This window comes from Macrobrachium rosenbergii, chromosome 56 (genome assembly GCF_040412425.1).
Source record: "Macrobrachium rosenbergii isolate ZJJX-2024 chromosome 56, ASM4041242v1, whole genome shotgun sequence".
In the NCBI taxonomy this organism is placed as follows: domain Eukaryota; kingdom Metazoa; phylum Arthropoda; class Malacostraca; order Decapoda; family Palaemonidae; genus Macrobrachium; species Macrobrachium rosenbergii.
This window is the reverse complement of record NC_089796.1, coordinates 20312192-20384280: the sequence shown is the minus strand read 5'-3', so window position 1 is coordinate 20384280 and position 72089 is coordinate 20312192. Positions and strand designations below refer to the sequence as shown.

The 72089-nt window shown below is 39.7% G+C and overlaps 2 protein-coding genes across 3 annotated transcripts in view; one reads left to right on the top strand and one right to left on the bottom strand.

Moving 5' to 3' along the window:
• LOC136836711 (uncharacterized) overlaps positions 1 to 6719 on the bottom strand; it is an 8291-nt gene extending 1572 nt beyond the window's left edge. Inside the window, exons 1-4 of the mRNA XM_067101213.1 lie at positions 4518 to 6719; positions 1203 to 1333; positions 502 to 631; positions 27 to 187 (exon numbers count right to left, since the gene is read on the bottom strand). Coding sequence (XP_066957314.1) covers positions 27 to 187; positions 502 to 631; positions 1203 to 1250 — 339 coding nt within the window. The 5' untranslated portion in view covers positions 1251 to 1333; positions 4518 to 6719. The remainder of the gene's footprint in view (positions 1 to 26; positions 188 to 501; positions 632 to 1202; positions 1334 to 4517) is intronic.
• A 15145-nt stretch (positions 6720 to 21864) lies between these two features.
• LOC136836710 (probable methylmalonate-semialdehyde/malonate-semialdehyde dehydrogenase [acylating], mitochondrial) lies at positions 21865 to 53643 on the top strand. Of its 2 annotated transcripts, XM_067101211.1 has the most exons (12): positions 21865 to 21976; positions 23580 to 23695; positions 25847 to 25981; positions 28403 to 28560; positions 33566 to 33644; positions 33861 to 34015; positions 39843 to 40055; positions 40314 to 40465; positions 42594 to 42870; positions 44503 to 44682; positions 45907 to 46005; positions 53143 to 53643. In XM_067101211.1, exons 4-12 carry the CDS (start codon positions 28480 to 28482, stop codon positions 53242 to 53244), a joined length of 1338 nt encoding a protein of 445 aa, XP_066957312.1. In that variant the 5' UTR covers positions 21865 to 21976; positions 23580 to 23695; positions 25847 to 25981; positions 28403 to 28479; the 3' UTR covers positions 53245 to 53643. The 2 variants fall into 2 exon arrangements, with proteins under 2 accessions (XP_066957312.1, XP_066957313.1); XM_067101212.1 differs by lacking the exon at positions 21865 to 21976 and having other exon boundaries at positions 23633 to 23695; positions 28403 to 28558.
• Positions 53644 to 72089: the final 18446 nt, after the last annotated feature.

Below are 72089 nucleotides of genomic sequence, written 5' to 3'. Positions count from 1 at the left end.
TTTACAAATACACTTAAACACTTTACATTTGAGTCCTCATCAACAGCCAGAACGCTTGACTCATTGTAGTTGTAGTTGCACTCCATCTCCACATTCTGCACAGCTACGTCATCACCGAGGGTGCCTTGGTAGTCCAGAACTCGCGCTCTCATCCCTGTCATGAGACCCTCCTGGCAGGATCGTAGCCCTGTGGTGACCATAGTGTGGTGATATTTGGGGTTTTATTGAGAGTAACTTAATGTTAAATAATAATAATAATAATAATAATCCAAGGCTTGTCAGTAACAATGAGTTTGTATCAGGCATTTACACATTTAGAGAGTCTTCTGTTCTTCTTAACTATACAGGCTATCATAAATTCTATACGTTCTTGTAATGGACCTAGCTCATTCTTGTCACCAGCCTGGGCATTCCTTAAAAAATGTATTTAACAATATTAGGAAATATAGCAGTTAAGAGAGAAGAGTGGAACTTTATCTCATTCCTGACAGTGTTTCTTACCCATCCAGTCTCCTCTTTCCCCGACGGTCGAAGTGATCTCACCCGTGTGGTGTCCCCCAGGAACCATACAGGACAACTTGATGGCGTTTATAGCTGTCTCGTCCGTGTGAAGGATGCTGTAGTCCTGGAACTGCGAGACGGAAAGAAAACGAGTTTGGGAAAGAAAACGAGGTGGAGAAAGAAAACGAGGTGGGGAAAGAAAATGGGAGTCGGGAGCCATGAAGCATTTTCGCTGCACGGTAACTTTGGTTGAGGTTTTCGGGTGAACTTTCAGTTTTGTGTTTTTTTATTTATTTATTCATTGAGTTACTTAGTTATTCAGTGCTTTGCCAGTCTTTCAGAATGGATGCCTTATTTTCTCTGGTTTAATTTTCAAATGTTTTTAATTGTACCCTTTTTTTAATGTTTTCTTACCCAAATTTTATATTTATTCATTATAGTTTGTAACATTTCATTTTCAATTTATTTTATTTATTTATCTATCTATCTATCTATCTATATATCTATTTATCTATCTATCTATCTATCTATCTATCTATTTATATATATATATATATATATATATATATATATATATATATATATATATGTATGTGTGTGTGTGTGTGTGTGTGTGTGTGTGTGTTATATTATATATTTGTTTATAATTTTATTATTTCTCATTTATTATTAATGCTTCGAAGACTGGCAACATTCCTCACCAAAGCTTCGACGTCCTTTTGCAAGCTGCCCTTTCTTGCAGAGAGCATCTTTCACACAGGGCCGTAATCCCAGTCTTTGTCTAACGTGAGATTACCCGTCACTTGAACGTCAAGAAGTGGGCTATTATGCTCTGAAACGAATAGGAGACAATTCATCCTTTTTTACACCAACATGGAATGCTTATGAGCAGTGTCAAACCCACCTATATACGCTGCACCTCTCACCTCCTATCTTCTGTCTGTAGTACATATCTTCTGTCTTACATATTTTCTATCTTGCAAGCACTCTACTGCTTTGTAAATGGTGAAGAGCTTCTTTGTTCTTTCCTCTTGTGTGCCATCTATTCAGAACTTCTTTTGTCCTCCTCTATTCCTTCCTCCTAACATTTCACCAACCTGTCATTCTTCATTATTTTCACATATCCAGACCATCTCAAAACACTGAACCAGCCTTCCAGCTACGCTAACACTTTTACCCGTTCTCCATATCTCCACATTTCTCACTCTCAGCTCTTCTTATCTCACCTAAGCAAACAGTTATTTTCTACAGCATCCAGTTTTTTATTTCATTCATATTTAGTGTTTCCACTTTTCACTTTCATAAACTAGAGCCTACTGAACAGTAGAGGGTTAGTGCCATCAGTTACACCTGCTGAGGTGCACTGTGAGTCTTCCTTTGCAGTTCTTCAAGAAACTCTAGCTGGCCCCCTAGCTGCAGCCCCTTTCATTCCTTTCACTGTACCTCCATTCATATTATTTTTCTTCCAGCTTACTGTCCACCCTCTCATAACAATTGTTTCATAGTGCTAGCGTGAGGTTTTCCTCCTGTTACACCTTTAAAACTTTTTTACTCTCAATTTCCGCTTCAGCGCTGAATGACCTCATAGGTCCCAGCGCTCGGACTTAGGCCTAAATTTTATATTCCTTCCATTCAACAGTTAATTCATACCTACTGACGTTTGCTTTTATAGAGACTCCAAGATTCTTTCAGTTTTTGCACACATCCTGCTGTTTTGTTGGTATCGCCGTTTCTGTGTCTTACCTCTTTCTTCTTTCTTCCCATCATCATTCATTGCATTTGCTCCCAGATGCCTATACAGACCAGCTGCTTCCGTTCTCCCTTCTTCATTGCTCCATATTCATGTTGCCATTTACCCTCATAACCTTACTCTTGGTCACATTTACTGAATATTTTATCCTTTTATCACCTTAAAATTCTTTGACTAGTTTCTTTTGACTCTTCTCATTTGCAGACACCATTCTTTCCACACTATTCACAACTCCTGCAACTTTGCTGCACTACATCAGCTGTCCTTTCTCGGACTTCTTTTATCACTTCATCCATGAAGATATAACACAACCATGACACAACCCCTTTTTACACTATGCATCACTCTCCCGCCTACAAATTCTAACATATGTCACTCTATCATGAAAACATTTTCTCGCTCTCGTTAACTTTTTTTTTCATTAACACTCGTCATCAACACTCCCACATTGCTTCGATCGTTTCTATCTTAAAGTTTTTCTTGGTCCATATATATATGCCTCATGCAACTTGTTCTTTTTACTTTGAGACTTCTTGCAAAGATATTTTATGATAAACACTTAATCCTCATACCGTCTTACTTGTCTAAACCCTTACTGTTCTTTTCCTGTTAGTCTTTTTGTCATGTGTCCTATTTTCTTAGTCAACTCATGCCATACACCTTCCTTGGGGCACTGACTAACTGCCTGCCATTGTAATTCTTATTATTTGTATCACCTTTACTCTTATACAAAGGAACAAGCTTTCTCACCCATTCCTTTGGAACATTTCCCGCATCCAGACTTACTTTAAATCTCTGGTCAACCACACAGTCACGCTTTCCCCACAATACTGGTGTGTTTTTATTCTTCAGCTTTTAATTGGTTATCCTACATCCTAAAAAGTCACTTTCACGAGCATTCTCAAACTTTCCCCAACTTCTTCCATTCTTGATCACGCTTTTCTGCAACTCTTGTGTCTTTCACAAAAAACAAATCTTCAAAATACTCATTCCACTGCGGGACTGCATTCTCTTGAGGCAACTTCTTATGACACCTTAATCTGACATCCGTTTGTTCATTAACCCTTTTCTCTGCATTTTCTTTCTTTTAGAACAAGGTATCCTTGAAATCGTTTAACTTCTTCCCCTTTTTTGATTTCATGGTCTCTTTTTCCACTCTCATCTCCTTTAATTAACCACCCAATCTATTCTATGTATTGTTATACATAATCACTCATGTATCTTGCAATTGCTCATCAAATCAAATAATTTTAGGGTTTTTTCTCTTAATTTCTCATTTCCTTATCCAGGCACTCTTTATTAGTAGAACTGATGTGAAGATGAAATATGGGGTGGGATTTGAAGATGTAGGTGCAGAAGATATGCTGAGAATTAATGTTTTTTGTGTTGTGAAAATAAAGCTTTTCTTAGAATGTGTGGACGAGATTGTTAACGGTGATGGTGGAAAACAAGAAGAGATTGATTTACATAGGTATTTGAGAGTACGTGTGACAGGCGAAGGCAGGATGAGAGAAAGGATGAGTCACAAAATAAGTGATGTAAGAAAGCTTGCAGGGTGTGCGTGAAGGACTGGGAAGAGAATCGTGTGTCTTTGGAAGCCCAAGTAGGAATGCATGAAGGGCATTGTTGACCCTGCTCTCTTTGATGGGAATGAAGTGTGGATGGGAATGAAGTGTGAAAAAATACAGAAAAAAATAAAAAGCTTGAGGCTTTTGAAATTAACTGCTTGTTGATTGTAAGTGAAGAGACTGAGTGGAGTGTTTTGAGATGGTCTGGTCCTGTGGAAAGAACGGTTGGTGAAAATTAAGGGTAATTTGTAAGTGTTGGAAGGTAGGAAGAGAGAAGGATCTAGAAAGCGCTGGATAGATAGAGTGAATGATTACTGGAACGGAAGGGCCTTAATATTCAGAAAATGAAAGTGCCTGCAACATATAGGTGAATGGTACAGTGTCTGTGTATAAGATCAACCTCGCTTCAGCAGTTTAAGTGAACATATGGCAATTGCTATTATCATGTTTTGTCAACCACTCCTGTTAGGAGAACGGCTTAATTCGAAAAAGTATATGTATATACAGTATATGTATATGTATATATATATATATATATATATATATATGTATATATATATATATATATATATATATATATATATATATATATATATATATATGTATATATATATATTTATATATATATATATATATATATATATATATATATATATATATGTTATTAAATATATATATTAAACTCTAAAACCACCTACCTTCTACTGATGTCCAGAAATGAAAAAGGCAGAAAGCTCAAAATAAGAACTGCTGCTTTCGTCATGGCGTCTGGCTTCTTAATGAGAACTGCAATTGACTGCACACCTGCTCGGAGAAGTGAGGGAACTCATCTATCTTATCTTAGTTATTGCGAAATACTTTTTAGGTTCATTTTCTATAGCTTGCAATTAAGTATGCGATTCGTTTTTGAAATACCACATTTGGGGTCTTGCTGTTGGGTTATCTGAAGGTGAATTTCTAAATACGTATTGCGGTTGTTATAATGTTAAGTTCGATGTTTACGTAGAACACAAACATATATTATTATAATCGGTCTAGTTACCGTGTTGAAATTCCTTTGTGATAAGTCACGGTCAAATTGAAGTTGCACCACAGTACAGAATGACAAAAAATATGATTCAGAAGCTCGGAAATTCAACCACCTGTTGTTTTTCCCAAATATTGATAGCTATTTTTGATGATAGTCAAATCGTTCGTTTACTCTGTATAACTTACGGCAATCTCGTATGTTGCATTAATGGTATTTTTAAAAAAAATTAATATTACATGTAGTATTATGGCGGAAAACTGTGTGACCTTAATGAATGCGTTAAGATTCTTTCATGAAGGGTCTCCGTAGGGTGCTGGTGGCATGTAGTATTTTTTGTGCGGCGTACTGTAGACGGTAGTGTTGGTTCTTTGGACTGATGTTTTCCTTCTTTTTCACCTTCCTTCGTTCCATTTTATTGTTCGTTTTAATATCCACCGTTCACTTAAGAAAAAAAAATAGTTTGAGGCAGGCCCGAGAATATTATATAATTGTAACTCAGTTGCCTGGTTAAACCACCTCAAGAATATAAGCTCTGTAATTGAGCATTTTTGTTGAAATCGTTCGTTGACCTGTAGTATGTAAAGAAAAGGAAAGGTGATAATAGCAGTTTAGAGATTTCGAGATTAATCCTATGAACAGGAAAGGACTAGGAACGTAGAAATACTAGGAGGGAGAAAGACGATCTCAGGTTAGTAGGTGGATCAGTGCGTTCCAAGATTCGATGGTCACGCGGAGAGAACTGAGAACGAGGATGGTATACAAAAGGGATTTCATATTAAATACGTAGTTAAACAAGCAGACCAGATACAGATAGTAATATCTGTTAACAATATCTACCTGCTTGCTAGGATTCTAAAGGCATTCTCCACTGTACGTCTTGCCCTGCTTAGTCGATAATTGTAGATGCGTTCAGGTATTGTCAGACTTTGTGCAGGGTATGGTTTCGTCATATACTTCTTAAGAGCGAAGGGGTCATCTCTGACGAAGAAATAGTCGGCTGGGGCTTTATCTTCAGTTTCGTTTGGCAATCTTTCAGGGGGCAGGCAGGTTGGCTTCATGTCGATCAAGCATTTTGCAAAACTGTGCCTTGGCAAAGATACCGCCGTCAGACTCTGACCCTATGGCACCTACATCCATGTACAGGGACTTGTACTTGGCATCAACAATTCCTAGTAGAATTATAAGAACTTCTTATAATTAAAATGAGTTCCTCCAAAAGATGGGTTCTGGATGCGGATGTGTTTCCCGTCTATTGCTCCAGGGGTGTGTGGGAAATCCCATTGTTGCTCAAACCCATGGGCTGCCTCCTTCCATTGCTCTGGGGTGCTGGATACTTGCATGGCCTCATCTCCGTAGGCAGCCACAATGGCCCGACAAGTCTCGGGCACAATACCGCTGATCGTGTTGGGCGCTACTCGGAATTGGTAGCACAGGCTCTTGTAGGATTCTCCAGTTGCAAGGAAACGTAAGGTAACTGCAAAACGCAGGCCTGGCTCAATGGGTCTTCTCCAGAATGTGAGGGCTTCTTTATGTAGGGCGTGATCTGTTCCACATACCTCATTGAAAAGCTCCTCTGTAATCCTGGTAAAATTCCGGGTACAATTCTGGAGTTTCAGCTGCCCCTTCTCATCAAGTTCTCATAATAACCTTTCTTCTCTTCTTTGTAAGGCCAGACTCCAGCACCTTCTTGGTTTTCTTTTCTTCTTGCGTTTTCGTTCCTGCAGGCACTTAACAACTCCTAACTGCAACAAGGCATCGTGGCAATCCAAAATACATTCTACTAATTCCGGATCATGTAGGTTCTCGGGTATGAGGCTCAACAAATCCGTGTCGTCCATCTTCTTGCTCTGTCTGCAGCTGCAACAAGAATGGCGAGTGCCGAGTTCACAGGCACTTAAGTATGGTGGCATCCATGTGCATGACACATGGCGCTGCCATTGCGTCTGTCAGCATGGGACGTAACTAAGTCGGGCAAAAATCATCATGCCTTCACGAACGTCGCCGACCTGTCAAAACCGTTTAATGTGAGCGTGGCCTGAATCATCAGCGACTGTCGCGTACGACTACGCGCATTCATAATCTCATCTCACCGCGTGCACTGCTGTCATAAATGTTCATTATGTATGATGTCGTGGTGTCGTAATCAGCTGAATTTTTTTTTTTTTTTTTTTTTGAGGTCCGAGGCCTGCGACAGATGCTGATTGGTCGCCAAACACGTCGTATTGAGCAAATTACGACGAGTCTTGAACCGCCAATGTGCAACGTGGGCATTATTGTCAGCGGTCTGGCGGTTATGTTGAAACCATTTGTGTCAGGTGTCGGAATCATTTTTGTTCATAATTTCTGTCTACATATTTATGCTTCTACAATTTTTGTAAGATGTTTTACGAAGTTTGATCTTTAAAATTGTTTCATTTCTACAGCCCCTAAAATTAAGATTAACCACCTTTATTTTTCCGTGGCATGTCTCTCTCTCTCTCTCTCTTTCTTTGTTGTAACCTTGTATGTCTGCTGGAACTGTGTGCCTGAATGCCCTCGTGGTGCTGACAAACTGTCTGCTGTATTATTCTTACTTGTACAATAAAGATGCATCTTCCCCCAACAAGCATTTATATCACACCTCATCTAAGTAAATGTGGCAAACAAAGCCCCATCATGGTGTCAGCATCGAATTCATTCATTGGGAACGAAACAGGAGAGGCTGTGATGCCGCCGGGAGCACTTAAGCAGAATTTTTAGGAAGAAAACAGGGTCTCCACAGCAAGCGCAGAACCGGTGGAAAACGTGACAAGGGAACAAAGAAGGCAACCTTGGCCTATGAGTGAGTACCCAGGATTAGACTAGGATGGATCAACAAATTTTGTCAAAAAGAAATTCGTTCCCAGTTTCAAATATAGTTACTTTTCTCCTCTTCGGAGTGGAATTTGGCAATTTAAATTAGTGGACTTTGTCAGTAGGCTAGGCTAGGCCCAGACTTGCAGTGTATGAGTAGCCTACCCACACTTAGCCTATCACGTGGAGAGTAAAAATTTGTAGCTGTAGGCTAATATATACTAGGAATAGGCTACTGTACCAGTGTTACCAGATCTCATTTGCCATTTGATGCTAAACTCTACATGAAATTATGCTAAATCTATCAAAATTATGTTAGTGGCATGACAAAATAGTGCTAATTTTAGCTAACTTTGTAAGAGACCCATCACACCGATGGCGGTCTCTTTCGAGCACACGTGTGCGTGCTTGCGTGCGTCATAGCTTCAGAGGGACCCAGACAAAGAGGGAACAAGAACATCCCATTTTCTCTCAAGGAACGTAACTTCTGCCATACAATATTTCTGTCTGTTTCTCCCTAACCATTGTTGTCTCGATTTATGTACATTCACCACTACTTGCATTGCCATGCAAGCATTCTAACCATGTACTCATAATGTTCCACCGAATCTTCTGTATCAAACTGTATGTATGTTTCTGTTTGTGAAAACGCCAAACGTCTTGCCATTTCACATATAGTATGCTACTACATTGTATTCATTAATCTGTCTCGAATCTCGTGCAATTGGCCATATGTGGAATTTCCTGGCCTTTCCATTGATATACGTTTTATCACTGTACATTTATTATGTCTCTCACAATCGCCATCTGTTTGTCTGCCGACAAACACAGATGTCCGAATCATTACCTCTGTTTTCCCCTGTCTGTGTGTAGATGCTACTTTGCGGCTCGCACCAGCCAATAACAACTTCGAAGATTCTGTACATTCATTCAGTAAGGAACCACCAATAAACCAGTCAACACCCAGTCAGTATGTCACTCAAACCTGTCCTTACACTGGTGACCCTGGAGTGACATGAAGCCGATGGCAGACGGATGACCCAAGATGACAACCCACACGCCAACAGACCCTTCACCACCTCCCCGCTTTCCGCCGTTCTCGAGCTCTCAGTAGATGTCTGACCCTCCAAAATGACCCACCACACCACCAGAGCCCTGGACACTTCCTCCAGGAAGCCTGAAGCCGCCCCTGAACTCGTACTGGATGGGGCTGACCACGAAGGGACCAGCCAACGTCATCCTTCAGCCCTCGAGCTGGCTACCAAGGATCAGCCACCGTCATCCTTCAGCCCGCCATCCCCCTCCCGAGCTGGCACCGGGCGATCATCCGGCGTCATCCTTCAACCCGCCACCGTCCCTCCGAGTTCCTGCTGGCTGGCACTGCCCTTCAGCCTCCTACCGCCCTAGCCCAAGCCCTTCGAGCCTATTCCAATTGTCAGCAAGACGATTTCGCATCGACGCCTTGCTTGGGGAGTATTGTAAGAGACCCATCACCGATGGCGTCACTTTCGAGCACACGCGATGCGTCATCGTCATATCTTTGGAGGACCTAGACAAAGAGCGAACAAGAACATCCCATTTTCTCTCAAGGAACGCAACTTCTACCATACAATATTTCCGTCTGTTCTCCCTAACCATTGTTGTCTCCGATTTATGTAAATCACCACTACTTGCACATGCAAGCATCTTCTAACCTTTGTACTGCATAATTTCCACCGAATCTTCTGTATCAAACTGTATGTGTGTTTCTGTTTTGTGAAGACGCCAAACATCTCGCCATTTCATATATTGCTGCTGCATTGTATTCATTAATTTGTCTTGAATCTCATGCAATTGGCCATATGTGGAATTTTCCGGCCTTTCATTGATATATGTTTTATCACTGTTCGTTTATTATGTCTCACACATCGCTTATCTGTTTGTTCTTGCGACAAAACACAGATGTCTGAATCATTACCCTTGTTTTCCCTGTTGTGTGTAGATGCTGCTTTGTGGCTCAGACCAGCCAATAACAACTCAAGATTCTGTACATTCATTCAGTAAGGAACCACCAATAAACCAGTCAACACCCAGCCAGTATGTCACTCAAACCCGTCCTTGCAACTTAATATTATTTTATTTTCACAGTAAATACAAATACTGTATATAACATAAAAATACAATTGGCCATTAATAAACATTTGACATTTCTATTAGAGACGTGTCTGCTGGAAGTATTGGATTTGGATATCAAACAAAAAGTTATCTCTTTTACGAAAAATAGGAAATTAAATCAACAGGAAATCACACACACAATAAACAAATAAAAAAACTCACTCTTCTTCTAACCGATGATTTAAAGGGTACAGGTACATAATACCAACTAAAAGTTTTCCTTGTTAAATATGAACTAAATGTATTGAGTTGATAACCCTATGCATTGTAAATATCTTTGTTTACGGACCTCAGCATGTCCTTGGAAGAATTAAATTTGGTGCAATCACCTTCTTTATTGATTCCTTCACTGCACGTTATAGTTCATTTGGTATTGTTAATGAGACATTTGAGTGTTTCGTTTTTCATTTCTTGTCAAGTTTATCATGGAGAAAATACGCTCAAAATCTGCATTTGATATGGGAATGGTGAGCAAGGCTCGAACGAACTTTGAAAGAATAGGATATTTCTTACTTTGATAAACTTGAGCTGAGAAGGACTGTGTTGATATTTTCAGAAAGAAAATTGCCAATATCGCCACATAATTAGTGCACACCATTATTGTTGTTAATACTCCAAGATTATATTTGGAAATTTTGAAGAAATTTTAAAAAATAGATGATATCTCAGTCCCTACCAAATTTGTAGGATCAAGAATGGAACACGCATCCATCAGAATTTGATCATTTAAGGGGTGACGTTTCTTTAATTGGACTGCTAGTTCTACAAAGATATTCAGAAGGCACTCCAACATTTGTGCTGTTTTCTGATCCTCCCTCGCATTAGTAATACCTTCCAACAATTTGGCATATATTTGAGAAGAATGATCAAACCTATGTTCAGGTTTTCTTATGCGACATTAGACTGTGAGAGGTGCGAAATAATGAGCAGGAAGACAAGTACTGCTGATTTATTGATGTTGTTGTTGTTGTTTTAGATTTAGCTGGCCTTGTGCCAGCACGGGCTCTTGCTCCTAGAGCAGCCCGTAACTCTATGTTGATGATGAGTCTGTGAGATGGGTAGGTTAATGAAGACTTTATTATGATACATGAAAGTGATTTTGGTGGATTTATTGATGAAGCGAGCCACTTATAAAGCAGCGTGCGGACGTCTGCATACATCGCAGAGACCGTGGGTACAAAGAGTTACAGGTGACCTGAGGTCAAACTATTTCTATACAAAAACAGGGCAAGTTCATACAGAAAACATAGTGATTAATAATGCTTGACTTGTTACAAAAATACTTCGTTACATGTACATAAGCATGATCATTCGGAAAGACAATAAAATATATAATTTACAAATACGGTGGTCAACACGTGATTCCACCGACCCCAGGTCGATGTGAAGGCACCACAGAAAACGGGATGTTCATTATAGCGAACGCGTTGAGCGGGGACTTTACAATACTCCCCCCTAAGACGGAGGTAATGTCTGATCAAAGCAGGTATCTGTAGGGGCGACGAAGGGGCCTCGCTTCCTGGATGTCAACTGGAGAGGGTGGTCGTCTTCCTCGGCGCCCTCTGGAGTGATTTGTTGGGGTGCCTTTCTGTCTGGTTTCTGGGCTTTTTGGGGACGCCCATGCCTCTTTCCTTCGCATGGAGCTGTCCGCAGGGGTGCCACCCCCTGCAGAGGGCTTTGGGGACCGCCTCCGATGTCCTCCTCCAGGAATGCGGGTTTCAGACGATCTATGGATATCCAGTCTTCCCACCCGTGGACGCCTACTCGGAATGCCTTCTTGTCTCTTTCCAGTACAAGGAAAGGTCCTCTGTAGGGTCTGATTATGGGTGGGCGCACGACGTCATCCCTGATGAAGATGTGGGTGGCGGAGGATAGTTCAGGAGGCATGAAGGGGGACGTCCTGTCAGTGAATGTCCTTTAGCAGGGGGCGAACTTTCCAATCCTTTCACGGAGCCTCTGCGTCCTATGTCATCCTGTCCCTTCAAAGTTCCCTGGGACTACCAGGTCTCCCCCGCAGACTTTTTCCGCGTAGGAGGGGTCGCCTTGGTTCTGGGCGGCTCTTAACCCAAGGAGGACCCAGGGCAGCTGGTATTTCCAATCCTTGAGAGAGCAACGGGCCATGAGGGGATGCCTTTAGAGACCTGTGGAACCTTCCACCATTCCATTAGCTGTGGGGTTGTAGGCGGTGGTGCTGTGGGTGAGTGGTCCCAACAGGTGTGCCAGGGCAGTCCACAGTTCAGACAGGGAAAGGGTCCTCTGTCTGTTATGTGGTCTGGGGGACACCGAACTGGCTGATCCAGCTGGAGAGGAGGCTTTGCGCATGCACTGGAGGTGGCTTCTTCCATGGGCGAGCCAGGGCCACCCAGAGCTGTTGATAACTGTAAGAAGGTATCTGGCTCCTCCTGATGGGGGAAGAGGACCACTACATCGACGTGGATGTGCCCAAAGCATCTCTTTGGCTGGGGAAACTCGCCCACACCGGATTCGGTGTGCCGTCCTACTTTGCTGGCTTGACACTGCATACACTGCCTCACCCAGGCCATCGCATCCTTCCGTATGCCATGCCAGACGAACTTCTCCATCAGCAGTCTGGCTGTTGTCCTTCCGGAGGGATGGGATAGGACGTGGATGACGTCGAAGACCCGCCGACGTCTGGAGTATGGGTACCAGGGGTCAAAGGCCGGTGCTAACGTTGCTCAGAAATGTCGACCCTCCTAAGCCGAAGGGCACGTCTTTCCACCTCAGCAATGTGAAGGCTGTACGGTAGGTGGGGGTCTCAGGATCAGCAGCCTCCTCGTAGTCGACCCTGAGTTGTACTGAGTCGATCTTGATCCTCGAGAGGGCGTCAGCTACTGGGTTCTTCCTGCCGGGGAGGTATTTGATGGTGCAGGCGTCCGTCATCAGCTGGAGGGGAGTGTTGGGGTTCTGGTGGGCCAGAGATGTTGCTTTGGCGAGGGCGTCCTTCGTCAGGAGGAAGGCCTTCTGCTGGTTGGGGCCCCAGACTAATGACTTTGGACTTCCCTTGAGGAATTCTTGCATGGCTCTGATGGAGGTTGGGGTGGGGAACTTCTCGATGGCTTCGGCCTTCGACTACATTGGGCGGACGCCTTCAGGGGATATCTCATGGCCCAGGAATTCCACCTTTTCAACGCCGAAGGTACACTTGTCGAACCTGACGACAAGGCCATTTTCCTGCAGGCGCTGCAGGACCTTCTGGATGTGCTGCAGGTGTTCCTCCCGAGATCTGAAAAAGATTAGATATCGTCGACGTGAGCAGACGCAGAAGTCCAGGTCCCAGGGATGCCGTCCATCAACCTCTGAAGGTCGTGCCTGCATTCTCAGGTCGAAGGTGAGAAGGCAGATGTAGGATCCGAAGGGCAGGACGATGGTGGTTTTGGGATGTCCTCCGCGCCACGGCGTACCTGAAAATATGATTTTAAGAGATCCAATTTTGAGAATATTTTTGCCCCGCGGAAAGAGGCCGTCAGGTGGCAGTCGGTCCGGCGGGTGTCTGGGTCCTCTCCTGAAGGCGGGAACACTGAACGACGGCTCCAGTGTCGACCATCATCCCGCCGGAGAGATGGTGTCGCGACGAGAACCCTACCGTGCAGGCCCTGGGTTTTTCTGCTGCTGTTGCTGCTGCCATGGATGCCTGTGCGGTTGGCCGCCTCCATTTTTTGGAGGAAGAAAAGGCAGGGGCTTCCCATCTCCGGGCAGCTTCCCAAACCTCCGGTAATAGCAGTTCCCGGCCCCTCTGCTGCTGGTGGGACGTCTTTCTACTTGATGACGCGATGGGCCTGGGTGGGTGGGGTCCTCCGTCAGGAGGCGTTGGTGGAGTGGGCACGGGTCGCCCGCTTGGCTGCCTTCATGGAATCCGTCAGGCTGCAAAGCTACCCTGATGAGGTCTCGGACCGGGTAGGGGTGGCATGCATCCGTGATCTGTCCACGGACCTTCCCAGAGCTGCCACAGAAGATCTCCTCGACAGGCTGATTTCTCGCGCCGTTGTTGTCAGTCTGGGAGGAGGAGGTCCTGAGGGCATGCCAGCCTAACATGTTCTCCTGCCCGGTTGAGGGCGAAACGAGGGCGCGGGCAGCCTCTCGAGCAGACCAACAGGGAGCAGGCTTCGATCGAGAGTGGATTTTAGTTCTGAAGGTAGTGGAGACTGATGTCGCCAATAACTACGGGCGACACTTTCCTGTATATTCCTCCCGGGCGGCTGATGGCGAGCAAATTTAAATATCTTGTCCGTTAGGCCTGCTACCCTGAACTGCCCTCGACTGTGAACCAGGACGCCGCATTTTCTGGTAAATGGCGCTCATGTTAAGGGGCCGTCTTGGCCGGGTCTGTCAGGGGGCTGTGTGGCAGGCAGGTATCAGCGTGGAGGGTGCGCGTAGTGGGGGTTGTGAGCGGGAGGTGTCTGCCTCTGAGTTTTGCGTAATTTGTACATGGTTAGAATGTCCACGCCCATGCTCGCTTGGCGGCTCTTACTAGAGTGTGAGGAGTACTCACACAAAAACATACGGAAGCGCGTCGCAGGGTCCATAATGATGCTGGCGACTTGTCGACAAGGGTCGTAAACGCTCGAACGCTTTGTTAGAGCTATAGTGTTAGTCCGTTAGGGGCATAGGTGATGTCTCATCGGGCCAAGACTTAGTCGCCGTTTGGGTCCGTGTGGCTTCGGGAACCACTCCAGTGGTCACCACTGTGAGAGAGGTGGAAATAATGAGCAGGAAGACAAGTACTGCTTATTTATTGATGAAGCAGCCACTTATAAAGCAGCATGACGTCTATGCATCGCAGAGACCGTGGTACAAAGATTTACAGGTGACCTGAGGTCAAACTATTTTCACCTAAAAACAGACAAGTTCATACAGAAAACATAATGATTAATAATGCCTGACGTGTTACAAAAATACTTTGTTACTAAAATGTATAATTTACAAATATGGTGGTCAACACGTGATTTCGTCCACCCAGGGTCAATGTGAAGGCACTGCAGAAAACGGGATGTTCATTATAGAAAACGTGTTGAGCGGGGACTTTACAAGACTGATAAACCTAATTTGTTAAATACATGTTTTTTTTATCAGAATAAGTCAATTGTTTTTTCAAATGACTCATAAATTTTATATTTATGCCAAAGTTCACAAAATTATGCTAAATGGGTTGTTATGCCGAATATTATGCTAGGCAATGAAATTAAACTCGAATTATGCTAAAAGCATCAAATGGTGCTCGATCTGGTAACACTGTACTGTACTGTGCATTGTTCAGGATGACTACAATGGTACAAAATGCCGTCCCACCCCAACACTAAAGTGGGAAGTTGTAGACCAGATGGAAGCTTTTGAAGAGTGGCATGATTTTATGGAGAGTTATTTCATCGTCAGTGGTATTAGTGACAGCAAGAAATATCACCATATACTTTTGTCTGCTGGTCATAAGGGACATGAATTATGGAAAATGTGGATGTTGGTGAAGGTGAAAGAAAGGAAAATTTAAATCACCCATGATCGTAACAGCGAGTAAATGGGTCATAAGGCTTGAGATGTCTGCATTGATGTAAAAAGGTGAGCCTGTAGACAATTTTGTGTCAACTAAAAGCGAAGGCCAATTTATGCAAGTTTGCAGACTACTCTACATGTGACATATAGATTACTTTCCAGCTGATTAAAGGCGTAAAATGGCCAGAAGAAAGAAAAACCTTACCAAGAAAGGAAGCGATTTGAGGCTAGATGAGGCTATAAAGTCTGTGCAGAGTTTTCAAGCTACTTTGCAAAATATGAATAGTTTTGCAAGTGGTCGTACAGCTTTGGTTGGTGCAGTTACAGCAGCTAACCACCAACCATGTCAATACTGTGGTACACATCGCCCTCCAAAGCAGTGTCCTGCATTTGGAACAAAATGTAATTTGTGTCAGCGTGAAAACCATTTTGCAAAAGTATGCAGATCCAAAAAGAAAGTGCCAGTGCGTTATAGGTCGAAATCTCGTGATAAGGTTATGCCTAAGGCAGTTGAGAGAAAGCAAAATGAAAGGAAAGTTATTGAAAAACGAGTAAATAATATTGAAGCTACCAGTGATGAAGTTCTTGATTGTGGGGAAATTTGTGATATCTAGGCCTGATAATGAGTATATTGTTGAAGATGCCATTATGGTAAAATTAAGTGCCAAGCCAAAAAGTGTCAAGCAAAAAGTTAGGCTAAAAGTGAAAGCAGATACGGGTGCTAAAGGTAATATTTTACCTTTAAGGTGCCTAAAACAGATACAGTGTATCGTCGTAGGAAAACCTGTCTGAGATTAGCGAAGAGTAATAGTACGCTGAAAGCTGTAAATGGTACAAATGTTGAACACCTAGGTTATATTGAGATTCCCCTGCAATTTGATGGCTCTAATTGGATTGAGGCCAGATTTTATGTATGTGATATTGATGGCCCCTAATTGTATCATGTAGCATAACAGAAAAGTTAGGAATTGTTAGAGTTGCCAAAAATAGACATATTTCGATAGTGTCAGTTGGTGAGTTTCTTGCAGGTGAGAGGCAGTCCATTATGGCAAAGTTAAATGCCAGACCTAGTGATGTTTCCCAGTGTGTGTGAGGCTTACAGTGAAAGCCGACACTGGTGCAAATGGTAGTATATTAACCCTTAGGTGTTTTAAACAGATGTATGTTGGTGAGGAAAATCCAAGTAGCAAGCTACAAGGCAGTTCTGTTATGCTTACAGCCACAAATGGAACCTGTATTGAGCATTATGGTCATATTGATATTCCTGTAAATTTGATGTCTCTGAGTGGGTTACTGCTAGATTTTATGTGTGTGATACTGAAGGACCTCTTATTTTGTCCTGTAATTTGACAGAAAAATTAGGAATTATTAAAGTGTCTAAGAGTAAACAAACTTCTGTAGTGAATAATTGTACTTTTGGAGCCAGTAATAGGGTGGTTAAAGAAGAGTTGTGTAATAAAGGCACGGATGAGATGCTTACTGATTTAGATGCTTAAGGGATAAAAAGGATCTGAAAGAAATATACTCAAAGTGTTTTGAGGGTATAGGTAATTTTCCACAAAAATACACCATCTAATTAAAGCATGATGCCATACCTGTTGTAAGTCCTCCTTGTAATTACCCTATCCAGCTTAGGGAAGAAATTTGCAAAAGGCTCGAGGAAATGGAAAAACTGGGTGTAATAACTAAATCCTCAGACACTGTTACATATGACTGGATTAATTTCATAGCATTCTCTAGAAGGCTTCAGGTGAGTCAAGGGTATGTTTAGATCCTAGGAATTTGGATAAGGCTATCAAACGCACTTACCATAATATACCTGCTTTGGAGGAAATAAGTCATGAACTTGCTGGTGCAACAGTGTTTTCTAAATTAGATGCAAAACGTGGATATTGGAGTATTTCTCTTGATAATGCCAGCAATCGATTATGTGCTTTTAATAGCCCTGCTGGAAAATTCAGGTTTTGTAGGTTACCCTTTTGGGGTGTGCGTCACAAGATGTATTCCAAAAGTATATGGATGATATCCTGCAACGAGCAGGTAAAGGAATTATTGGAATGGCAGATGATGTCACATACGGTAAGACAGTAGCTGACCACGACCAGGCAGTACATAGCAGCCAAAGAATATGGCTTGGTGTTTAGGTATGAGAAGGGATTCTATTGAATTTTATGAACTTGTATGGTCAAAAGAAGGTATGAAACCTGGTCCTAAGAAATATGGTGATATTTGTAACCGTCCAGCACCAAAGAATAGGTCAGAACTACAAAGTGTTTTAGACCTTATTCAGTATTTAGGCCTTTATATTCCTCATTTATCTGATAAGACTTATGTTTTGAGACAATTGCTTAGGCAGGATGTAGACTGGGAATGGGGAACTGAGCATCTGAAAGCATTTGAAATGATAAAAGGCGATGAAAGAGACGTAACTTTGGTTTATTTTGATCCAAATATGCCTGTAGAAATTGAAGTTGATGCCTCTGTAATAGGCTTGGGAGCCGCACTTGTTCAATGTGGTAAGCGTATTGCCTTTGCATCCAAAGCATTGACCCCTACCGAGTCTTGCTATGCAAATATAGAGCGAAAGCTCCTAGCTGTTGTATTTGGTTTGGAGAAGTTCCATACTTATATGTTTGGTAAGTCATTGGTTGTGCATAGTGATCATAAGCCACTGGAGAGTATTATTTTGAAGCAGCTGAGTACTGCTCCCCCACGGTTGCAGAGAATGTTACTCCGTATTCAGCCCTATGATATAAGTATAAGATGTTGGCCTGGGAAAGATATGATTTATGTTGATTGTTCATCATGTGTGCAACCATCGCCAGGCCGTGATGTAAAACTAGAACAAGCAATTCATATGGTTCAAATATCTGCTGGGCAGATAAACTGCGTTGTGCTAGCCAACAGGATACTGTATTGTCAGTACTAAGAGAGAAAATTGTTAATGGGTGGCCAGCTCAGTCAAAACTAGTACCAAAGGTTATTTGACCGTATTGGTCAGTGAAAGACTACCGGTCTGTAAAAGATCGTTTGGTATTCAGTGGTCATACAGTAGGTTAGTAATCCCTGATGTATACATGCGGGTCACGAGGAAGTAGCAAAGTCACAGCTTAGGGCAAAAGATTGTATCATTTGGCCAAAGATGATGGCTGATATAGACACTTCTGTAAGAGATTGTCATAACTACTTGCAAAATGCCAAAATACTAGGAAAGAACCTGTGATTTCACATGATGTCCCATCCCAGCCTTGGGAAATACTTTCTACTGATTTATTTGAATTAGATAGTCATAGTTATATTTTGCTTGTAAATCATTATAGTAAACTGCCATTTGTATGAGGTTTAAGGACAACCACTCGTAGTGAAGTTATAGAGTTTTTCAAAGATATCTTTTCAGTACATGGACTGCCAAAACGATTTTATAGTGACAATGGTACTCGATATACTTCAGTGGATTTCAGAAATTTGTCTATGAACTGGGATTTTCAACACATTACCAATTGCCTCCGCTACCCCGAGAGTAATGGTTTTGCTGAACGAATGGTAGGGGTGATAAAATCTGTCTTTAAAAAGGCAAAACAGTCAGGTAATGATCATCAGCTACCTCTGCTATGTTGACGGAGTACTCCAGTAGACAGCAGAACCCCAAGTCCTGCTGAGCTTTTGTGCAGTAGGAAGATTCGTTGTCATTTGCCGAGTAAATCTGGTTGGAATCTGTCTGAAATGGAAGATCACGAATCCTTATAGAATAAAAATGAAGTTGCAAGGTATTTTAATCAACATGCGGGTTCTGAACGACACAGTTGCTACCTGGTATGAGGATGTTAGTACAACTACCAAATGAGCAGTCTTGGTTCCCAGGTACTATTAGGTAAACTTGTAATGAACCAAGGTCATATGATGTTGAAATGTGTGATGGTAATGTATTAAGAAAGAACAGAAGGTTTTTGAAGGAACTGAGTCCTAGTGCCTGTAAAAAAATTGAGTTTAGAGGAAATAATGTTGACCCTACTTATGTACTGCACCCTCCTATGAAAACAGGGATAATGAAGGCATTGTAAGCCAAAATGAAACTGTAGTGTCTTTCAGAAATAAAGATGATCTCGCCTATTTTCGTAGTGACATACCTGTTGAAAATGCATTCATAAGTCACAAGTGTTGGGAGGTCTACCAGAAATGTTAAAAATCCCTCCAGACTAATAGAGCGATGTTTGTAAGGACTGGGTTATGAGCGACATACTGGCTGGGTGTTAACTGGTTTATTGGTTGTTCCTTACTGAGATATGTACAGAATCTTGGAAGATGTTATTGACGCGTGCGAGCAGTAATGTAGCGTCTACACACAGACCAGGTAAAACGGACATAAAGGTTCAGACATCTGTGTTTGTCGGCAGACAAACAGATGCTATCAAAGACATGATTAACATATGGTGATGAAACATACATCAGTGGAAGGGTCAGGGAAATTCTACATATGGCCAATTGCATGAGATTCAAGACAGATTAATGGATACAATGCAATAGCATAATAAATGTGAAATGGAGAGACCTTTGGCGTCTTCACAAACAGAAACATACACACAGTTTGATACAGAAGATTCGTTGGAACATTATGAGTACATGATTAGAATGCTTGCATGGCAATGCAAGTAGTGGTGATTGTACATACATTAAGACAACAATGCTTAAGGAGAAACAGACGGAAATATTGTATGGTTGAAATCGCGTTCCTGTAGAGAAAGAAGAGATGCTCCTGTTTTGTCCTGTCGACTCCGATGATGACGATCGACGAACACACGAACACACACGTGTTTGGAAGAGACAGCGTCGGGGCTCTTACAAATTACTCCCCCAAGACGTGTGTAACGTCTGATTGTTTTTGAAGAGACGGCGCCGGGCGACGGGCTTTGCAATGTTCCCCACAAGCGAAGGCATCGATGCGGAAATTGTCTTAGCGACAATTGTAGTTGGCTCGAAGGGCTTGGGCTAGGGGCGGGTAGGAGGCTGAAGGCGGCACCGACCAGCAGGAGCTCGGGAGGACGGGAGCTGGTTGAAGGGTGACGTCGGATGATCCTTCGGTGGCCGGCTCGAGGCTGAAGGATGACGGCGGCTGATCCTGGTAGCCAGCTCGAGAGGGCGGCAGCAGCTGAAGGATGACGTGGCTGGTCCTTCGTTGGTCAGTCGTCCAGTACGAGTGCGGGGGCGGCTTCAGGTTTCCTGGAGGAGGTATCCAGGGCTCCGGTGGTGGAGTGGTCATCTCGGAGGTCGGACTAATACTGAGAACTCAGGAACGGCGGGAAACAGCGAGGCGGCGAAGGGTCAATCGGCGCGTGGGTCGTCATCTTGGGTCGGCCGGGTCCTTCGAGTCACTCCGGGTCACCAGTGTAAGGTGTCAAATGAGCGACATGCAGGTAAAGGTTAACTGCTGCTGGCTGGATCCCCCAAGACGTTATTGACTTGCAGGTTGACCTTTTAGGACCAATTCCGTCAGAACTGGAGACAGATTAATGGATACAATGCAATAGCATAATAAATGTGAAATGGAAGACCTTTGGCGTCTTCACAAATCGTAACGAAACATACACACAGTTTGATACAGAAATATTCGTTGGAACATTATGAGTACATGATTAGAATGCTTGCATGGCAATGCAACCAGACACTGATTAACATACATTAAGACAACAATGCTTAGGAAAACAGACGGAAATTCATTGTATGGTTGAAATCGCGTTCCTGTAGTTAGAAAAAAGTGATTCTCCTGTTTTGTCCTGTCGACTCGATGAATGACGATCGACGAACACACGAACACACACGTGTTTGGAAGAAAAGCAGCGTCGTTTCTTACATGTTAAAGACCAATTTTCACTGATTAGATATTTTACTGTTTATTATTGAAGAGCATAATTTCCATATGGCCTTGTAATTGTCTTTTTCATGCAATAAATATTCTGGACGGATTATTTTCCTGTGCATGCATTGTTATGGTGTTGGTTCTGAAAAAAATTTGTAATTGATTCTTTTGTAGAAAGAGGAATGTTGTAACCTTGTATGTTTGCTGGAACTGTGTGCTTGAATGCCGTCGTGACGCTGACAAACTGTCTGCTGTATTGTTACTTGTAGTCAAGTCGTCGTTCAATAAAGTTGCTTCTTCCCCTCCACAAGCATTTATATCACACCTCATCTATGTAAATGTGGCATACAAAGCCCCATCACTATTCAAGGCATAGCCATAATTATATAATATGAGATTCATTTCTCAGTATTAAATCAAGTTTCACTTGTGGCAAATAAAGGTTTAATCATTTAACCTTTGTTTAGATTTTCATCAAAATAACTCCAAATTTCCCTTTTTTTTAATTAATTTTTTAGTAGTTTACTGTCAGTGCTACTGTTATTGCTGTTATTAATATTGTGACGTTCGTCCTTATAATTTACTATGAAGTTGTCGTTAATGATCGAGAAAATTCAGAATGCCCCGGAAATCTCCCCAGGACATATGTATTGTGTGAACAGTAGTCACTGGACAAACTAGTTTCGTTCCAGAGTGTCATCTGTAAAGAGAACCAGTTTAACATATTGTGCGAGTATTTTACTGTAGGATAGGTCCTAACTCGTCTGCACTCAAGCAGCTTCGTAGGTTCTTGTTCCTCAGCATTCAGCAATCACTCCACAAACACAGTTGCGTGGGAGTCGTGTTGTAGTGCAATTGACATTCTTTACTCATGCAGTCTCTGGGCTTTCTGGCCTTTGTGTCACCCATTGTAACGCCAAGAAATGTCCACAAGCTAGGCTAAAGAATCACACTTTTGCGCATTTTTTTAGCTTTCTGCCAGAAAATGGATTAAGAATAGAAGATTCTTACACAACATTGATATGATGAATTATAACGAGAAAAGCATTAAGAAAAAAATTTGTCGTGTATGACTACGTAAATGTCTGTTACAAGTCTACGTTTGGCTCTTTATCTACGGAAAGTTTTAAATCTGCCGGTTTCTAAATTTACCACATTCTTTCTGACGCACATAGAGCTAATTTTTAGTTTATGCAAGAGGGGTTATACAACCGAGGTGTTGGATCAGTCCATATATCTTTTTTAAGTCCGTCTTGGAACATAATATTATCTGTGGTGCTCTACAGAAATGATAATTGGCACGCAACACCTTGCAAACAAGAATGCTCGAATACTATCGTCAGAGGATGATTATTTTGAGAAGTTCTCGGCTCGCCATAATATTTGTTATGATTTGTAGCACGGTCGCCTTCTTTGTCTTTATTTCATATCTTGTTAAAACAAAATAGTTTTAAAGATTTTTTCATTAAATGTCTATTATATGCCTCGTCTTCTTCTATTCTGTACTTGGCGTGCATCAGTTGAACCCCGTTTAAACAAAAGTATCTAGGGTATTTTCTTGAATATTTACCCCAAAGATCTGTTAGTGCTTAAAAAGTCCCAAACACACTAATGAACCATTTTTATTGAATTTTCTGTTATTTTACCGAGTTATCCTGTGCCAAGTTCAGGGCAACAATGACTATACTTTTACCTTACTGTGAAGCCGGTCTTTAATAAGCTCGGTGTTCGCAAAATATATATACGGTATGAGTTGCAGAACTCATCATGACGTTGCATACCAATGTAAGACATGCAATGATAAGGGAAGTATCATATAATTGCCAATTGAGTGCAGTGCAGTGCCAGTTTCGTGATGGCTGCCTGCAACAGTACATTCATTGTTGTGGGTGAAAAATATACCTCAGTTGTTGATGTAACACCATGATGTCCCTCGAATTTTTCAATGCATTGTGAAATTGGTAGGACTGTATAACTATTGAATGTTGCCTGCTTGCAAATGATTACCTGGTGAGCCTTCTGTTGTAACAGTCATGCTCAGAATACTCTCCAGCGCGTAATATAAAGTTAAATAAATGCAGTTTGGTTTTCTTTATCATTTACGTAATGTCAACCATTGAAGTAGCGCGGTTACGAAAACCACACAGGATTGGCTGGCGTAAACGCGAGCCCCCCGCCTTAGCCAATGGGCATCGACTTGAACTTGTTATGAAGCGAGTAAAAATTGCCAACAGGTTATAATAATTACAAATTTATTTTGTATTGATGCTAATTTGACTCAGTATCTGAATTTTCATAATTTTATGATGGTTTTATATAAAATAAGAATGTAATGATTTACTTAAATAAAATTTCACTATTATAAATAACTATGCGACCTTGGAGATATGGCACCGCATTTCTAGCAGAGCAATTAGCAATACCGAATGGTTTTGGAGCCCTTTCAAGTTCTGTTGACCCGATCGAAAATGTCTGCTGTGCGATTTCTCCGCTCTGTTCAGGTAATTATTGGTGTCATGCAGTTTCAGTTTCCTAATTTATTTACTTAGGTGTCAAATTTATCATGGATGAGAAAAATGCTTCATTTTAATGTTACGGTGTTGTTAAAGATATCCCAAAAATGTGTTTGTGTCATAAAGCGTTTTTTGTTTTGATACGTAACAGTAAGGCTTAACAGCCCGTGTTTCCTTCGTAACGTAGAGTAAGAATGTCTACTGAGAACATATAAAGTTTCTGTGGATAAAGAGTTTAGGCTAAATAACACAAGCCATGTTTTCGCAGCTGACCAGCTGTGTTGCTTGAGCTGTAGCCTAGACCCTTGGGGTTAAGACCATGGCCCCGGGTTAGGTAATTGGAACACCTTTGTTGCAGCCCATCGGAAACTATTTTATTGCCCTTGTATATAAAGCAGTATTTTGTAAATATGAATAACACTGGACATAGACTTGGTAACGCAACGGTCAGTAGTGGGAAGAGGACTGTTAGACTAGGCACCCTTGGCTAACTGTAAATAACAGGTTAGGTTAGGATCAGATTTTTTAATTACCTGTCGAGCAGATGGGTAGTGGTAATCATGTTATATTGGCAGTTGTCTTTTTAAATATATTGTATGATGGCCAACAGTGGTTCTGTCATTTCAACGTATTTTGGTCTTATTTACATGTAAACACTATCAACAATTCAGATTAGGAGTTAGGACTCGCAGAAGTACCACAACTGTAAATGAGAAGGTGAATTATGTGAAAGAACAGAAAAGCTTGGAATGCTTTGATGCTCTACTTGACAATTTAGAATAGCAGATAAGTAATTTTAATAAACTGATTAAATTGAGCTGGGCTGTTAAGTATCCACAGAGAAAAAAAGGATTAGGCAACAGTAAAAGGTATCAGCCTGAATTATAAGTAAAACATGCCGTATATAGTAAACTTGAAGGCCCTCCTTACACTTGCAAAATGAACTGTTCAAGAAGTGAAATGTCTGACAATCTTATGGGGGAATTGAGTAGGCTAGTAGGCAAGTTCTTCATTACAGTACCACCTAAACAGACACTTTGGGAGGTCAGGGTCTTTAGTAACAAAGACCCTATTTTATAGCCTGCACTTAAATTATTTTCAGTAGACATCTTATAGCTAGCAGGAGTTCCACTAAGTTCCTAATGTAAACTAACCTGTAGTTTCCCATTAACATTCAATTTTAAGAGATTTATTTAAAAATGTTTAACCTCTAAAATGGTAGATAAGCAAAAAGTAATTATAATGTAGCTTACCATTTCAAGTATTTTTTTATGAAGCTTGAACAGAATTCTTGTCAAATTGTTATCTGGTTTGCCACATTTTCAAGTACCACTCGTGTTCAGATAATCAACCATACTTCATAGAATAGTGAAGACTGTAATTTAATTAAACAAATAATTTTTCAATATATTATGCTTTCCATTGTTACATGCTCCTGCTTGTTGAAAAGCTAGAATAGAATATTAAATACTACTTACAGTCTTTAAAGCTCTAAAATATGATGAACCAACATCTGAGAAACTGCTTAAGCTTCTTTTGAAGTGTTTAGAAATGAGTTTTATAATCAGACATGCAAGTGAAGCATGTTAGGCTATTTGAACCTAGAACAAATTATAAGTCAGGCAGAAGGCATTTGTACACTGGAAAGACTATACAACAAAATACTGCCTGAAGTGAATTATCATACAATTTATTACAAATTTAAAATTAGGAACTTCTGACTCCAATTCTGCAGGAGCTATGGTAGTGACCAATCACTGAAAGACAATTACAAAATATAAGGCACATTATTTTGAAAACGTTTGAAGGCTTGCCCGCCAGAGAGGGTATTATCCTGTGGAGGCTGTTACATGAAACAAAGTAAAACAGTATCTTGAGTTACATAATAGGTGAGCATGGGAATGGTGTTTCTTATTTCTGGGTACATAGCCCCAACCGATGCTGTGACCCAGATACATTTTATTTATTATAAGATTGTAGTTTTAAAGGGAGTCTCAACAACAGTAGTGTATATCTAATGAAATGTAGTACATGTGGTGAGTTTTCTTATCAGATTTGCTACTTGACCTGTTTGGTTGTTTTATCTCTCTATGGTGCCTTAATTTTGTAAAGTGCTGTCTTAAGATATTTCTATCTCAGGGCATTCCAAAGCTTACCTTCAACCAAGCTACAGTGCTGACGAGCAACAAGGGGCTTCATTTATCAATGGAGAAAGTTTTCATCTGTTATCAAAGGCAAAAATTTTACGATGTCCACAACCCAGCCACAAATGAGGTATGATAAGTATCTTTACAGCTGATCTAGATTGGTTTGTCAAAATAAATTATCTTTTTGGAGAATTATGTGTAAAAGTGAAACTATGTAATTAATGTGCATGCCCTCCAGTTCTATTAGTGGGATATTTGTTTTACATCCCTTTCATACTTGTGAACATTTTATTTGTAAGTGTGAATGTTAATTTAGATTGTCCTATATAAAAACACTTGCAGTTCATGCAAGGAACATAAAGCAGAGTGGGAAACTCTGGGAGGAATTCGACTTCGTAATATATTTTCAAGGTATTTGAAAATTTAAAATAACATTAATATCAAAATCCTTGCAAATCTGGAACCTTCATAGGAGATCACTATCATCAAAAATAAGTTACATTTTGATTGTTAAAAACCATTTGGTAGTTACTGAACAAAAAAATTTTTCTTGCTTTGAGTTACCAAAACATTCAAAAAATATTTCAATACTATTTTAATTTTTTATATGAAATTAAAAATATATTTTTTCAAACTCGTTATGAAAGAAATTCAGGGCTACATATAACTTCAAGCTCTTAAAAACATGGAAGAAAAAATTAGCCTTCTTTTACTCGATTGCTATGATGAGAGTAATAATGGATGTATGATTCACATTTGTATTTCACTAGAAACTGAGTTTTCTTAATTTTACATTATAGTGAACATTTGCATCTAAAAATATCTTCAATCTGGGGAAGGGACTGGAGACAAGAATCAAACAACACAGATATAGTTACTGAGTTGTGGACTAATGTTGATATCGTGATATTCACACATTAATAATTTTAATCATATGATTCATTGGGAGGGATCAAAAGTTGTTTTTATATTGTAACAATATAACTCGTTGAAAGTTTTATTGAATCTGCTTTTATTAAATATCATGATGCACTTACTGAATACTGGGCCAGGGTATGCTGTCAAACTTAGCGCATTTTTTGACGGAACAGTTCAAATGTTTTTTTTAACGCACTGTTTACTGTTCTATACACTGTTGTACTAGTTTTTAACCTGATCTTGGATATTTTTATTTTCATTTTTTGTCAACGTCAAAAAAAAAAAAATATTCTTCGTGTTTTTAGAATTGTACCTTTCACTATAACTTGAAATAATTGCACTGATAATTTCATTAATCCTTCTGTTTTTTCTGTGGCTTTTGGTCCATATAGCTGCCACCTATTTAGTGACATTTATTATTTCACACACACACATATATATTTTATATTATGCATATATATATATATATATTATATATATATACCTTGGTTTATATAGGTATCCTATATATATATATATATTATATACTATATATTATATATAATATAAATATTGATTCATACAGAACATATCTCAGATCGTATCTTCAACATTTAATTAGTACTTGCAGATAAAAGATTTCATTACGAAAATTAACAAGTTTACAATGATAGAAATGTTTCACGTTTTCAGTTAAACTATCAGGAACACGAGATTGGGAGAAGTCAACCATTTTTGTAATGAGTGGATGTAAAAATAGACATAACGCCCCTCATCGGCCTGTCATGTTGAACCTCAGGAAACTTGTTTCTGTTTATGGTAACCTCCTTCTAGGCTTTTTGAATGTTTTATTTTCTGAGTCCAGTCCGTGTCAGATTGGTGAAATTCCATTGGGTGATTCAAATCTTCCTGGAGGACTTGAAATGCTAGTGATTCTTAGGAGGGTGTGACATGGGACCCTCCTCACAAATTGATTTTTCCTTTGAAAAAATCACTTATTCCAAACAATTTTTGTGCCTACTTCCAGTATGCACCTTCCCCTAGAAGGCGGGACTCTAAATCAGCTGCTACAGCACCTAGACTCCATCCATAATACAGCTGCATTGGACTCTGGGCAGTTTTTTTGGTACATTTAAAAATTAAAAACTGCTTCTAATATGTCGGCAAATACCGTAATCTAATCTCAGCCCAGTGAAGGAGTCACAAAAGATGGTATGGTGAATGATGTGGACTGCAGTCAGCTTCATGATCTTCACTGCATGGATGACTGCCATTTTCAGTATTTATATTCAGATAAAAAAGAAAATGATGAAGGTCTTTGTCAAAAAATAACCTTAAAAGTATTACCCCAAATGCAGTTTGAAATACTTTTCATTTTGAGTAGATATTAAATAAATTAGCCTATTCTGATTATGTTTTTGGCAGATCAAATATGGATTGTAATAGGTGATCCCCGACATATATAGACGCCAACCTCAAAGTATGTTTTGGGTTGAGAACTTTGTCCTGAAATATGAATCAAAACAACATTTTTATTCACCTGCAGTTGTGTTCAGATTCATTGTTTTCCCTTTTGTGCGTCCAAGACACTATAGCATAGTTTTTATGGCGGGGCCAGCGAACTCCTAAAGAAAATTTGGAAATTTATCAGGTTGTCACCAGAGTTCCCAAAGCGACACAGGAGGAGATGCTGTCTGCGGTTGATGCTGCCAAAGAAGCCTTTAGTACATGGTCCAAAGCATCTGTTCTCTCAGATCGCAACTCGAAAGTAATGTTTGCACGTACCAGCAATATTATCCTAGTAATGGTGTGTGAAGTATAATTTGTCCCAAGCCGTTATATGTGTTGTTTAACAAATTCTTGGGGGCATCCAAAACTGCTGAATTACCTCACTGTAGGTCCCAGTGAACGCTTTGGCCTAAGCCTATATTCAGTTCAATTCAAAAACCATTTTGCACATCCAAGACACGCTAGACTTATTTTGGGGAGTCTTCGTTACATGCAAACATCAGGTATCTATATTTTATTAAAACATGCATGATGACTTACAGAACATCAGTGCCATTATCAAAGTATAGTTCCCTCTTGCCAGCGAATGTCTGCCTGGCTCTGTCGGGTTCAGTCTTTTTGCCAACCTGTTTCCACTTGCGCTCAAAAATTAAAGAAAATTCCATTCATATGTTAGGCAAACAAATACAGTACAGTAGATGAAATATTTTTCTCTGTAAAATCTATAACATTAAAATGTGTTAGTAATTGTTTTTGTGGAAGGGTAAAAGAGTAATTCCAAATTTTTAGTTTACTTTATTTTATGGTCTTTTTGTGGCTAAGCTAAAATGTCACCAACCATTTCCTCTTAGCACGTCCAAAATATAATACCTATTATAATACAGTATACAATGTCTTATATAAGTTTTGTATTCAGTCAATTAACGTCATGTGCATTATTATGCACGTCCAAGATTGCCAAACTCAGAATCTTGCTACAATTACAGGAGTGGCGCCAGTTTTTCACGTTTTGGCTCAGGGGTTCAGTTCCTACAAGCGTGAATGATAAGAAAGTAGTCCTCTTTGATCATCCAAGATTGTTGATTTTAGCCTAGTTGGTGTTTATCGGCGCCGATAACGCTTCCGATCCCCCACCTCTGTTAGGCTTATGTATTGGTGCCAATATCGCCGATTATTGTCGCAAGATGGCGGTGATTTTTATGCCGAAAATCGCTGATTTTCATCGGCTAGACAGCCGTTCTCCGATCGCTAACCTCACTGTCATCCTCTGGGCACAGTTCAAGAATCGTATTAGCCTAGTTATTGTGGCACTTGCCAGTGAACTCACTACCCGGCTTTTTAATTTAATATATCTAAACTCAGTCGTCCTTTTTACGCATCCAAGACACGTTGTATTAGCCTATTTTATTTTTGTGGTTAAATAAGCATTTTCTAGCCTAAAATTTATATTTTCATGACTAAAGTCGCATTTTTACGCCCAAAATTGTTTTATTTTCAAATAGTTGGTGTGTGTAAACAGCAACGCTTCCCCGCTCCTGCCGAATCAAATCCCACAAAAGTCACCCTCAACGCTACCAGATTACATAAACACTAGTTCTGTGTCTCTGGGTCAGCAAACGTTTCCTCTCTCCCCTCTCTCTCTCTCTCCTCTCGCTCTCTCTCTAGTCGTCCTTCTGCACGTCCTATTTTTAATGAAAACCCGCAAAATTTCGCGTTCTATTTATCGCAGAATCACCACTCTACTGATTTTTTCCATTATCGTAATATATTATAAGATAAAAAAATATAGCATTGTCCGGAAATCTGTAACTGTTTTACTGCAATATATGAAGCCATATATTTTCTTTCCATTAATAATTGCTTCATATTCAAGTTCACTGGCTGGTTTATTGCATTAAGACATATAATTCAGTACAAAATGAAATATTTTTATTGCTGTTGATGTGTCACTCTATCAATAAAATTTTTCAGAAATATTCATCCCGGTGAAAATTAAAAATTAAAAAGTATAACCATATCGCAGCCATATTGCAAGAAAACAGCGATGTTTCATCATGTTACTAGAAGAACGTCTTCTAGGGAAAGACCGACGCCATGAGGAAGCTTCAGTGAAATACCACTAGGCACTATAAGGCACTGAATGGTACATAAGCAACTCAAGGGTCTTAATACTTTCTTATCCCCAGCTTGTCAAGTTAAATTAGTCTGCGTAAAAATAATTAAAACTGAATTTCAATATGTAGTACACATAAGGATACTCTCTCAGTCTCTCTCTCTCTCTCTCTCTCTCTCTCACTCTTTCTCTCTCTTCTCTCTCTCTCTCTCTCTCTCTCTCTGAATTCACTGTATCATAAACATTTATGTACAAAATTAAAAATAATTTCCATTGAAAATTTCTTTCTTTTAGCAACTAAAAAATTATTTTCCAAATTCTTTTGGTAGTAGTGAGCAGCTTTAGTCAGCTGATTCTCAGAACATAAACATCACAAATGTGGGACAATCATTGTTTTTTTATGCATATTACAGTGATAACAGATCAAGAAAATAATAATACAGTATACTAATTAATTCTGTGAGTGAAATAACATATTAAATGTGTTTATATTAATATTAGTACTTGAAAATTAGTAAATCATTGTAAAATGTACATACACAAGAGAATTTCATCACTGTTGATGCTCTGTTCTGTGAACTATTGCACAGGTTTAAGAAAATAGAAAGTGTTTAAGTGCATAGGAAGTGTTTATAACAGTGTGGGCAAGGTTAATAACAGTGTGGGAAAGGTTTATAAGAGTGTGGGGAGTGTTTATAAAGCCTTAAAATATATACATTCAGAGTAAATAATAAAATAATATATAATTACCGTTGCTGGTTTTACCTATCGCGGGGATGGTTCACCAGGGCCTAACCCCTGCGCCCCAGGCGAGGCGACTGCACTTCAGGTAAGGGGGTTTATTGAAACTTTGTGAGTCAAGTTACTATAGATGTGAGCCTGCGAAAAAACCGAAGTGTTGTATGTCCGAAGCATCCTGTAAATTTGTTCTTAGGAAGTTCACTAAAACTTAGTGCAGTATGTGACCATGTGTGCATTTCACTGTACAGTAAACCCCGTGTCATGGACTCCTGTTAAGGTTTGTCTGGAACATATCTAACCATTATTAGCGGAAAATTAAGCGGCCCGTGGCGATATTTTTCACTGAAATATTCACTAATTACTGTATTTTCATATAATTTTTGCATGAATAATGCACTTTTTGTGATAAAACTATTAAAAAATATCAGGTATAAGCATTTTACAGGGTAATTCTTGTGTTTAAGCTTCCAAAATTGGCAGTTCTAAGTGTTTTTAGAGGGGTTTTTTTAAGTATTGGCAGTTTAGCTATTCGCTTGGCCAGGTGTGAATGCATCCCTGCGAGACTCACGAGGTTCACTGTATATAAAATGTTATTAGATATTTAAACTAGATACACAAAATTTTACACAAAGCAAGCTAAATAAATGGAATGAAGAACCTGAAAATAATAAGTTGAAGCAAATAAAACCTGGAGTTAAAAAATGGAGTTCATCATACCAAAGAGAGACATGCTCAAGTAATTCTAACACTTCTCCAAATAGGCCATACTCGTCAGACACATGGACACTTATAATGAGCAGCCCATATGAACCAGCTCCCAAATGCTCAGAATGCAGTGATAATAACAGTTACAGTAAACGTGTTACGCGAATGCCCAAAATGTAACCAACATCGGTTATCAACTTTTGGAAATGGATTGATTGGTGAAGTTTGATCAGAGTCTGCAACATTTTCAGTTGACTCTATTTCAATATTCATGAGGAAATGTGAATTAATTGATAAAGTATAAAAGGTAATATATGAAAATGCAAAATCCCACGGGACAACTAATATAAAAAAAATCCCAATTTTAAAAAATCTTTAGTTATTCAGAATTTTATCATTACTCAGTTTTATTTATTTTTTGATTGTACAGATGAAATTAAGTAAATGTATTTAATGAGTGCATGTGTTCTAGTGTGGAAGCATATGCCATTTTGCATATTTTTAAAATTTCACTATTCATTCATCATTTAGTCCCAGTGCTTAGCCAATAGCCTAGACCTGGTACTCCATTTCATTTTAAATCAGCAGGGTGAGTCCCATGAAAAGCTCATTAATCAACTCGGTGAATTGTGGTTAAAAACTATATTAATAATAATAATAATACAGTATTATTATTATTATTATTTTAATCTTGTTAATTTTAATAATATTTGAAATACATTTTTTATCATAAAAAATGTATTTAGTCATGAAAATAATATCAATACACTAATTAGTGAATATTTCTCCATGAAAAAGTCCACAAATTGCCAAATTTTTCACAGATTTATAGATATGATCCACAAAAAATTTCACGAATCAGTGAGTCCACGAATCATGAGAACGCGAATACGGGGGGTTTACTGTATAGTGTACTTATTTCTTTACTGTGTTGTGGTTTATGTAACAATGTAATATACATTACCAATTTCAGTCTTACAAAAATTATACAAGGTTACGATAAGATGTATACGATCTCAAAAAGGAAAAACAAAGCAAAGGATGTGTAAAGTTCTTCCTTCATGTCAACCTAACCTTTGTATCTCTTACTGGAGAAAAATCTACTACTGTTTTCGTGCTAGTAAGGGTAAGGAAGGACAGACAAAAAATAGTAAAGTTAATATTGTAATACAGTAAACAAAAAATGGAATGAATGAGATATAATGAAATAAGATGGTAATTATAATTAATAATGAATTAAGAGTATGAAACAATGAAGGAATGATTTATGTAAGAAATAATGAAAAAATTAAATACTTGAAAAAAAAAAATTAATGATAACCTAGCCATACAGTTAATGCCCAATTAGAATTTTGGTAAAAAGAAAAGATCGTGAACAATGAAAATGAAAAAAAGAGTATGCTTGGTAAAGTATGAAAGAAAGCAAGCGTGAAAGTTTTTTCTCTCACTTGTATTAAAAAAGATATTTTCTGTCCTCTCTTATCATTTGTAACCTTTTGTTTTTTTTTATTGAAAGCCTTTCACCCCTTCCCTTCCTTTGTCATGTTACGGGGAGAACCTTGTTGCCTCAGAGCCTCATGGTTGTCGAAAGTGTTGTGGGGAGATAGTGACAGTAAATTTCTGATTACTATGTAAATTTTAATTTTCTTAAGAGGCAAATATTATGCAGGCAAAAGATTGTGTGTGAAATTATTGTATAGGCAGTGCAGAATCCATATGAATCCTAATTCTTGTATCTTATTTCAGCATGAATTGGCTAAAATAATTACACTAGAACAGGGAAAGACATTAGTAGATGCTGAGGGAGATGTCTTGAGAGGCCTACGTAAGTGGTAAAAATTATTGTAGCTGGTTTTTAAAAATGTCCTACTTATGTGTGCATAAGAAAGCCCATAGATCAAGGGTATAGTATATGCCATAATGAACAATATTGGCTCTGAAAATAATTTCAATTTGGAATGGCTGCTTTTATACTTATGCCTGACTAGCTTTTTCTCCTTTGTTGGGATAGTAATGTATTTTATGCTGATGAATTTTTCAGAGGTTGTTGAACACTGCTGCAGTATTACAAGCTTACAGTTGGGAGAAACGCTGCCAGGAATTGCTCGTGACATCGATACCCACTCCTACCGTATTCCCTTAGGTGTTTGTGCTGGCATTGCACCATTCAATTTCCCAGCAATGATACCATTATGGGTACGTTCTTCCAGTTTGTTTCGAAGTAGTTGTGTTTGACTGATATAACTAAATTGCTGTAAGGTTCTGATTTAACAGGGTTCATTCAAGTGTAACAGCTGTTCATTAGTACTTCAGTTATATGAATCTGGCAGTATAGTTGCACAGACATTATAGTAGGCTTTTAATCTCAACACTTGGAACAAAAATAAATAGTTATGTGAAAATTTTTTGCAATTAAAATGAGATTATTAGCCACGTACGGTATTATTATTTAAGAGGTCATCATTAGTAGTTATCTCTGATGGAAATTGTAAGCCCCTTATGATCCAGTAGGCCTTGTTATTAGTAAGAATTAGTAAGAACTGTTCAAGATTAGTCCAGTTTTATGTCAGGTGTAATGTTACATCCTCCTTGTTGAGAACTGCAATCTTGATTATCCATGATTTTTTGTTAATTATAAATAGCTAATTTAAATATACATTTTCAAGGGTGATTGCTACAGCTTTTAACCCAAAGTACATGAGGTCAGTTAGTCTTTAACATGAAAATAAAAAAAATAAGAACTGTACTATATATAAGAATGCAATTTTTCTCTAATTTTATGTGATGAAAGTAAGTGGCAATTAAATGTACACTAGATGTATGCAGTCTAAGGTGCCAGTTAACTAATGACAGAATGAGATTTAATGATTATGATGATTCATGTAAATTGCTTGGTTATACAGTTAGTCATGTCCATCTTCAGTCTTTCATCCACCTGTCCATCCTGTTGTAGCTTATAACAGAAGAAAATCTTTAAGATACTTCCATTTACTTCATATACCGATACATCTTTGTAAGATTTCCATTATGCAACTTCATATACTGATACATCTCTGTAAGATTTCAATCATGCTAAAATCCTGGGTGACCTTGACCTTACATTTCTTGAATTTTCACTTGTCTCCATTTTGAATACTGAAGGATATCATCTTATCCCTCTGTATAGAAAGGCTGGGCAAGATCTTTTCAATCATGTCAAAACTGGAAGACACTGAGCTCAAATTTTAATTTTTTGTGTATCTGATTTTATTGAAGACCATGAAAGATGCCTTAATATAACATTACACATGCATATCTTGGTAGGAACATGTACTCTTAACTATATAAAAATGTGTTGACCTTGACCATCTATTTAATTCAGTCTTTGATCTGTTCATCTCATTTTGTATCTAGTTCAGTACCAAAAAAACTAAAAGGACCCTAATTTAATTTTCTCTTTCCTCTTCCAAAGAAAACTGTAATTCACAGCACGGGGTTATTCCCTATGGAAACATTTCTAGTTTTGGCATTCAGAATGACTCATAGCTCTCATAGTTCTTCTGTTATTCATAGAAAATTTTGTAGTGTGAATTGAATAATGATAAACACTGATGTCATGGGCTCAGTTAATGATTTTTGTTTTTTATTTTAGTGGATTTAGTAATTTAAGCATTCATTTGTTTCATGATGCATCCTTTACTTATGCCCATTGCATTTTTCACAAAAATTCTCTGAAGAGGAGTAGCAGCACTATTGGTAATGAGTAGTGTCCATGCAGAAAGATCCATCTGGTCTCAGCTGTTGAGTATATTTTTTATGCCCGTATTGCCTATTTATCCCTTAACTGTTCCTGAAGGTAGAGCCGACTAGTTTTGGGTTTCTTCCTTTCTCTCCCTGCTCCATTTTCCTTTATGGTTATGTATCTATGCTTTTCATTCCCAAAATAATATACAGTGTGTGTTTAATAAATTAATTTCTTTTTTGCTAGTGATTGCTTTCGAGAATTTTGTCACTGTTGGCGTTCAGCTTGATATTCCTTTCTTTTTTGAGTTTTGATTCTGTAACAGGCTTTTGTATACGTTGTATATAGAGTTCACCAAATTCATATGGTGATTAAACTTCATGTGGTTCCTTGAGAATTGGAGGGTTTTAGGTGTGATGTTATTAACCCTTAAGGGACGGCATAATTTATCAATGTGCAGCACCCCAGACCAGGGGAAACCTTGAGGTCAGCAAAATAAAAAATAAAAAAAATCACATCAATGGAAAGAGAGAATGACCGCCGCATTCACACTGTATAAATAAAAAAATTCTAAAAATTTTCCTTACCTTCCACGCAGAGTTGAAAATGACTATAACCCCTTGTGGGGTCTCATTTACAAGACAATCGTAAATTTTACCAACTTTTTATGTTTTTTCTAATAAATAAATTTATTGTATTTTGTAAAATTATTATTACTGCTCACACAATATCAAAACAGATAAGAAATAAAAGCAGTAACAAATTTTTGGCATATTTGTTGTAAAATATTCACATAAATTTACGAAAAGGAAGATTCAGTAACTTCTTTTTTTACTTTTACATGCTTTTTCTAATATTTCTTTGCAATTTTCTTTGTAAAATTACATTTACAACCGATATACTATCGTAAAAGACAAAAACAAAAAACAACAGCAACCCCTTCGTATATTTACAAGCAAATTTACAAAAAGACTCATGAGAGAGAGATCCAGTACTTTCCCCCTTGAAGTCACAAGCATTACTGATACTGGCCTAACTCTCACGTCTGTATAAAAGTTGCCATTAGTGAATTTATAGCATATAGAAGTATTGGCACCTTTCTTTCGATTCATTATTACCATAACAGTGGTGCGTAATTCTGCTTCACGCTGAAGCTTAATCCGTCCACCTCCCCAAACCTGTTTTACTTCACACTGAGGCTCAATCCGTCCCTTAAGGGTTAATATAATGCCAAAGTAATTTATCAGTATTGTCTGTAGACTGCTGAGTGATGCTTCAATACATAAACTTATTTTCTCAGGTATGATTGAATATGATTGTATCTGCTTTGTGCTTTGTCAGAAGGAATGGCATGCTGGTTTTGAACTAAGTTTTTCATTGTTCGTCTGTCAGCTGTGTACAGTAATTGGCAGGTATTCATATATTTTCAGACAGCAATTATTTCGTCATGTATGGAATTACTTTTGTCAGTTAGCAGTATCCTGTTATTTATATCATACTTTTTCAATTTTCTCCTTGTGTCAATAATTTGTTAATTTCTTCATGTGGATGGAACAATAACTACACTTGGTTACTTATTTTACGTATAAATGGCTAGCAGTGACATGAATCTGTGTGATCTGTGTTCCATAGGTCACATGCAGTTGTTTTTGTTACCTTTAACCAGTCTTACCTTTGGGAAGGTAAGAGTTCCATTCAGGACCTGTTTGAAACTTTGTCCACGTGTAGAGGTTTTTCAGGAGGAAGGATTCTTCCTTCTTATATGGTTTGGTGTTTCTTCATAGCAACAGCCTCGGGTTACTGAGGCTATATTCCAAGCCCCTCTTCATAATTACCATTTTTTGTGCTTCCTAGAGGCCCTCTGTTGTTGTTAAGGGTAAGGAGCTCTTATTCAAACTCCATCTTATTTGGATTATCAGAGTTGCATTTGAAGTCATTTACACTTTCTTCAGTAGAATCAGTGATGGAACCTCACAGTAACCAGATCAGAGATTGGATTATGATTGCCTGCCTTTGAATTGCTCAGCTTTCAAGGACCTGAGGTACTGTAGTTCCAGTAATCTCAGCCACTTGTGTCGATGATCTAAACCGCTCTAGTACAGTGAATCAGGGTTTCTATGCCAATTGTCCAGTCCACAGTTGTACCATGGTTCTGACCCTCTCCAGTACATAGGACTTTAGCTGCTTCACAGCAGAGAATCTGAGCTGCTCCAGTGATGATCTAAGCCACTTTAGCATCAAGAGTCTAAGCTTTTCCAATACCAAGGGATTAAGTTGCTGCAATACCAGGGAATACAAGGATGTGAATGGCTCTTAATACTAGGGATACATTCCACTCTAGCTTAAGGATCTGAGTCATTCCTATACTGATGATCCAGGCTGCTCAAGTATCAAGGACCCAAGCTATCCCAATACTAAGGGACTAAGACACTGTGGTATCAAGGATCTGAGCCACTCCAATTCCAAGGGTCTGAGCAACACTAGTACTGTACATAAGAAGTGAAGAGCTCCATTGTATTGGACTTGAAAATGCTCCAGCACTAGCAACAAGGTTCACTTTGATAACAAGGATCTGAGCCAGTTCAAGCCACAGCAGCACTCAGGACCAGAGTGTCCATACATAGTTTTAAAAATCAAGGCATTCCGGTAAGGAGGAACTGTGCTGTTCAAAGATTCTCAGTTCCAACCAGTCAGTTAATCCATCTCAATTAAAGAGTGGCAACTACTCTTATCTTCATCTCAGCTTACCTCCTATTCAGAGCCACTGCCACTCTTGGTTGAGACTGATTAATTGATTGGTTGTAATGATGCATCTCTGAGCAGCATTCCTGGAAGAGCCACTCTGTAACCAGCAAAATTCTTTGGGCAGCCCTTATCTAATAGAATGAAAGCCTTAAAAGAAAAATTTAATTGGCTTCATTTTCTTTTAAAAGTTTATTCAGAAGTTTAAGTAATAAACTCCTATGTAAAGAGTTAGGGCTGCTGTTCTTCATCTGAGATCGTGAGCACAATGTTACAAAGGCTGCCATGACTAGCAGGATGAGCTTACATTTAGCTAGACAATGAGTGGAGAGGCAGCCTCTTTTCTCTAGAAAAGCTACAGAGGGAACACAGCTGTCAATCCCAAGTCACCAATTTAAGATGGAAACCAATTCTACTATGTTTGACTTTCAACTCGCCAATTCTACTATGTTTGACTTTCAACTCGCCAAAGCAACACTCGATATTGCTTTAGATATTTCTTAATGCATTGGTTAATATCACTTTTGGGAAGAAGGATGAGACTTTGGACACTTCCTACTATTAATTAGGATAGTGTTACAGTTATCAAACTTACGACTGACTAGAAGTCCCAAATCAGTGCTGTAGTGGTTAATATTGATTTACAACAGCAAGGGATAAGTGGAAGATGAGTACAATAAGTAATTCTTAGTATTGGCTTTAGTCCCAAAAAACTCTCCCAGAGGACTGCATTTTGTCTTTCAGATACAGGTGTAATGTTATCAGGAACTGATATGGGAATTAGAAAGAGGTAGTATATGCCTTGTTTCTAGGGAGGATTCTGGGTATTCAAACCAACATTTTCAATTATCTTCATCTTTGCATTCCACCTGTTTCTCCCATGAGGACATCCTAGCGATGTTGACCTGAAGGGGTTTTCTGCTTTTGCCTCGCATATAGTTGTAACTTTTTCCTTCCTTATGGATATATCTAGGTTTTGTGGTCATATTCCCCTAGCTACACCATACAGTCTACAACCTCTTGTTTTCCTGCCATTTTAAGGGCTTATCTCAGTCACAGCTTCCTGACATTTTGGGATGAATTTTCTTTAAATTACATAACTCATGTTCCTGTCAGATTCTTATCTCCCGGTAATCAGCGTGGGGACTTGACAGCTTAAATCTCCCCTCCTAAATTTAGAGTAGGATTTATAAGTAGAGGGTTGATATGCCATTGTAATACCTTTATTTTATAAAATCATTTTTTCAGTACATACCCATCCTTTATGCAAATTTTCCCCCCCTCTCCCCTCATTTTCCCAATGATGAACTAAACAAAAAATAAACTGGCTTGACAGCTGAAAGCCGAGAGACTCAATAGACTTAACTGCACATGTGCACATATGCGTATGATGTACTACTACTACTTTCCTGCCTTCAGAATAAATATGTCTTTGAACATATGACAAACAAATTGGACAATACAATTAAATGGATTATATAGAATTTTATTTTTTGCAGCTACATTTTAATTGCTACCAGAATTAAAAATCTTATAACATTGTTCAATATCTTTTTACAGATGTTCCCTGTTGCCTTGGTATGTGGAAATACTTACGTGTTTAAGCCCTCTGAACGTGTCCCAGGTTGTTCAATGATGCTAATGGAGATGCTCAAGGATTCAGGCTGTCCTGATGGTGTTGTTAACGTTATTCATGGATCACACGATGCCGTTAACTTCATCTGTGACAACCCTGATATTCGTGCTATTTCTTTCGTTGGGTCTAATCAAGCTGTGAGTTATTTTTTATTTTAATTCTCTTAATTATTTATCAGTCTTTCAAAGTAATTAGCAAGTAGATGAAATTGTCATAATTTTAGATTGATTGTTTTTATATTTTTCCATACTTTCATCCCTTTAGAAAAAAAAAGAAAAGTCTTTTGAAGTTCTTCAGAAGGATTGGCTACCTCATCTTTTCAGCAACACCATGTGTCTCTTCATCTTTAGTTTTGTTATACTAATGCTTTGTATAATTTGTTTTTTTAATTACAGGGTGAATATATATATGAGAGGGGCTCGAAAAATGGAAAGAGAGTCCAGTCTAACATGGGTGCCAAGAACCACGGGGTGGTCATGCCAGATGCTAATAAAGAGAGTACTTTGACCCAGCTGGTGGGCGCTGCCTTTGGAGCTGCCGGTCAGAGGTAAAATAAGCTACATTTAATAAAGCACATACATGTATCAAAGACCAAGTCATTTGTAAAAGGTCTGTTGTAGGTCACCACTAACAAATTATTTTTCGTTTTATGTTTGTAATTATGACTTACTATTGTATATGTAATTGTTTATCAAATAAGGTGCTGTGTGTTATTGGTTTTCAACACTTTCTAAATAAAATTCGGTTGCTCAAACACAGAAAATAAACACATGCTATATTTTATTTAGCATAATAATAGTTAACCCAATTTAGGTGGCCATAGTATCACTAAGTGACATGCTATACAGAATTGTTGCAGAATTTTCAGTTATGACATTTTTTCATCTTATGAAAAGGAAGATCTGACTTACAGTAGATTAAGAAAATTAGAGTTCAGATTTCACATAATCCCATTGCAATGTAGTGCTAAAGATTGCATAAGTCAGCAGGAATTTTCTGATATTGCTAATCGTAGCAGCAGGCAAATTGATGCAAACCTGTCAAGCAAGTCCATTCCTGCACTTTGTTGGACAACTCTTTTTGAGTGGCTTACTGATGTCATCATAAGGGATCTCCTCATAGGACGTTTCCTATGTTGACGGTGCACATTCCATTGACAGTGCTAGGACATCTGCTCTGTCGATGGCGCAAAGTCCTTTGACAGTAGACTACTTAGCACGTTTCTACGTAGAACATCTTATCATAGGACATACCCTGGGGTTATCCTGTCGTCTTCTCTGTATACAGTGCTGATGAATGGGCTTGCAGTATCATGCTCAACACAGATGTCGGTCAGACACATTCTAGGGTGAGGGATGTATGTCAGACAACTTCTGTCACTGGAGTCCATACCCATGCACGGGTACAAGAGTTCCACTTCTTTGGCAACATGAAGTGATTGAACACGCCAGGGCTTATCAGTTTTAATACCAATAATGTGTATACAAGAAGAACTTTTATGTCCTTGGAATATTGAACAATGATTCTTAGCTGTGGTAAACCACTTTCACTTCCGGTATCAATGAGGTCTGACATGTCAGGTCTGCGACAGTGGTAGTACTCGGACAGACAGAAGTAGTTTCGGTATGGTGACCAACAAGGAATCAAAAGCGAGATGGCACTTTTTCGATGAAATCAAGGGATAGGACAGTTATTCAGTGGCCCGATTAAACTATTTAATAATAATCTCTCTCTCATAAACTGTCCTTATTCATAAAATATTCAAATTTATAAATTAGTGGTGTTGAATTCCTTGAAGTTTTACTGTAATTAGCACCACAAACCTTTCCTATTTCACTTCATTTCCCATATCAGACCATCTGCCTTCCAGCACAGCAATACCATTGCCATCATAGATTTCTTTTATATCAGTTTCCAAAGGATCATCTAGATCAGCACTATCATTTTCATCAAGAACATTCATATCCGTTTTTGGGTACAGTTGTAGCCTATGATGGTGTGAAAACATTATTTTACAGTAGTAATAGCTAAAATTGTAGTGATTTTTGCAGTACTAGCTCAAGGTGTTGCATTTGTAAGGAAACTCTTGGGCATACTTATGGTAAATATGTAAATGACTAGTAATGCAAAAAAAAAATTTAATCTTACTGGAAGGAAGGCCAATCATACTTGAAAATGAATAGCGTAGGGTAGCAATCATAGATGTGGGTCTAATCTAAACTGGAATAGTGAAGGGGTAAAGGAAGGGTTACCACCATGGATGCACCAGTGAATGCTCCCCAGGTTCTTTAAGTAGAAAATTTGCCAATGTACACTATTTCTAGGTAATTATACTTACCTTGGGGATTTCTTAAGTTCAGTAAGTGCCATCCTTTTACCCACTTGCTTTTAAACTACATTTATGGGTTTTTATAGAGAATACAGTTTACATGTAGCAAAATTGGATTTCTGCTAGCTAAGGTTGTCACCAAGCCCTTTGTTACAGGGTTGAGGTATGGAACACTGAAATTTTAGATATTTAAGCACATCATACTTGAAATGTATTTACTCAGTAGAAGCTATTTGTATAGTTTTGATTATTTTTCAAGTGTAGCATAGTCATTGTCATTTATATACTTTTTTTGTTTTTCAGTTTGGATTTGCATTTATTTAAAGGAATACAATTTTCTTTACAGGTGCATGGCTCTTAGCACAGCAGTATTTGTTGGAGAAGCCAATGATTGGTTACCTGACCTGGTGGAGAAGTCAAAGAAGCTGAGAGTAAATGCTGGGCATGTGGCAGATGCAGATTTGGGCCCAGTTATTTCTCCTGAAGCAAAGGAACGCATATGTCATCTAGTCCAGAAGGGAATTGATGAGGGAGCAAAATGTGCCCTGGATGGCCGCAATGTTGTTGTACCAGGGTATGAACAGGGCAACTTTGTAGGGCCAACCATTTTGACTAATGTTACAGTAAGTAGTGATCATAATTTTTTACCAGAGTTCAGATTTTAAATGAAAACCAAAACCCTACAGCCCAATTGTTAAGACAATCTCTACATTAGCTGGTCAAGATTTTGTAGCTGTCAGTTGACAGGAAAATTTAATCTTTTACAGACTTTAAACTCAGTTGTGAATTATATTGATTTCAGACATATCTGTAGACAGTCATTTCTTTTAGTTAGTACTTATTGTGAAATGGTTTAACCACTTCACATTTCAAAATCAATGGCTTACATAATGTTCAGTGATGGGAGTTGGAAATTGAAGAAGGGTAAGCTTAAAGAATTTTAACAGTATGTTGGAGATCAAAATATACTAATGGAAAGTGAAAGTGAGAAAACATTGCAGGCGGGGATGAGAAATGCTGTAGAGGACTTTAGATTATGTACAAATTGCAGCTCTGGGCCATATGGCCTGAATTTCATTCATTCATTCCTTTGTGATAACAGCTTTTCATGTTGCTGTCTACTCTCCCTTCCCATTCTATTACATTTAGTGAAATTAAAATTAGCATCTTTTGTGTAAACAAAAAGGGTGTCCAGAAACCAATCTTGGAGAAATCACTTAGTTCAGACGGTTAAAAGAGCCGATCCCTTCTTCCTGGTTACATTGGCCATGTCTGTCTTTATGCATACTGTTTAGAGATCAACAGTTTACAGATTGCTTATTTTGATGACTTTCCCTCTGCCACAGGCTTTGGACTTGTCTTCTTGGAACTTAACCCCCTTAGGGGGGTTAGTGCCATCAGTGCACCTCATGCAGTACACTGTAGGCATTAAATATGGTTCTTTGCAGCATCCTTTTGCCCCCTAGCTCCAACCCTTTTCATTCTTTTTACTGTACCTCCATTCATATTCTTTCTTCCATCTTACTTTCCACCCTCTTCTAATAAATATTTCAGTGCAACTGCTTTCCTCCTGTTGCACCTTTTAAACTTCTTCTCTGTTTTCCTTTCAGCACTGAATGGTCTCATAGGTCTCAGCACTTGGACTTAGGCCCAAATTCTATATTCTGTCTATCTGTATACCTGGATCTGACATTCTTCCACTTTCACGAGGCTTTCATATTGTTTCCAGTGGGTAGAACCCATCAATTGTTCCCTACCCCTTCTTGTTCTAGTTTCCTTTGTACTAGGTAAGGGTTTAGGCTGCCCTTTCCAGTGGCATTTTGCACTGAAATGAAATTTGTTGGAGGCCACAGTTTTGATTCCAACACTTGCCACAAGATCAGAAAACTTAGTAGCTAATTTTTTTGCCTTCTAGTTAACAACAATCTTCTTAGAAGAAGAAAGATTGAAAATAATTTGGGAAATAAAAGATATAGTTCCGGTGTTATATAAAATTTCACTATTACTACAATTTGTTGTCATAGGCCACTGATGGATAACAATATTTTATTTGAATTTGTCATTTCACACATGATTTAGGTGTAGCTGTGTCATTTCTGGAATTTAGGGAATTGTGATTTTTTTTTTTTTTTTTTTTTTTGAGCCAAAGTGATTGTGATTCTGCCTTTAAATTATAGATGATTTCTATTGACTTCCTGCTTTTATATATATACATACTGTACATATAAAATAAGGGCTTTCATTTACTTTTTCAGCCGGACATGACTTGTTATAGGGAAGAGATATTTGGACCTGTCTTAGTTACCCTCTCTGTTGATACCCTGGATGAAGCTATTGATGTTATCAACAAAAACATGTATGGCAACGGTACTGCAATCTTCACGACCAATGGAGCAACTGCACGTAAATTTACTACAGACATCGATGTTGGTCAGGTAATATTGCAGTTATATGCCATGTATCTCTTATAGCAAATGCTGCATATTTTTAAACAGTCATGTTGTATTTGTAGTCTTTTGGGTTATTTAATCTTAATTTGTAGGTCCTGTTATGGTGTAACTTTTATTCCTCCAAAATAATGAAATAATAGTTGAAAGGTAGTCTTTTAAGAAATTATTGGAAATTTTAGAAAGGTTAACAACCTTGCTGGAGGGCAGTGCTGTATTTATTTTGCTGTCCATTTTTTTTTTCTCAAGAGGAAAAATTGCTTTAAATGCCTGTTTTCATTAGGATTATTGTTTTAAGATTCATTACAAAGACATTAAAATCAAAGGGGAATTACTGTGGCCTTTATACAGGCAGTCCCCGGTTATCGGCGAGGTTTTGTTCCCGACAGCGTGACGATAACCGAAAATCGGCAATAAGAGCACTGATTCTTGGTTATTGGCACTGATAACCAGTGATCAGGGCCGCCGATAACCGGTTATCAGCGATGATAACCAGGAATCGGTGTCGAAAATCCGGTTATCGTCGTCGCTAGACAAGCGTCGTAAAACCGGATCGCTGGTAACTGAGGACTGCCTGTATATTATGATGATTATCCAGATGATTCATAATGTGGTAATATGGCTGTTGCATTAATGTCTCAATTTATGGCCTGCTGAAGAAGGATGTAATCTTATAAGACTGGATCGTGAAACTATGATGGTTGAGCAATCTTGGTCTCTTGAGTGGTTTAACATTGTGCCAGATTCAAGTACCAAGAATCTGATAATGTAATCCCCATTGGAGAAGTAACTTTATCACATACAAACTAGTTAATAAATTAGTCTAGGCAATGGTTTATCCATCTTATGAATGCCAGTTTTGTCAAGTGCAGGCATAGTAACTCCAAAATAAATCTTCACATTGAGTAGGGCATATATATGAGAAATTGGGTCCTTATCCCATGGAGGAAATATATTAGTACAGTTTGTGTACAGTTGTCTACTTCAAAACTAAATATCGGCTATGTATACAGATGGTTTGTAATTATACATCATATAGTTTGATTTATTGGAAATTGAAAACTAGGTCATATTTTAATGACTTAGTAAAAGTTTTGATAGTGACAAATTAGTATGTTTTTAAAGTTTTCAAAGAATATTTTTTATTCCTGGTAGGGAAAATATGTTGCTATCAGGTCAAAAGCAGGATGCAGTAAAATTATATTTTTTCAGGTTGGAATCAATGTGCCTATCCCAGTGCCTTTACCAATGTTTTCCTTCACCGGATCCCGAGGCTCTTTTCGAGGCAATGCTAATTTTTACGGCAAAGCTGTAAGTTTAGTTTATTTGTCAATTTACTTATGCATAAGGTACTTTTAAGGTTTATACTCTGTCCTTAATGCTTTTAAGGGTTTTACTCTGTTCTTAAACTGTCTCTAATGCTAGGTTTAATTAATTAAAGTACCGTACTGGTTGATCGTAATTATGTGGCATTAAAATTTTAACACTTGCTAGTCACTTCCATGGGATTTACATGAAGATTTCACATTAGGATGCAGTTATTTACACATACTGTAGTATTTAGTAAGTGTTCAAGGTGGCCAACTCTGTGTGTGTAGCAGGGTGATCTGACACCCAGAAACATAGCTGGTAGTATGTAGTCTTTCTGTCATATGTTGGCACACACCTCTAGTACTTCACTCTTACTGAAGGTGTGTTAAGACTTGAGCTGAAAACATTTTATCTGGTGTAACTGTTGTTATTGATGTATTTTATTGAGGTTTGGATTTTAACTTGTTAGTAGCCACAAAATCTTTCCTGTCATATTTAAGTGTGATGTCCCAACATTGATACCAAGCATATTTTATTTTGGTATTGGTAGTGTATTAGAAATTTTTACAAAGTTTTATCTTTCACTCACAAATTCATATGGGTTCTCCATCTGTATATCAAAAGTGTTGTGTGCATCACTGACAGATATAGTAGTTATTGATCACGTAAGGTATAAAAAAAAAAAAAAAGTCATTTGAAGAAGTGGCAGTAAGTGCACAGCTTCAAGAAACATCTACAAAAATTATGTGTTACCTCCTGTTTTAGCACTGGCAAATTTTGCCTCTCCTTTCTGATTTGTTTTGTAGTTGTATGTGAATTTACTTTATTAGGATTTTTTTTTTTTTAGCTGGTGACATTGTTTACCACCAAGTAGTTACTGTAAGCAGCGTTCATTTATTTCAGTCAATCATAATAATCATTATTCTGTTCTGGGGATTGTTTGTTCATTTTATTTTGGGCATTTCATCTGTTGACACAGCCATGGGATACCTTTAGAATTAATACAGGTACACAGTCCTTTATCCGTTTTTGGAATTTTTGGATTTTGTTACTGTGGGGTCAGGAGAATAATCAAACTTCACTACTGCAGCAAAAACATATTTTTTCCTTTTTTCAAATTTTTTCATTACAGTTATTTATTTATTATAGTTCATTACTATTTATATTAATATACGGGTAAATGAATGAGATTATTATTGATAAGTAGTGGGACAGTTAAAACCATATGTTCACTAACATTTTATTTTCAACAAAAACATTCCATAAAATGCAAATATTCATAATCAGTAATTGTAATTCAACTTGTGAATTTTAATAATAAGTAAGACTATAAAATACATTTCATCATATCGATCTGGGAGAGGGTTGTTCTTTATTGTCAATAACGCCATCATCAATTTGCAGTCACACATTGGAGGACAGTCCAGGAACAGGATTTGCATCACTACGACGGACCGTAATTTTAAAGAGTTTCTTAAGGGTCATCTGCCTCATTAACACTGGCATATGTCTAAGCAATCTTTCCCTAAATGCATAAACTGCCATCGTCTTTTGCTCACTAATAAATTCTCGTTGTTCGAGCCCAGCAATTAGTTGATCACACATTTTCACCATGTTGTCTAGAGGGACTTTTTCTCTTGTATCTACTATGCCATCATAGTCACTACTATCATTATTGTTATCTGTATTCAGTACCTTTTTTCAATTTCCCCATCACTCAAGGAATGAACAACAGGTGGATCATTGTCAATGTTTAGCATTTTTTCAATGTCAGCTTCCTCTAGCTTATTTACACCACTGTCTGATAAACTTTAGGGTAATTTAGAAGGTTTGAAATCACCTCATTTGTTACACAGAATCCTTCAAAGTCAGTATCTGTAGGATCAGCATCATCGAACAAGTATGAAGGCCAGATTCTGTTCCAAGCATTTGTTATTGTTGCTTTAACATTATTCCATGCATTGGCAACTGCGTAAATGGCATCCTTTACTCTGAACCCTTTCAGGAAATTTTGGACTCCTGTGCCTCTGTTACTGTAGCAAGCTTGCAATTTATAAATTGACTTTATACCTTGTCTTCAGGGAGCATGAAATGCCTTGGTCACAGGGCTGTATGATAGATGTTACGTTGGGCAAGGGCAAGTAAATGACAAAAACACTATTTTTCCTGAGAAGTTTAGCAGGGGGGTGTGCAGAGCAGTTGTCTAAGAAAAATAAATTTTACAGCTTTCTTCCAGCCCAGCCTGCCTGCAATGAGCTTGTACTGCTGGTACAAAATGATTATTGAACAGTGAGAAAATATTTCTCGAGTTACCCATGCTTTCTTGTTTGCATAATAATACACAGGTAAACTATGTACACCTTTTAGACATCTTGGACGTAGGCTTTTTCCAATCACTGCCAACTTTACCTTTTGTGTGCTTGCTGCATTGGCACAGTCAAGAACAGTCAACCTGTCCTTAGCATCCTTAAATCCTGTTGGCGCTATTTCATCTGCTGTCATTAATGTTTTTCTAGGAACATAATGCCAGAACAAAGTTTGTTTCATCAGCTTTGTAAGTTTGTTCAGGACTGAGATTTTCATCAGCTATTATCTTGGTAAATTCTTCAATGAATTTTCAGCTGCTTCATGATCAGCAGCAGCTTTTTCACCACAGATTTTCAGATATTTTACACCATGGCACTTTTTAAATTTCTATAGCCAACCTTCTGAATAACGTTGCTCGCCTTCAGTGTTTAGTTCATGATATATTTTAGCTTGCTTCATGACCATTGTACTGTTCAGTGGCACACGCTTCTATTTTCACTGTCGAATCCGTTCAATCAGTAGGCAATCAAGATCTTCAGTTTTTGCTCTATGCAGTGTTTTCATATTTTTCATTAATTTATGGTCATCACTTTCACTATAAAACTTCAGCAACTTGTTTTTCTCTTTCTTCAAATTATACAGTGGTAGTGATGACACCATATCCTTCCATCAGGTGAAGCACAGACACACACCGGTCAAGTTTCTGCAGTAACTCCACTTTCTGCATTACAGTAAACCCCCATATTTGTGGTCTCACAATTCGCTGACTCACCTATTCACGGATTCCTCTGTGGAACGTATATACACATTCGTGGTATTTTTCACTAAGAAATATTCACTAATTACTGTATTTTCACATCATTTTCATGACTAAATGCTCTTTTTGTGATAAAACTATTAAAATACGTAGGTATAAGCATTTTTAGAGATGTTTTTTGTTTGAACTATCAAAATATGCAGTTCTAAGTGTTTTTAGAGGGGTTTTAAGTATTCGCAGATATTAGCTATTCCAGTGGGGGGTGTGGTATGCATTCCCTGTGAATATGGGGGTTTACTTATTGATAAACATTTCCTCTTCTTTTTCTCAACCTTACCAACAGCTACATCTGTAGTTCTTTTCAACATTTGCAAACCTTACCAACAGCTACATCTGCAGTTCTTTTCAACATTTGCAAAGTCTAAAATAAAAAGAACACGAAAAGTAGGGATGTAGAGCAAATGTGCGTTTACTCATTGTTAGGGCGGAGTTCCTAGTGTTTCACTGCTAGTGCTGCCGAGATATTTATAACGGCTGATTGGCAGTGCTGGCTGTGTAGGCCTACCAAACGAGTTGAGGCATGTCACTGTGTGGAGTTTTTCATACCGTTATATTAAGTTAAAATTATAGTTAAATTCTTGTTCTAATGAAAAAATTACATAAATCAGATTGTTGAGTAATTATTGCCATCAACAGTCAAATAATCAAAATCTGGCAACATTCAAGCTTAGTGCTGTACACCAAGACCTCTTGCGTACACACAATGTGCAGTCAACATATACCTATAAAAAGAACAGAAGTAGAGGGCTGCCATTGGCTAACAGCTCTCCATGGCAACCAGCCTGCCAATCAGGTTTTAGCCGTTTTCAGAGAAAGAACGTTTTGCTCAAGTGAAGCTGACGATATGTGATGTAAGTGCGTGTGTTTTGAATACAGTACATACTTTTTAATAGTGTATGTATTTCACTGATTGCACAAAGAATAGAATGAATTCCTTCTCATTCATTGAGTGCAAAATTGTTGGTTCAGTGATTCTTCAGCAACAAAAGAATTTTTTTTTTTTTTGCTTCAGAAGAAATTGACTAATGCTACGCTGACAAACCTTCAAAACAAAATTCATCTCTTTAATCTGTCAAGGAATGTTAATCCATTTGTTTACCTGCTGGCACACCCTTTATAGTATACACAACAGACAACAACAAAAATTTGTTTGTTTTTTTGTCTTCCAAAGATGTGTTACCTTTACTACACATTTTTAAAACATTACAAACACACAGTCAGTCACATGAGGCCAACGATATGCGACGTAAGTGCATGTGTTTGGAATACAGTATGTAGTTTTTAATGGTGTATGTATTTTTCAGATTACATGAATAATAGAATGAATTCCTTCTCATTACTTTTGAGTGCAAAATTGTTGGTGCACTGATTCTTCAGCAACAATTTTTTTTTTTTTTTTGGTGGCACATACTTTTGTTTGTTTTTTGTCTTCAAAAGATGTCTTACTTGTACCACACATTTTTAAAACAGTATGAACAACCACACAGTGTGTGTGTATGTGCTAATACCCAGTGGTTAATGAGACCCAGATTAGCAGTATCTTTTACTGAGAGAGAGAGAGAGAGAATTATTTAGGACTCAAAGGCTTGGCAGATGTACAATTATTTTATTATATTGGGATTTTTTTTTAATCTTGGGATTTTCTAAAAAAAATCATTTGAATAGCAGCACACACCCAGATGACTCGGGTCAGGCGTAAGCACGCCAAACCACCAACCTTATGAATTGACGCTCTACTCTCTGCAAAATGTTCTCAGTTTTTAGAAATTCGGGTAAAGAAAGGATTTGGTACCTGTATTCATTATTGATTTTCAATAACCAATTTTGTCTCAATTTTATAAAGGTGTTTGTCTCGTCAGTTTCAAAGTAGCAGGTTACCTTTGGTTCATGTAAGGTAATTTTTCTTGATTAATGCTTAGTGTTGTTATTCAGTAATGCTTTATTTTGTGATTTGTATTCATTACGCAATAATTGTATTTGTGTTTTGCAGTAGTGATTTCATCATGCTACAGCATATTTGTAAATGTTTAGAGGAGGCTTGCATATGATATCCTCTTTGCGTAGAGGGAAGCATATTCTCTTGATTTTGAGATTTATCTTTTGTGGATTGAAGAGGAGAAAGATTTCAGTGTTCAAGATTTATTTAGAGGATTGTGAACTTGTCAACTAAAACACCTTGGAATACCCATGCACTCTACATGGTCTCCTACAGTACCTATGCCGTTAACAGTGACCATCCAAGATATGACAATGCTTAAGGCCTATTATCCCTGCTGAATGTGGCCTTAACTGGAACTGAGTCTGTGGTCTTTCTGGTTCTGTTTGTCTCTCTTCTGCTGCTCATGGGCATTATTTGGAAGACATTACTCTCCCAGTTGACTCTTCTCTTGCTGTGCCTCCCTACCAAAAGTATTCTGACACTCGCTGAAAGCCTGTTTTTCTGGAATAACTGCCGTGAAGCCTCATGATCGACAAATTTTTACTGTTTGGATATCCTGATTACTATGTACATCCCATTACCTTATGGTAACTTCCAGTCTGCCATCAGTGGCACAACATTTGCTCTACAATGTTTGAATCCAACCAGACCTTCCCAGGAGAGGATTGACTGCCATTTCTACAGTCTTCATTTTTTCATACTCTTGTCTCTCTTAGCTTTATCCTCCAACCTAAATGATTCAGGCTATTCAAGTTTAATAGGCTTATAATGAACCAACAATGTAAAACATGAGGGTTCATGAAGGCCAGAACCAAAGATGTCAAAGAATCTACCAGAAGAGCAGCTATTTGGAGGACTACTGTAATAGGATCCCCCTCTTTTACAGCAGATGAAGAATCAGGAGCTGCAGACACAGTATCAGCAGCAGACATAATGAAATGCAAGCTTAGGAGGTTACTTCTTTTTCTCCTCATCAAGGAATTCAGCTTTAGAGACTTCTTGGAATATTCAGTGTAGGCCAGATCTTTTGGAAGTAGTCAAGAGACAACATTTGCTTGCTCTGGAAACATCATCATTAGAGAACAAAGAAACTGCTGGAAGAGCACTAAACCCAGTAGTGCCTTCATCTCCTGCGGAAAGGCTATAAGCAGGCCTCTATGGAGTAGGAGAGTAATCTTCTGTAGGTAAGGAAGCTCTTTTAGGAGGCAACAGAAGAATTTTAGCCCATGTACGGAAAGATCAATAAGGAACTAGCAGCCTCCATGGTGGGGTATACCCCCGATGATGACGGAAAAAATCTTTTGTCCTCCTTCCTGTTTCCCAAACTTACCCACTGAGGGGAGGACAAAGCATTATATTCCTCCACTGAGGGGAGGACAAAGCATTATATTCCTCATAAGGGGAAAAAGAACAAAGCTAAAAAGGGTCCAATAAAGTGGGAGACTGCAAACAACCACACAACTGGCCACATTCTTCATACTGGTGTTCATATTTGTTGTTCCCTTTGAGGAAAACTAGGCACAGAAATAATTCTTAATGTAAAAGTAATGTAGCAGGGTATTCTCCTTGAAATCCAATGGTTGCATGATGAATTGGAAGAGTGATGCTTCTACTCTCAATGACAACCAAGGTAAAAGTGATTGGATAGCTTAGGTAGAGCAGGGCAGTTCCCCCGCTCATCCCCGATCTCCATCAGGGCATATCCTTTTCCAAGCTTGGTTGGTTGGTTCATGTATGCACATTGAAGAGTTTCCACACTAAAGGCTTTGGTTTGTATATCTATGAAAAATGCAGATGGCTTTAAAAATGTTCGTCATAAATTGTACTGCCTTCTCCCTTTTTCATTCTCTTCATAGTTAAGCTGGCACAGCAGGAGGAAGCCTTGTTGGATGTTGGAGCATGATCAGAGTATGCTCTTTAGGGTCTGTCTTTCAGGATTTAGTAAGCTGGTTTGGCTTGGAGTCATATTGCACTTGATAAGGCTGTTTTTTATTATTGGGATTGTATGGGAATGTATTTTTACCAAGTAAGGCATCTGACCCTTTTTCCTGTTTCAATTTTTACTTTTTAACAGGGAATTAACTTCTACACTCAACTCAAGACAGTTACACAGATGTGGAGAGAAGCAGATGTAACTCCTACTCAATCAGCTACTGCAATGCCAGTCATGCGTTGAAGGCCATATTGTATTCCGGTTTGCCAAAACATCAGTTCGAAACTTATCAAGAATGCCTAAAGACACGTAAACTTCCATATGAATATTTGTGTTCTGTTTCCATGAGTGATAGCTTGGGTTAGTGTTTTGAAAGCTCAGTGTACTTAATGAATTGGTGCCACATTAATCTGAAATATAGTTAGAAACTAGTTTAGTCCATTCCATTGAATATGAGATTTGAACCATCTCTCATATGAAATTTAACCTTGAAAAATTGTTAATCACATCTTATCCAATAAGAGTGAGTAGATAATATAATAAGAGTGAGTAGGTAATACTGTAGCTTCAAGCATCTCCTTTTTCTTTAAAGAATTATTTTCTTAGTTAAATAAATTGACTGTGGATATTTTTAAGACCTAATGCTTTTTCTTTCTCACATTTATATAACAGCTTTGTCTTCTACCATGAGATGAGAGCTTTCTCTTCTTACATCATCTACATAAACTAAATGGTACACTTTCAAAAGATGTGGACCACATTTTGGGTTCAAAAATGTACTAATAAAGCCATGGTGAGTGGCACTTTCAAATAACAGGGTTTAAAAATGTACTAATAAACCCAAGGTGAGTGGCACTTTCAAATAAGAGAAACACAGAAATCTCAAAGATGAAGTATTCACTGATGATAAAGTGGCTTGGAGGACATTTTTCAGGAACTGAAATAGTGTTTCTTATATGCAGAGAAGTCTTTAAGGGTGGATATCCTGACTGGTGGAAAAATGTTTATGAACCATTAGAAACCTGAAGGAGCCCAATGTCCAACTTGCATGTTTTAGGAATCAGGATTGGAACCTCCAAGTATCAAACAGTATGAATATTAGTTGTAACTAAATGTTATATATAGTGTAGTTGGAGAAGAGTATCCAATGAGTCATCCTTGCAAGAATTCCTGCCCTTACCTGCCCTCCAGTGTGCTTGAGAAATTCTGATTTATCACTGTTATGCTAATGATGTAACCCCCAGATATTATAATTCAAAAATTATCTCTCTCAATTTGTATCTAGTTTATGGCAAATAAAAAAACTTTAGTACCATGTCAAGTCATCCAAAGAAACTACTTAAGGGAAAGGAGGTAATGACAAAACTTTGTCGGTAATGACTTACGGGGAACATACAGTGCCAACATACATAAGCAATAAAGCCAGCTCTAGTCTGCAACTACGAATCGTTAATGCATAAAGAGGGAAGAAATCTGTACTATCAACCACACTATCATAAAAGGGAGAAAAAGAGAAGTCCATGACAGCTGCTCATAAAACAGGGCCATAAAGAAGAAGCACTGATCACCTATTCCTAACTTGCACAACTAACAGACATTTCCAATTCCATATCAAATGTGGGCCAGTCTCAAAAACTACCTCTTGTTTATCATTCCTGAGAGGCATTTCCTATGTTTGATTATTTTATACACAACAGACTCCACAAACAAGTTGAAGTTGTCATAGAGCTACAATAAATCATTAGGCTCTATGAAGCCAGTTAAATAAAAATAGGGTACAGTACAGTACAGTACATTAATTATACAGCAGTAAATTACTATCGTACCTTAATCATGCAACAATCAAGAGTGAAAAATATGGTATTAAAGATGCACAAAATACAGAAAATCAGTGGAAATCAGTGGCAATTGAAAAACATAAGTTAAGACTTGATAAGACATTCCCCCTTTATACTTTCAGGAAAAATTCAACTGTACTACTTGGATATATTCCAACTAAATTGCTGATGAACTACTGACCATGACCACATGAAATAATTTAGTAGCTTAAGAATATTTATGTGTAGGAACAACTTGACGTTCATTTTTTAGGTTTTAAAGTATTTTATAGTTTAAATTAGTCATTAAGTAACAAACACTGAAGCAAGGTGAAGAGTATTATTCAAAATTGAAATGGAAAAGAACAAACAAACAACTTGTATATAAGGCGTAAAGAATTTTGTTTCATAGCTGCAAACCACTGTTTTCAGCAAGTGCCTTTTCATCAATAAAAAGAAAAAAAAAAAAGATACACCACAAACAGAGGAGGGTACAATAGTCTTAAGAGTAAGATCTCTATCCAAAGCCTATGCCTGGGGCTCAAAGGGTGCCCTGGTTAGGTTAGATGGATGAGAGACATCCCACCTGAGGGGGACAGAATTCCCAAGGAAGGCAAGACTGAATCTCTCACTATCCCAGTCTGAAGACCGGGGACAAGGCTGAGTGACAGCCTTTCACTGCAGAGACTGACAGGAATTGTCTTCACAGAGGAAGATGAGAAAGTCTGCAACAAACACTTCAGCTGGAGAGATATCCCTTGTAGGGCACCACCAACCACAGATGGCCCACTTTCCTTGGCACACATTCAAAGAGGAATGATGGAGGTACCCAGACATCTCCATTGCAGCCCTGCAAGAAAAGCCTCTTAATTGCATGAGATACTGGATAACATCCATGCTTAAAGCTGAAGGGAGTTTGCTACTCGGTGGTACCTTTAAATGTACAGTTGACAAAGAAAAAGTAAGCCACAAGGGTTATCTCTTACAGTGCCCTGACCAGGAGAGTCAGCAGCTCTGAATACCACTCGACTGGAGGCCCACAAGGAGCCACCAAGGTAATCCTAAGGCCTTGGGTTATTTGCACTGTTGATCACCCTGCGAATCGGTCTGAAAGTCAGAAGGTGTAGATGTCCAGATAGTCCTCAGGGTGTTGGGGAGCATCTTCCTTCACTGCTTACGGATCTGGCACTGGAAATAACAACGAAAGTTTCCTGTGCAGTCTGGTGGTGAACATAAAAAAATTTAATTATATCTTAGTTTAACCAGACCACTGAGCTGATTAACAGCTCTCCTACAGCTGGCCCGAAGGATTGGATTTACTTTTACGTGGCTAAGAACCAATTTGTTACCTCGCAACGGGACCTACAGCTTATTGTGGAATCCGAACCACATTATAGCAAGAAATTAATTTCTATCACCAGAAACAAATTCCTCTTGTTCTTCACTGGCCGGTCGGAGATTCGAACTTGCGAGCAACAGAGTGGTAGCTGAGAACGGAACCCGCTCACCCAGCGAGAAACTCTGGTGGTGAACAGGCTGAGTAATCAGGGACCCCCAGAGATTGAACAGCCTTTCTGCTATGTGGGGATGCAAAGATCATTCCTGTCCCCCTATACTTTGATTAAACTGGTCCACCAAGACATTCCTTCTGCTTGGAATGTACTTGGCTGACAGCTGTACAGCTTAGCAAACCACTTATTTATGGATCTGCATGCCAACTGGCAAAGAGAAAGAGATGCCATACCTCCTCACCTATGGACATATACCACTAAGGTTGAGTTGTCCTCAGTGGAACTACTTTGTGACCTATCAACTGAGCCACGCAGGGGGTAATGTCGTCAGCACACCTCATGGGGTGCACTTTGGGCATTACTAAAGGTTCTTTGCAGTGCTCCTTTGGCCCCTAGCTGCAACCCCTTTCAATGCTTTTACTGTACCTCCATTCATATTATCTTTCTTCCATCTTGCTATCCACCCTCTCCTAACAATTATTTCATAGTGCATCTGCAAGGTTTTTCCTCCTGTTACACCTTTCAAACCTCCCCATTTTCAATTTCCCTTCCAGCACTGAATGACCACCTAGGTCCCAGTGCTTGGCCTTTGACCTAAACTCTGTATTCTATTCCATTCTATTCCTATCAACTGATCCTAGAATACTTGCAATGCTAGCCATGCAGTCTGGATTTCCAGAATATTGATATGCAGACAAGGTGTGTCCATTACCTGCATTCCTGAAATGAATACGCCTTTCAGGTGGGTACCCCAACCTTCCTTCAATGCACCTGTGAGCAGTTGCATTACTGGAGAGGAGTTGAATGGAACTTGTATTAGAGGTTTGTTTTATATCCACCACACTAGATTCTCCCTGCTCTCTCACTCTGAGGCATGCGATGAGATGGGAGGTTCCTGAAGTGATGACCATGACTGCTTCATCTGCCACTGAAGCAAGCTTAGATGGATCTGCACGAGTGGCACACGCTTTCTCAAAGACAACAGGCAACCCAGGACCACCTGCCAAACCTGAACTGGTTGTTCCTACATGGCCAGGAACTATATTGTTACCCCTGTGAACTTGTTCACTAAAGAGTACGAAGAGAAGTTCTCGCTGATACTGAATCTATGAACATGCCCAGATACTTTGTCTGCTGCTTGGGGGCGAGATCCAACTTCTCCAAATTACTATGATCCCAACTCATGGCAAAAAATAAGATGATCTGTCTTGGAGCAAGCACACCTCAGAAGACACCAGGATTTTCCAGTCATCCAGGTCATCCAGCAAGTGTATAGTATATCCCTCTAATGGGCAAAGCCAAAACCAAGGTGAAAACCTTGAACAGGTAAACAGTTCCATTTCAGGCAAAGTGGAGGAACTTCTGAGAGCCCTGATAAATAGATGATTGAAAATATGCTTCCTTTAGGTCTGCTGAAAGCATAAAGTTGCCCTCTCTGATGGACTCCAGCACTGAGCACACCATTTCCATCTTGAAATGAGTCTGAAGGAAAAATTCATTTAATGGCAAAAGGTCATTCACCCATCTCCAACTGCCAGTCACTTTCTCCAGCAGGAAAAGACAACTGTAGAACCCTGGAGACTGGCACTCTTTGACTTCTGTATTACTTCTTCATCACCTCTACCTCCACTGTCAGCTGGAGATCTTGGCAAATCTGAAGGGTTTGGATGGAACAATATCCTGTCAGAAACAGGGAAGGACGACAGTCCTTGAACACAATTGTGTTTCTGTCCCAAAGGACTAATACTACCCAGGGTTCCATGTCATAGGTCTGCCACAATGGTAAGACAAACAACCCCCAAACTCATGGCAGCAGAGAAAGGGGATCACCACCCTCAGTGACCCCCTCCCTCCTTCCCCCTTTCCTCTCTTCCTGGCTATGGCTTGGGGAGGAGGATAAAAGGATTAAAATGACTCCCTTCCCTCCACAGAGGAAGAGATTTGGGCTATTTGTCTGGGTTCAGGAGGAGCAAGCTTCATCAACCTCAGATACTGTACTGGATGCTTAGCTGCATCCTGGCCTTGGCTACTGGTGCCTTCAATCCTGAAACATGTTAGAAGGACACCGCATAGTGGATAGTGGATAAGTGTCCCGAAACTCCTCTCAGCCCAACACTGAACTGTTCCTTATCAGAACCAGATTCACCCAAAGTCTGTGCTAATAAAGTTGATGCCTTTCCTCCAGACACCTATTACGGTAGAGTTTGCCAACATGTTCACCTAAAGGTAGAGACTTGAGGTAGCCTCGAAAGAAGCCATGGTGACAAACTCCAAGGCCCCAATCTCAGAAACTGAAAAGGAAGCACCTTGGTGAAGTCTCTCCTTGGGGAAGGTCCTTTGTCAGTCTGCAGACTAACGAGTCTAATTCAAGAGGAGTGGTCTCTGTAGCGTCTGGCATAAAATATCTCATTTAGAGATATATAAGTGGCAGAGGAAGAAGCTTGCTTGGTCTGCTGAACAACAAAGAACTTCCTAACCTAACCAACTGTCTTGCTTCAGCAGCAGACCAAAGGATGAGCTTAAGTATTAGATCGTATCCAGGGGCGGAGCTGAAGCATCTTACCCGAGATCATCAAGCTCTCAAATAAGCAAAATCATCTCAGAAGTGCTGCTAGCTTGGCCTGATTGGGTTCTGGAAGAATAGAGCAATCTTGAATCATGAGATCTATTCCCCAAGGGCATGAGCTGGACCCTCTAGCAAGAGAGGAAGATGCCCCTTGTCTTGTCATGGTGTTTGGTTGGAACTCTCCCAGAAGAGGCACCACAAGACCTGACCGAGTTATCATCTGAGTAGCATTCAGCTCTTGAATTTTATCTACCTAGCACCCTCCCTATTCTGGTAATGGCCAAGCTAATGGGAGGTGCAGGTTGAAGAGCACATGCACTGCCTTGTATACACACCTCCCAAGCTCATGGCACACCACTCACATAACAGTAGGAAGTGTTCAGAGGAGACCTTTCCCCAAAGCGAGTGTGTTTGGTATGAGCATGCTCCAGAGACCATACACACGTTGAGCAAGAATGCATTGCTTGCTTACCCTCAGTGTGCCCTGAGGAGGCAGGGGGGAAGAGCCTACCCTGTTACCCATGTATGTTCCAGACATAGCATGAACAGAGCAGATGTGTTTCACATGCTCCTCCCTACGTTTCCTTAGAGACAGTAGGGCAGGAGCAAGCAAGAATGCTCACTCAGCAGACCATGCACACACACAGTGTGAGGGACACACTGATTCATCTACAGGTGATCCTGAAGGGCAACACATGTAAGAGTCTGGAGCAGTCCTCTTGTTTAGGTGGGTTGGTGCAAAGTGACCTGTACCTGTCTGCCAGAGGCTAGATGGTCACCATTAGATGACCAAGGACCCCTGCTTCTCTCAATGAAGGAAGAGTGCTAATGGGAAGTTAGTTATAAATGATTTGTTTAACCAGACCTCTGAACCCTTTTAGGGTTCTTCCCGGGCTGGAAACTAATGGGAATCAAACAGGGACTTCTTATAAGAGGTCTTTGACTTTTTCCTCCTGCCAGAAGGAAAAGAAGTCAAGAAGGAACAGGATTACAAGCTCAATGATGAAGTGGAAGAATATCAGGAATGCTTCTTCCCTTTCCTACCTTGAGTCCTGCAGGTCTAGATGCTGAAGGGGTGGTCAAAGCTGGAACTGGAAACACCAATGTCTAAACAGCAGCCTGGGGGTCCACCACTGGGAGGACTACTGCTACAGGAGGATCCCCCTCTTTTCACTGGAGCCATGGAAGCAGCAGTAGATAGCAGGCAAAGAAGAGCTGCTGTGTCTCAGCCGCCAGACTGTCCAGAAAAACTGTGAAAGATGAACTACAAGGGACATTGAGGACATTAGGTGTAGACCATATCTTTCACAAGTACTCCTACAATGATGTCTTCCTAGTACCTAGAACATTAGTCAATCAAGGAGAAGGGCAAAGGGGGGATGGAGATGAAGCCCAACTAGAGGGGGCATCAACCTCAACACCAGAGTTGTCCTCTGCAGAGAGCAGGTGCCATGATTCCTTTGCCTCTCGAGCACTAACCCCTGTGAGGGAGAAGTACTCTTCAAAGGTAGCAGGATAAGAATTGTGGAGGGAGAGAGAAAGATGGCAGAAGGATTCAGTGAAGTCACCAGGGGCATACTACCCAACCCCCCACCATACAGCCTCTGTGGCTGGCAAATGCCTTGTCCTTCCTCCTCTTCCTACCAAACTTCTCTAAGTAAGAAAAAGTCCAGCCTGTACACTCGCTGCAGGGGAAGAAATGGGTGAAAACTTTCCCCTTGCAAAAAGAACAGTACCTTAGAGGAGACATGAAGTTCCCATAAGAATGCCCACACCCCTCACAATGGCATTGCTCATGTTTTTCACTTGTTCCCAGAAAGGAAAAACTTCATAAAAGTTACACATAAAAAGACAATATTCCAAATGCTACCCATGCATTTAACAACAGCACAAACAGGGAAGAGGGAGAGTCCAGTGAGACATCCACTTTTCACAGTGGGTAAATAAAAATTGTCTACTGCACACATGAAAAAATTTGTATTAAACAATCAACGTTTACTATCATGGTGGCAACTACACAATATTGTTGAGAAATATACACATCCATAATTCTCACATTCTGATAGTTAATGATCACAATGCAGTAACAACTCATTAATACAATAAGAGGAAAAGCAAATAGAACAGAACAAAATTCTTTATGAAAGGAGAGAAAAATGGCAAAACAAACTTTCTGTCTTACTTATCAAATACCAGCATTACTGTTAAGGAAAGCAACAAGAATATTCAAATAAAAAAAGATAATATGCATTGCTAATGCATTAAGATTTACTACCAAAAAATATGATTAACAAAAAAAAATACCCTACTTATTTCATAATATGCCAAAGTGACATTAATCAAAATAAATGCAGGCAACAGAGCTATCTAAGCAATATCAAGCGAAAAACAAGGGTCATCAATCATCATCCTGCTGGCCTTGCAGCATGACTGATCTCTGTTTAGCTTTAATGAACTTTTTCATTTTCACTAGCCAACAATAAATGAAAGTTCCTTAATACAAAGCATTGTATAAATGAAGCAAAATAAATGTACTGTACTCACAAAATGACACCAGGTAAACAGTTTAACAAGGCAAAGACAGGCAGAAAAATACGTTTTGCCAGCATGAAACTGATTGCAAATAATAAAGCTTACTGAAACAAGTGAAAATTCTTGACAAACAGTTTACCTTAACAATTACAAAACCTCCAAGCTTGAGCAAAAAATAAATTGACACTGAAAAAGGAAATTAACTACTGTAGTGTGAAACAATGGGAAGCGAATAAAACTAAGAGCTCAAGTCTACCTTGCTAACAAGAAGGTAGACACATGAGAAGCTAGGTATTTGTCTAACTGGCACAAGTGACAGATTTAGATGTAAGGTGCTGCTAGTCAACCAACACAAAGTTAAGTATATCTTAGTTTAACCAGGCCACTGAGCTGATTAACAGTTCTCCTAGGGCTGGCCCAAAGGATTAGATTATTTTACGTGGCTAAGAACCAATTGGTTACCTAGCAACGGGACCTACAGCTTATTGTGGAATCCGAACCACATTATAGCGAGAAATTAATTTCTATCACCAGAAATAAATTCCTCTTATTCTTCACTGGCCGGTCGGAGATTCGAACTCGCGGCAGGATGATATTTATATGCAGGAATGGGGTGTCTAGGATACATGAAGACTATGAACTAGGATAATGGAATTATTGATTTTGCATTTGAAGCAATTTTTCTGCATTGTAAGTGCATTTTATACCCAACTCTAAGAAATTAAAAACTTGAAATCTTGGTTATGATGAAAAGAATTACCATGTTAGAGTCAAAGAGGATTTTGGGTGCCACATAAAAAAGGTCAAGAAACAATGGGTTAGTCTTTATGCTGAGACTGTATGCCAAGACAGTAGTAGGAACAAGCTGGATAAATGTGTGTGTTCAGTTGGTAAGAGACTGCACGGTTTTCGTAAGTTTTATAATGTTGATAATGGCTCTAGTAACACATGTCATTCTGCTTTCACAGTAGGGGCATGACCCATCATAACTGCTAAGTTTGACCCAAAGACCCCAAATCATACCTAAACACAATTGATACCTATAGGAATGTTTTAGCTGTTCAGAATGTAGGTTCTTTAGTCATGGTGGGCACAGAGAGCACTAACACACATGTTGGAAGACAAATAAAGTCACAGTGTTCATTTAGCACCCATGTCAACCCAGATGATATGCCAATAAACACATCTACAAAATTACTTTCTTTCTCTTCTTTCTTAAAAGCTTCTGCTGAAAACCTTTAAGGACAGAAAGCCAGCCTGCAGAGATAGGCAAGTTAAAGGAAAAGGTGATAAATAACTAAATGTTAGGGAATAGAAAATAAAACAAATACATCTAAATCCTGGAGACACCAGCAGAGAGAAGGAATAAAGTTGCTCCTCACTAAAAAAAGGATTTTGACAAAGGAAAAATCTATTTCTGGAGGAGGGCCCGTGTCACCAGATTGAAAAGTCCATTCAGCACTTATTTCTAGGTAATTCCGTTGCTAGATACCAGAAAGCTAAATGAAATGCTGGAGTTACTACCCCAGGTGAGCTCCACTAGATGGAGTGGATTAACATGGGAAAGGGTGAACTACAAAAACGAGACCTTATCCTATAGATTCCCAATGTCAAAGTCCCAACGAGAGAGGTGCCGATACAAGCCCATGCACTACTCACTTGGACTGTATACAAAGCAACACTAAGCGCATTCCATTTAGCACGTTTTTCGTTCACACATAATTTCGTTGTGATCCTTATTTTGTGCTCTATTTTGGATTTTTATGGCATCCTCATAGGTTCTTCTTCAATTACTTGAGTACCAGTGTTTTATTGTTTTTAGGCGATTGAGGCTCCTTATTTTCCCTTTAGTTTAATAATTAAAGGATTTATAGCATGCCCGTCTCGATCTCCTCTCCTGGCGTCTCTTGGCGTCTCTTGGTCTTAGAGTCGGCATGTTTTTGTGTTTTTATTTGTATCCCTTTTATTTGGGATGTTTTACCATTAATGATCCCTAACTTTAGTGGGTTTGATTATTTTTATGTTTGTTCTGCCCTTTACTACGAGAGTGCTGTTTAGCGTTTGGACTCTGAGCTACCCCCTCGGGCCCATTAAGCTTTTTATCATGGCTTCATTAAGGTGATATTTAGCGTTTAGGCTCACGAGCTACCCCCTCGGGCCCAGATCGCCTTTATCATGGCTTCATTCCCGAGTGATGTTTAGCGTTTAGACTCACGAGCTACCCCCTCGGGCCCATTCGCTTTTTATCGTGGCTTCATTACGAGAAGTGTTGTTGAGCGTTTGAGCTCGAGCTTCCCCTCGAGCCCATTAAACGTATCATGGCCTCATTATGCTTTATTTTTGTCCCCTCACTTCTCTTAGCCTTTAGGGATCTTATTTTCATTGGTACTGTTACGGTTTTTACTTTGTTTTACTTTGTTTTTATAATTTTGTTTATTTTGTGAATTTTGTGTTTCCCTTCCTGGTCAAGTGCTGTCTTGCTGTTTAGGCTCGTGGTTCCCCCTCGGGCCTATTCGCTTCTTATTTTGGCTTTATTTTGCCTTGTTTTTAGACTCACTTCTCTAAGCGTATAGGAACATGATTTTCATTGGTACATTTAATTTTGACCTTGTGCTTGGATGCCTTTGAATTTTGTTAATTTTGGGGTACTTTCATTTAACTGGAGTCGGTCATGTCCCTTCACGTTCATGTTGTGTTGGGCCTGCTATCCTCCTACATGTACCTTATAGACAATTTTGTTTTATTATGAATTATTTGAGTTATTGGTTAGCCTTTACCCCTCTCCTAGGCTTCCTTCCTTTACATCGCCTCAGTTAGGTTAGCCTAGGGTTGGCTGCAACACTTTTTTCCCTTCGAGGGAAAAATCGTTAAGGGGGATGATCTCGATCTGTACGTATAATTTCATGTCTGTGATCTTGTTCTGTACATGTGTTTTTTATGTCTGTGCTTCCCTTTGTTTGGTTTTGGCTTGGTTATATTGCCTCACGTCACCCTCTCCCTGTTTCGGCTTTTCACGAAGCTAATGTTCCTAATAAGTTAAGCTGGAATAGCGAGGGTTTTACCTCGTAGCCTATCCTAGTTCAATCCCCTTCTTTGGGTTGCTTACCAATGGTGACCGGGAGTGCTCTCCCCCACTCCATGTTCACACTTCTTTACCGACTATATATATATTATTGTGTATTGAAGAGTCCTTCTCTCCCTTTTATCCTTTGCTCTCTCTCCCCCCTTGGTTTGTTTCAAGGTTTGTTAACTTTCCAAGGCTTGAGAGCAATTTATCCTTATTTTATGTTGTAGCCTACATCCCTCCCTCTGCATTGATTGATTGTCCCTCGGTGTGTCTGAGTTGGCCTCCACCTGGACCTGGAGGTGACCGGGAGTGCTCTCCCCACTCCTGTTCACACTCCTTTTATCTTTCTTTGCTCTCCTGGCCGTAGAGGGTTTGCCCTTCCTCCTTTTCTCTCGCTCTTGTCATGCAACTTTGCGCTTACATAGCGAGGATCTACTATGAGTCTCCTGGGGCGCCGGGAGTGCTGTCCCACCCTGGTCGCTGCTTTGGGTTGCCCAACCTCCCTGGCCTATCCTTCCCCCTTCCTTTTATGTCAAACTATTTCCCTTCATTAATGCTTCCTACATGTTCGCACCTCACTGTTGGGATCTCATACGAGGCCAGTTAGCGTTTTCCACCTAACTGTCTTCTGTTTTATTTACTTTCAATGTTCCCCCTTTTTGCTGCTACCTGTTTGGTGTTTCCGTTATCTTGTTGGGCGCTCTCCTTGCTTACTGCTCTGCCCGGTTTTAGTGTTTAGCGGTCGGCATTTATTCCCCACGCTATCGCCGTTCAGGATATCCTCCTCCGGGGTTTTCCTCTCTTGGCCGAGTGCGCCCACTTCCGAACAGTTCATAACCTTCCCCACATTTTGTTCAAACATGATAAACTCGGAATGTTCCGTTGACTCTGTTTTTATGTCTATGAGTTTTGTCCTGTTAGCGGTTTTCTCTCCGGTTTCTCTGGGGTTTTCCTGGTCTGACTAGGCTGAGTCGCTGCTATGGTACTCTGCTCCGGCATCCGTTCCAGCATGCCCCTTTTCTCATACGTTTTCACAGCTGGTTTTGTCAAGTGCAGGAATGCTCCGCTATCCTGCAACAAACCAGCGATCCACGGAAGTCTATAGTTCCCATTCGGTCTGCGCAGTCTGTTTTGGATTTATAGTTGGTACGGAAGGTTATGAAATGCGCTATACTTTCTCCCGAGCAGACTTCTTGATGAACCGTAGGTTTTATATATACCTGTCGGTTTCGTCTCCAAACTCCACCTCATGTGGCGTATTCTTGGCTCGGAAGGTTTGTAAGAAACCGCATATGCTCTCTCCGAGGCAGAGCTGTGATGAATCCGTGAGTTTTATTTACACCAGTCGGTTTTATCTCCGTAAGCGCCGCCTCATTTTGGCTTATTATTAGTCGTTTGGCACCCGGCAGATGCATTATGCGCTATGCTCTCGAGGCAGGCTACCTGATGAATCCGTAAGGTTTCATACACCTGTCGGTTTTACCTCCGTCAACTCCGCCTCATGTGGCTTATTAATAGTAAACTCTTTTGCGATAAATTGGTAGAGTTTCACATATCATCTACCGTTCCCTCCATGAAACTCCGTCTCCAGGCGAGATTCTCGTTAAATCCGGTAGGTTTCATATAAACTATCAGTTCTCCACTCTTGTGGCTTATTAATAGTTAATCTTTCAGGTGTTTGGGCTCTCTCGAGGCGAGATTCTCGGTGGATCGGTAGGTTTCATATCGCCTGCTCGATTTCCTCCGCCAAACTCCGTTTCGGCGAGATTCTCGATAAATTGGTAGGTTTCATATACACCTATCGGTTTTCCTTCGCAAATTCTGTCTTATATGACTTATTAATAGTTGTTCCTCCGGTGTCTGGGGTCCTAATTTTCCCCCTCCTGGAGGCCGGCCGCAAGTCTCGTAACTCTTCGCTTCAAGTTAACTGTTTACGGAGAGTTTTCTGAAGGCGTTATGGCCTTCTGTCTCGTTCTCGAACCTGTGAACATCGTCCCGGAGCGATAAGTAGGTGCGGGAATAATTAAAGCAAACCTTTTCGCTTAGCTCGGGAATTAGGTGAGGCAAACTTTTCCTTTAGGGGATTAGTTGCTTCTCATCCCTTTCGGCGGTTCCTGGTCTACACGTCACTAAGGTGAAATCAGTTTAAAAAAAAAAAAAAAAAAAAAAAAAGACAAAAAAGAAGACCCTTTTTAAACCAAGAAGACCCGCTCCAGGGCCCCTCGAGGGCGTCTCGGATCTCTAATCCGGTGCCACCTCTGAGTTTGGCCTCGTCTTCTGAAAGGGACACAGCCCAAGCAAAGCAAGGCGATTACCCCCTCCTTCCTTTGTTGAAAACTCTTTTACGGGTCTCCTTATAAGGAGCTCGATTTGAGGTCATTGTCAACCTATTAAACTAACTATCTACCTCATGGTCCGTGCCTTCCCTTTCCCAGGAGCTTAAATCCCAAGAGATTAATCTCACGACTCATTGTCAATGGATCACCTGTTAAATCCTGCTCCGTTCCGGAATTCTATCGTTCCGGACACCTCCACCTCTTTTCCCCTCCAGTCTGGGGAATCTTGGCGCCTTCCCTTTATGCTTCCCAGCATGAAGGCACCCTCCTGTCGAGGGTGTGGGCACACGGAGGTTGGTGGAAGGGCATTTCTTCCCTTCGGTCTGGTATCCCTTATCCGGGTTTGCCAGACTGTCAGAAAGAGCATGGCATCTGTCTGGCAGGATCCATAAGTGAGCCCTCAGCTAGGGGCTGGACACATCGTCTCCGCTGAGAACTCTAACGGTGTGGCGGAGGAATTCAGAGTCCACGCCAGCTGTGGGGTCTTACTGTGCTCTCTTTGAGAGCCCTGTTTCCTACCCCTTGTGCTCCGAATGTAGCCCCTCTTATCAACAGGCTTGTTTTGAAAATATATCGCTGAGGCATTTCCGGGAGACAGATATCACAGATACGTTCACAGTGGCTGAAACAGGGTATAAGTCAGGCTTGCCCGTTCCGCCTTGAGCTGAAAAATCTTATGAACAGTTTCACCTGGAGAATTAATCTTTTCCCCAGGTGGGCGTTATTCGCCCGTCTGGGGCTACTAATGTTACTCAGAGCCTCCGTTCTCATGGGTGTCTACCCTACGAACAAAGCGGTCTGATCTTGCCGGGCCCTGTCCCAAGTCCGGCAAGAAGTTCATGTAGTTCAGAGCCCCCCTGCTCAGGCGGTGGTGCAGGCTCTTCAGGTCTCTGCCTTAGACAGGCCGTCAGCTCTCACTCCCAGCCTCCACCTCAGTATGTATGCGGGTTCAGCCAACACATCAGCCCCTTGTAACACCCCCGTGTGTCTCTGCCTCCCCCTGTGCCTCCGCCGGAGAGGTTTTCTTTGCTTCATCGAAAACCCTAAGGGAAAAATTTTCACTAGACATTTGGCCAGAGGCTCTGACCCTCAGGGTTATCATAGGAGCAGGGAAGCATCCTGCTCCTCTCCGAGAAATTGGGAAGGCATACGCTTCACGGGCAATCAAGCCTCCTCCCTGTAGTATTTCTCATATGGGTGGGAGGCTGTACCATTTTGAGGCCACTGGAACTTCAGTCCTGGGCCCAGAGTATAGTTATCAGGGCCCGGGGTGGAGCTGGACTGTTGTCCCCTCCCCCAATCAGGTTCAATCAGCCTCGGCCAGAGTTCTGGGGTCTTTGTGAATGGCCTGTCAGGATTTTCAGTCTGCCAAGGAAGTTCCTTCCACTGGAAAATTTTTCCGGCGTGTCCGTTTATTTCCTTATTCAATGCGGAAAGTCTTGGTTGCTTACAGTCTTGTGGGTTCGGATCCTACTGCTCCGTGGGCCGTAACCACCTCTATAGACCTTTCGGCGCTTCCTTTCACATCTTGGTTGCAGAAAGGTCCTATCCCTTCTTGGGATTCAGACTCAAGAAGGCGTGCCCCTTCAGGTTCATGCCCTCCTCAATGCGGCTCCAGAGTCTTTGCCAGTTTGAACAATGCCGTAGTTCAACAGCTCCGGTGATTAGAAGCTATGCTAGCTGCATATCTAGTTGCCTGGCTCATTTGGGCACCCAGCGTCGGGGATTGCCTGAGGTGCGGTCATTATAATCGGTTTTCTAGAGTCTTTGGGCCTAAGTAACCAGAAAGGAATCCCACCTGATTCAGGAGGGTAGCCTTCCGTAGTTGTGAATCCAGTGGAAGCGGAAAGAGATATGGCAAAAGTCGACCTATCATTTCATCAACTCCGAGGCATACCTCTCGCCGTGCCCAAGAAAAGGTCTTGGGTTCTCTCCAGTTTGCTTCAGTGACGTTCTCCTTCTGAAGTCAAAGCTGGAGTTGTGACTTGAGGGTATGGCGGAGTCAGGGACGTGTCTCCCTGATTCCTCCTGCTTGAATAGTGGCCTCCGGCCTTGCACAACTATCAAGTGCTTACCGAAGTCAGTTCCTCTCCAGCTTTCCCATCCGGCCTCAGTATTCCACACCGTCACCTCTCTGGGTGGGTGAGGTGGATATTTTTTGGCCCAATGAAGTACATGGAACTTAGTCGGTCACGTTCCGGCAGTTCCATATCATCGCTTTGGTGAGGCGGTGACAGTCTTCCTGTCCTTGGGAAACTTCTTCCCCCAGAGGTTTCCTTTTAGGCTGGTTCTGAACAAAACAGCAATAGTGCGCTAACGTAAACAAGTGGTTTTGGACTCAGAATTTGTTTCATTCAGGTTATGGTTCATTCTTCTCCATAACCAACAGACACAAGTGCCTCTGTCTACCCCCTTTTTCGTAGGGGTCCAAAAAAGGTCACTGCTTTTTCCCTATCCAGGGCCTCCTCCTGGTGTCGGAATAGTCCTTAGACGGAGCGTCATTCAGGTAGTCTTGTGACCTTTTCCTGGACCTGGAAGTAGGTCTGTTTGCAGCCCAATTCAGCCACAAACTATCAAGCTGTCCCGTCTGGTATACACTCAGCCTCGTCAGCCCCTCAAACTCTGATGTCCTGGCTTTGTGGTCTTTGTGAATCTTACAGTTTAGGAGGAAACTGATATTGGTCCTGTTATTACTGTTTTCCTGAAATCAGTTAAGGGATCTACTCTACTGCAGTATGGTTCTGCAGTGAAGTAACTAGCACTCTTCACATAGTTTTGAAGCTACAGTAATGATGCGGCCACATTGGCCTCGAGGAAAGTGTTTTGTTGGAACCAGACTCACAGGCTCTTAAATTTCATCCTAAGGTCTGTGTTCGTCTAAGAACAGTACTCCGTCCACATTCGGTTTCTGGTCTTTGAGTAATGTATCGGAGTTAGCTTCGGTAACCAACAATCATCTTGTTCTTACCTTTCCTTGTTGGGAAGCCCCAAAATTTTTAATCAAGCAACTTCTAGTGTTAGTTTTCCTGTACTGTCTGCCCTGTCTGGCGGAACCAATCATTTTGGTTTCCTCTCATCAGAGGAATGATGTTGCAATTCCTCACTAACTTTCTATCTACAATTGAAGGTCCTCATTTTCGGTGGTCACCTTGGAAGAGTACTCCCCTTTTACAAGGTCTGTTTCTGCCCAGTTTCTCCTTGCAGGCTCTTTTAGACAGGACCTCGCAATTTTGTCAGATCCTCTCCTTTAAAAAAGGGGTACTGTCATTGGGTCTGCTATTAGGCAGGAAGTATTTTCTTAATACAAGCCTATTCAGGTGCTATTCTAAAGCTCATGATCTTAGACGGTGACCACTTACATTATTTTCATTACATGAATTTAGAGGACCTTACTAATGTTCAGGGTAGAATTCTCCTAGTTTTCAACGTCTCTATTTAAGTCTTTAATAGCATAAGAATGATGTTTATTTTCTGTTATTATTTCACGGGTGACAGGACCCGATCCAGAAAAGGATTTTGACAAAGGAAAAATCTATTTCTGGAGAGGGCCCGATCTCACCACCTGCACCCTGTTTTTCATTCTCTCCCTCCCATGGTAAACTTCATTCTAGTGGGGTGGGTGCTACTCAACAACTGCATTAGGTATACTATTCTGCATAGATGGAGCCAAAATAAAATTCCTTGCAAATTGAGTACTGTAGTATTAAACATATGTACTGTCCTAGGAAATTGGAATGCTGTCTGCAGCAGCATCCTGCCTTAAATTGCAAGCAAAAACAGCCAGGTCAGGTACAGAAAGAGTGCAGAGGATGTTTGTCATTGTAATACATTTTATGTAACAAACATAACAAACTTCTGTGTCTGTGACACAAGTCAACATTAAAGGGATCGACGCCTAAAAACCAATAATCTTTAAAAATTTGATTTGCTGAAAAAATTCTATGGCTTCGTATAGGGTTCAAGAATGTGTCCACGAAATATTATGCTAAAATTTGCGTATTTCTCTAGTTATGGCCTAAAATGTAACAATAACTATATACCCATAAAACACCAGTAGCGCAAATGATTTAGTCTGGTATAGTTTTGATATATATTACGAAAACTTCCTTTGAAATGAAATGTATAATGTCAATAATATCCTACTCGGCACCTTTTTAGTTATTCCTAGCCATGACAACGCACATCGTCATACCATGACGCCGACTGTAACCGAGTTTGCCTATAAACTTCCAAGCTAGAAGGACACGTTTTTCATGCTCGCTAGCCTTGACTGAACTCTGTATTTTCTCTGGGTGTTTTGTTTTTCACCGTGCCTAAAAGGTCAAGAGTTCACTTCATGCTTCTAGAATGCGGAAAAGCCAAGTGGAAAAGTCCAGGCGAAGTAAGAAAGAGTTCAAGAAATTAGTGCCATGAGGGAATGGAGCAACGGAGAGAGAGCTGTCGCCCATCAAACGGCGCAGGCAGCGATCTCTGCTGACCAGAGACCAACCATCCACCCCTAAACGCCTTTTTATTTGTTCGTCACTACCAAAGGGCAAAGATATTTTAGAAAAAGAAAGCAGTAGCTCGGAGGCTGATATTATAGACGATCCTGAAAATAAAATGATCATAATAAGTGAAGCAAGACTTGATGAATTACTTGAATCACGAATCCTAATTGTGAATGTAAAGTAATTCCCAGGATCCATTTGGCAAGGGATGGATTCGAGACACTAATAAAAAGTGTAAAGCAACTATGATACCCTAGAGTAATACCTTGCAGCAAGATCAGACAGGGGACCAGGAACCTAAAATTTATAAGAATGTGTCTTAGGCACATAAATAATCAATTAATATTCTTATTTATAATCATTTTGCATTAATTAATACCCAAAAATAAAAATTAAAACCATAGAATTAATTGTAACACAGTCTTTGAAGTCCCTTTTACTTTTTTTATGTAACTAAAACTTTGAAGGCCCGTTTCTCAAAACATAAGTTTTTTTCGCCTTTAAAATGCATCTCCTCCTTAGTATTGGACCAATCTAAATGAAATTTTAAATATAACATGGGAAACATGGTAGATTAAAACAAAGCCGGGGATTTTTAATATTTTGAGTTTCTGATTTTTGGCAATTTTTTTCTGTAATTTTTCTGGGAAAATTTCATTAAAAAAAAAAAAAAAAATTCATATCTCGATAAATAATTGAAAAATCAAAAATCCCCGGCTTTGTATCGAAAAATCCATATGTGTTTTATACGTGGTTCAAAATCTCATCC

Coding starts and splice junctions, on each gene's coding strand:
- LOC136836710 (XM_067101212.1), top strand. CDS start 23,663: ATGTCTGCTGTGCGATTTCTCCGCTCTGTTCAG. Junction 33,645..33,860: donor AGATGTCTTGAGAGGCCTAC/GTAAGTGGTAAA, acceptor TGAATTTTTCAG/AGGTTGTTGAACACTGCTGC. Junction 40,056..40,313: donor TCGTTGGGTCTAATCAAGCT/GTGAGTTATTTT, acceptor TTTTAATTACAG/GGTGAATATATATATGAGAG.